At 44.5% G+C, this 66,405-nt stretch overlaps 1 protein-coding gene across 1 annotated transcript; it reads right to left on the reverse strand.

The window, feature by feature from the left end:
* Nucleotides 1–4,414: 4,414 nt before the first annotated feature.
* LOC107114522 (atrial natriuretic peptide receptor 2-like) lies at nt 4,415–60,416 on the reverse strand. Its single transcript, XM_015416034.1, has 23 exons — nt 60,399–60,416; nt 59,318–59,414; nt 55,284–55,421; nt 51,902–52,029; nt 49,611–49,715; nt 47,028–47,130; nt 45,923–46,068; nt 43,443–43,515; nt 38,002–38,158; nt 36,541–36,627; nt 35,402–35,545; nt 33,780–33,901; nt 32,919–33,060; nt 29,282–29,330; nt 25,364–25,459; nt 22,646–22,765; nt 20,103–20,196; nt 18,593–18,680; nt 16,015–16,154; nt 14,933–15,085; nt 8,950–9,048; nt 6,194–6,285; nt 4,415–4,549 (listed from the first exon to the last, which is right to left on the reverse strand). Exons 1-23 carry the CDS (start codon nt 60,414–60,416, stop codon nt 4,415–4,417), a joined length of 2,526 nt encoding a protein of 841 aa, XP_015271520.1.
* Between the last annotated feature and the right edge of the window lie 5,989 nt (nt 60,417–66,405).

A 66,405-nucleotide genomic window follows, 5' to 3' on the forward strand; every position in this document is an offset into this window, starting at 1 on the left:
CAGCAAACTGCCATTGACGGAGCTTGAATAAGATCCCACTGCAGCAGTGGTGAATCCATGTGCTTTTGGCCGACATACAGTTCTGTAACATATGAAATTATCCATCATCACAGGTGTTTATGAATGAAAGTGAAGAGCAGCTACCATCTATGAATGAAAGAGAGCTCGTGACAAGGAGTAAGCACACAGCTATTGTTCTAAATTCCAGGATGACTCAGAATGCTTTGAGGTTCTCTGTGAAAGAATTATACTCTTTATGTCAGTAAAGGGATGCATCACTGAGGTGCATCTAGTAGGCACTGCAAGGAATAATTATGGGTATACAAACACATGAACGTTAAAAAAAATTCTATTTTCCACCGTATCATCATACTTTACATAGTGGTTACATAGTTGCTTCATATATTATGTATTTTGCATGTTGGTTTCAAACTGGGGGATTTTTCAGCACTTTCAAGATTGTCAACATGACAGAGCTAAAGAATTTGATTCCACTATGAGCCAGTTTGGTGTAGTGGTTAAGTGTGCAGACTCTAAACTGGGAGAACCGGGTTTGATTCCCCACTCCTCCACTTGCACCTGCTGATGTGATCTTGGGTCAGTCACAAGCTCTGGCACAGCTGTCCTTAAAAAAAGAGCAGTTTGTGTCAGAGTTCTCTCAGCCCCACCCACCTCACAGGGTGTCTGTTGTGGGGAGGGGAAGGGGAAGGAGTTTGTAAGCCGCTCTGAGACTCCAAGTGAAGGGCGGGGTATCAATCCAATCTCTTCTCTTCTTCTTCTTCTTCTTCAACAGGAAGTCCTCTCAAGCTTTGGCAATAGATTGCAGACAGAGCCCCACTTTGCTGCTTAATTCAGACATAATGGCTCCGGTCACACGGGCAGGAAAATGCGGGGGGGGGGGAAATGTGGCTGTTTGCCCCGGGGCAAACTAACGCGCGGTTAAGCGATCAGACCTCCTGTGGAGGTTCTGTGGAGGTTCCGTGGGTAGGGAGAGGTGCCGATCACAGGACAAGCCTGCGCGCAACGAAGAAGCGCGCGGTGCGGCAAACTGGGTTTTTTTGTGTGTACACGACAAATGCGCATGCTCCGTTGGGTACGTGTGCGCATCCACGGAGACATGGAAAAAAAACAAAACTTTTTTTGCAAGGGGACATGGGCGGGCGCCGGATGCCACCGGAAACGTGATCAGATGCCCGCCCTTGCCCCGCGGTTTCCGGAAACTAGTACCTCCGAGGTACTAGTTTTTTGCTGCGTGTTTTCGGCAGGAAGCCTCGGTTGTGCCACGGAAGCACTATGCTTCCCAGATGTGCCAGTGAGATCGCGCCCGGAAAATCTGCCTGTCTTCTGTCTCTCTTGTGTGGCTAATGTTCCGTGTGTCCGCAGCCAAGGTAAACCTTTGGTGTAATTATCAGTAAATTCCCAAAAACAAATAGGCTGCCATATTTTGCACTACTTGCAGCTTCCAAGTTTTATTTATTTTGTAAATGCTACCCTTCTACCCTTGTAAATGCTACCCAGCAAACAATCAAAACTTAATTAAATGGCATTTAAAATAAACAGATATAAAACATTCAAACAGTTAAATAAAACAGCTTAACCCATAAACACACAAACTCTCAAACAGGGAGGAGGGACAAAGAGTTAATGAAGAATGCTAAATGTAACAACAACAAAAAGTCATCACCTGCTGGTGGAAGATGATAGAGGGAGACAGATTAATCTTCCTGGGCAGGGAGGTTCCAGACTTTTTGTGCCACAACTAAGAAGGCCCTTTCTCAGGTTGCTACTGTCGGATTGTGGGAGCACCCAAAGCAGAGCCTCTGGAGAGGACCATAGTAGTCTGATAGATTCATATGGGAGCAGGTAGTCCTTTCTGTATGCTGGCCCCAAGCCATATATGGGGCTTTAAAGGTCAATACCAGCCCCTTGAACTGGCCCCAGTATCAAATTGGGAGCCAGGATAGATGGAACAAGACTGGACTGATATGGTCCCTACGATCACTCCGGTCAATATTCTGGCTGTGGCATTCTGTACCAACTGTAATTTCCACACAATCTTCAAGGGCAGGCCCATGTGGAGTGCATGGCAGTAGTCTAATCTAGATGTTACCAGGACATGCATCATAGTGGCAAGATCACGACTGCTACCTGTTTATCCAACTGGGTCAAACTTTCCCCCACTAGTAGCCCCTGCGTTTTGTCAGAATTAAATTTCAGCCTGTTAACCCTCATCCATCCCAAATTGACTCTAGGCACCAGTTCATGTTTTCCACAGTCTTTCTGTGATCTGCTGGAAGCATGAGATAGAGCTGAGTGTTATCTGCATTTTGATGGCAACTCAGCTTAAATCTCTGGCTGTAACCTCACCCGGTAGCTTCATGTAGATGTTTAAATGCATGTGGGACAAGATGGGACCTTGCTGGACCCCTTAGGCCAGAGGCCAAGGGGCTAAGCAGCAGTCTCCCAGCACCACACTCTGAAACCTAGCTTCAAGTTTAGATCAGAATCACTGCAAAATGGTCCCTACCAGTCCCAACCCTGAATGGCAGTCCAGAAGCATACCATGATTAATGGTATCAAAAGCCATGAAGAAGTCCAGGAGACTCAACAGGGTCACACTCCCCCTACCCATATCCTGGCACAGGTCATCCACCAGGGCAAGCAAATTTCAGTCCCATAACTATGCCTGAAGCCAGACTGGAATGGATCGAGAATCCACTTCATTCAGGAAGTGTAGTGGTTAAGTGTGCGGACTCTAATCTGGGAGAACCGGGTTTGATTCCCCACTCCTCCACTTGCACCTGCTGATGTGACCTTGGGTCAGTCACAAGCTCTGGCATAGCTGTCCTTGAAAAAGAGCAGTTTGTGTCAGAGTTCTCTCAGCCCCACCCACCTCACAGGGTGTCTGTTGTGGGGAGGGGAAGGGAAAGGAGTTTGTCAGCCGCTCTGAGACTCCAAGTGAAGGGCGGGGTATAAATCCAATCTCTTCTCTTCTCTTCTCTTCTTTGAAGCTGGCCAGACACTGTCCGTTCAATCACCTTGTTCAAGAATGGTACATTTAGGATTAGGCACTTATTCAACTCTCCTGGGTCTAGAATAGGCTTCTTTAGGAGTGCACACACTGCTGCCTGCTTAAAGGCAGAGTGAACACCCCCCTTTATCAAGGATGCATTTACTGTCCTCCCAGCCCCAGCCCACCAGCCCCCTCTCCCAGCACCATTAAGCAGCCAGGAGGGGCCCAGGCCATACAAGCAGGTGGTAGGCCTCAAGCTTCCAAGAATCCTGTCCACATCCTTAGACTGAATAAGCTAAAAGATATCCCACTCTGGGACCATCTGTTCCTATCACTGCTAACATAGAGTCCAAATCAGAATGGATGCAACTTCAAGAGATTTTATCCCCAAACTGTTAAAGCAAAATAGTCGTAGTGAGCTGCAGAGCAGTCTACCTTCTTTCATGGGCCCCAATCAACCAGAAGAATTCCACAAGTCTACACTGTGTGGATGCTATGCTGTTGGGAAAATAGTGTTTCTTCACTGCCATAGAGCCCTACACTGTAACTTGTTGGATCCGTCACAAGTCTTTCTCCACCATCATTCTAGCTGTCTCCCTTGTCTTTTCATCATCCAAGAGGACTTTAAAGGCATTACAGTAACCCAACAGTAATGGTAAAAAAGCATGGATTTGTGTAGCCAGGATGGGTGAATCCAAAGGGGAAGAGAGTAGATGCATCAGATATAATTGTTAAAAGCTGCTTTGAGCAACACTGCCAAAGAGTCTTTCAAATAACAAGTTTGGGTTCAAAAGCACCTCCAGCTCTCTGCTTTTTCTGCAAATGACAGTCCTACTCCATCTAGGGTTAACAAATTGCTTACCTGAAGAAAGTCTGCCTTATCAGTCACCATCACCACCATCTTATCTGAATGGCGTTTCAGCTTGTTTTCTCTTAGCCACTTGAACCACAATGTCAAGACACTGTTTCAGGACAGCAGCATCTGAGTGCTCAGACATACAGACCTGGATATCATCAGCATATTGATAACACCCACCCTCAAATTTCCTAATAATCTCATTCTGATATCAATATATCTAATTCTCAACATGACCTCATCTGTGGATAACGTTTGCAGAAAAATCTTAAAAAAGATATGTACAATGGAGGGTTAACCTCCCCCCATAATAGAATCAGAAGCTGTACATTGTAGAAACGAATGCCCTCTTCAGTGGTCACTGTGTTGTTACTAGGTAATGACAATATTATTGCCAGCCTTCAAGCCTCGGTTTCTCTTAATAAAAGGCAGGGGGAAAGGGCAGGACCATTTCTAGGCCTCTATTGGTCTTTGAGAGAAAACTCATCAGGGCCACGCCCAGCAGCAGCCACTGGCAGGCCCAGATCCTTTTTGGTGGGTTTGTTCTACACAACTCCAGGGATCAGATGTAAAGCATTTTGGTTAGAAGATCGAGATGCTGTGGAAGGACTTAAAGCTTTCTGTTGAATGGCACCAGCCTTCTTCCCTTCCAGCCAATATGTGATCATATCACCTTTCCCCTAAAAAGAGAAACAGAATGCATATCAATAGAGACCACAAAGCTCTACAAAGTAAGGTCTAGTTCAGTGTCATTATTTTAATGCCACTGGAATTAGGTCTGCAAGGTTGCTTTGGAAGATTAATCAACCAAAATGCCAGTTTAACCAGTAGGGACTGCAAGTTAAGGAGAAAAAGGATATCTCAATGATACTTGAGTTCTTATGTGTGACTGTGGCAGAGAATGTAAAAAGAAACATCAGAAGGAATGGAAGCTGTCATTTGTTCCATGTGCTTCCTTTGTTTCAAAAGAAGAACTTTGAATAACAAATGAAATTACAGTGAAGACTGATCAGCTAAAAGGCAAGTGGGTAATCAGCTAAAACTTCCTTAATCTGTTGACAGATCTGGCTGGGGGGAAAATTATTTGGTGCAATTTTTATCCCTCCCTTCCTCCAAGTTGCTCATGGTGGTGCACATGGTTCTTCATGGTTCCCTGTTAACCCCACAACAACCCTGTAAGAGAGAGTGATTGGCAAAGGTTACCCATTAAATTTCATGGCAAGTAGGGATTACCTATTTATTTAGAGAATTTATATTCTGCCACTCTAGAAACCTACTCAAGGCAGCTCACAAAGTAACAACAATATAATCAAACCATAAAAACCAAAAAAACAAAGAAACCCACAGCAAAACAAGATGGGAATTAAAAATACATTCAACAAGTCAGGTCAGAAAGCCATTAAAACCCCACCAAAATGAAGATGGAACCCTTTTTATAGAACACCCTTTCTACACCTGAGTAGAAAGAAATATTTTGGCCCGAAACCTGGCACCTGAAGGACTGTAAAGTAGGCACCAGATGCGCCTCAAGGGAGAGGTATTTCACAGGCACAGACCACTTAGAGGGGATTGGATAAACATATGGAGCAGAGGTCCATATTAGCCACAAGGTATAGAGGGAACACTCTGTCTGGGGCAGTGATGCTCTGTATTCTTGGTGCTTGGGGGGCAACAGTGAGAGGGCTTCTGGAGTTCTTGCCCCACTGGTGGACCTCTTTATGGCACCTGGGTTTGAGCCACTGCGTGACACAGAGTGCTGGACTGGATGGGCCATTGGCCTGATTCAACATGGCTTATTTTTTATTGTCTTAAGATCAGTACTGTCTACTCTGGCTAGCAGCAGCTTTCCAGGGTCTCAAGGAAAAGGTCTCTCTCATGATTTACTGCATGATCCCTTTAACTGGAGATGTTGGAGTCTGAATGGATACAGTAGTGCTGGGTGGAACTTGTATCCATTTACACCTGCCTGGCACCCTACACAGAGTGTAAATGAGGGGCCTTCAGATCTTCGCATTAAACATTTCTCCCCCAACACTTTTGTTTAACCATCCAGCCTGATGAAAAATTATAGAGAGCTCAAAGCTTGCGTGGTGTGTTGTGCAATTTCCATTGGTCTTAATAATGGGTATTACATGGATTTGTTTTCAGGAAAGTCATTAGCCAAGTTCTAGTTGTAGTAGAAATGTTGCTTAAGGAGGAATCCCAAACCACTATATCTCAGATAAATGCTGGCATTTCAGGGGTTAAAATGGAAGCCTTCCAGAGGACTGCAGCTTATTTCTCCCCTTCAGGAAAGCCTGAACACAAAACACTCCCGTATTTACCTTGACTTGCAAATTCCCTCGGCACACCAATACATACTCTCCAATCTGTTCCAGCAGCTGGTATGTAGTTGAACTGCACTGTATTTTGAGAGCTGAAGGGGAAAAGAGACAAAAATTGAGAGATGCTGTACCTCCCACCTCACAAGTCTGTATCCATTAAAAAAGAAACTAATCACAAATAGTGACCACTTGCCTCACAAACAGTGTTACAGTACAGAGTACCCCCTCATGTGTTTACCGCTACAGCCCTGCCCATTGATGTTCTCACAGAGGAGCCCTAAGATTTCTTTAGTGTCTCTTTGGGTCACCTCAGGACATGCATACACAGCTATCAACAAAGGGCCCATACCATTATCCCTCCAGCTATGTCTCAAGTCCTTATAGCTGATGACAAGTTAACCCAATCTTTTTGTAGCAGGTACTCATTTGCATATTAAGCAACACACCCCTAATGTATCCAATCCTCCAAGAGCTTACAGTAGCTCCTGTAAGAAGAACTCTGTAAGCTCTTGGAGGATTGGCTACATTAAGGGGGTGTGGTCTAATATGCAAAGGAGTTCCTGCTACAAAAAGAGCCCTTCCATCCGCCAGTGAAGACTCTTCCATGCAGTTCCACTTAGAGCTGCCTTTTCTACCTGCCCTCAACCCTAGTTTCAATGGCCACAATCCACCAAGAAGTTCTCCTGTGTATCCCTTTGAAATGAATGACAGCTGTGCATGATGCTGATGCTTCTAATGGGACTTGAGCAGGAGTAGACTGTACATTCTCCTCTGAAGCCCTTCCTGCTTCTGTGGGAATAGATATTGGTTTGGGTATGGTAAGGATGGCCAACTGCCTACCCACAGGCCCATTCCTGCCTCCATCTCTGAGCTATCTGTGACCTGCAAGATTCCGCTTCTCACCTGACAGGAGTCCCCGTGAGCAGAAAAATGAGAGGTGACCTGTTTCTACTTGGAGTAGCCCTCACCACACGAGAAGTGGCACCTTGCCTTTTGACCTGCCAGAACTGCTCCCTGACTGGTATTCATTTAGGAAAGAGCACTGACTGAATCAAAAGGAGCAAGAGAGAGTTATGCTGTGTTACCCTTGGTCTTCAAAAAACTACAAATGAACACCATGCGATCAAGTGAAAAGCAGTACCTGTAGGGATAGGAGTTATACTTAAAGGTCGATGGGGTAGTGCCAACGGTGCATTTCTGAGAGTGCAAGGACTTCCACCCATGGAATAGCTTCCCCTTTCCACGACTGCACAGAATGGTCCCTGGTGGAGCCATGAAAGTCACATTCCACGTGTGAAAGTCCCTTCACCTGCAGAAACATGGTGTTGTTGAATCCAACCCATCCCATTAAATTTAATAACTGTAACAGGATTGGGAGTCTGTGGATTTGCTTTGTTCTGGAACAAGGCTTAGAAGCTGCTGTACAAGATGTTTTAGTTTTTGGTTTTACATTGAAGTTGTTTCAAGCCATCCCCCTTTCATTTAGTCTTGATCAGAGTACAAGGGCTGGTTGGCCACTGTAGCCATGGGGGGATTTCCTGGTGGACCAAAGGCCTGCCCCCCTACTTGGCCTGTCCAGCCCAGGATAGAAGGACCATGTGTGGCCTGGGAAAAGCAGCTGTCAGCCCTTGCAAACTGCATCTGGCCCAGGGAAGGAGGCTTTCAGCCAGCACAAGCCATGCCCAGCTTGCAAGAGCCAGGCACAACGTGCAGATGGCCATGCCCAGACCTGGCAGAGCTGTGAGAGGTGCCCAGCCAAGCCGTGTGAAGTGTGGGACTGGCTGGCTCTTTCTCCCTCCCTCCTTTTGTGGGGGCAGGGACTTGTCCAGAAGTAGAGAATAAGGACTATCCTTGATTAAACTGAAAATCGTTGCATTGCTATGAACCAAGGGAGCACTAAGAGCCACATCCAAAGAAAGCAAGAAGTCCTATGCAATACTGAACAGAATCCTATGCTGAACAGAAAGCAGCTTGGATGAATACGCTACCAGGGCTATTTTTGGGCAGGAACGCACAGGAACGGAGTTTCGGCTGACTTCAGAGTTGGCCACGCCTACCAGCCCAAACCTCTACATGTGTAGATACAGAGGGAATGCCTGGAGAGCGACCCCCCCTGGCTACTCCAAGGGCTGGCTTGCCTGGGTTCCCCGAAGCTGCGGGGCGCCGGGACAAGCCAAGGGAATAAACTGCCTTCCCTTCAAGGGGGGGCTTGCCCGGGCTCCCTGCAGCCATGGGGCACCTGGGCAAGCCAAGGGAAGGCATGGGGTGTGGCCTAATATGCTAATGCATTTCTGCTGTTGGGTGTGGCCTATTATGCTAATGAGTTCCTCTTGGGCTTTTTCTACAAAAAAAGCCCTGTACGTTACAAATAGGTTATCCTCAAGGATGCAGTGATGAGGGGATGCTTGTGTTTGGGCCAGCCAAGGGGAACAACGCTGGTGGTCCCAAAAGAGCAAATAGCATGTAGATTTTTACTCAACCCTCCTGGCACGGCCTCTGTTGGAAAAAGAAGGTTGGGCAGCAATTACTTAATTCCCAGCAGAGCCTGAGGCTGCCAGGAAGCCTAACTGGGGAGCAAACTGCTTCTCCCCACAGCCTGAAAAAGATAATCGTCCCTTCTTCTCTAAGGATCTGAAAATATTTCTACAATGTTCCTGAGATGTGATTTTTCCTATAATGAAGAAAGAATTGGCATTGATGTCATGACATTATAGTGAATATCTAAAACGTGGTGATCTGTTCAGCAATGCTGTTACCTTCACTGGTAGACTCCATCCTAGAGGCAGTGTTGACGGTATCCCCAAATAAGCAGTACCGTGGCATTTTTGTTCCAACCACACCAGCCACAACTGGCCCTGGGGACGACAAACAAATCAAAGATTCTTGAGCTCAATGACTATTTATTGCCGTTCATCACAATGTAGAATAAAATGATAGCTGTGGCATGCGGGATACTATCTAGTGAGGGTTCACTGCATTAAACAAAAGAAAGAGGATTTAATTTATTTTTTCCCCAATGGTGGCCCAAAGCAGCGTACATCATTCCCCTCCCCTCCATTTTATCCTCACAACAACCCTGTGAGGTAGGTTAGGCTGAGGGTGCGTGACTGGCCCAAGGTCACCCAGCAAACTTCCATGGCAGAGTGGGGATTTGGACCTGGGTTTCCCAGATCCTAGTCTGACACTTAAATCAATAAGAAAGAATGGAAAGGGCAAGAAAGGTTGCAGTCACATGCAAGGGTGTAGACTTTCCAATTTCCCGGGGGGGGGGCTGGGGCTGGGCCAGAGGCATTGCTTTGCTAGGAGCAAGGGTGGCTCCCGGGGGAGGCTGAGCACCTTCCTGAAAATTTCGGCGGAGGCTGACGCCCCGACGCCCCCACGAAGATTACGCCTATGGTCACATGTGCCTTTAGATCAGACATAGCTGTGAATGCCTGATGGATCTAAAGGGCATGATCAGACGGCAACATCTAGGAAAGATCCTGCACTCTTCGGCAACCTGTGCTGCTCCGCCACAGAAGTGGAGTTAAAAGACACCGAGGAAAGTCTGGTCCTAATGCTTGCCAATGGGCTATGGACAGACTTTCCCCTGTTTGATCACTAGAGCACACTCTCAAGCCATTGGGATGGTCTGATCATTCCATCCCGACTTGGTGCTGGTCCCCGCCCCCCGCTTAGCAGTTTTCACATAATCACATACTCCATGGGGAACCCTCAGTGTGGAGGTGCGATTTCTCGTTTATGCGCATGGGAAATAAACGGCAACCCCTACCACTCGCACACAGTGGCATCTGATCACACAGTGGCAGGCTGAGCACAAAGGAATGTGTGATCTCGCAACTGCGAGTCGAATTCCTTCGGAGGAAATAGGGTGCTTCCCCTCTGCTCCAAATGACAAGTGTGACCACAGACAAAAAGAGTGAGGCCAGAGGGTGGCAACCTTCTGCATACAAGGTGTGCATGTGTAGTGGAGGGGAAGACCTTTCCTTTAAGAGGAACAGTTGTCTGGACCTTCCTATATGAAGAGGGTCACCTCGGCATTGACAAACAGTGGGTTTCCATGTCTGAACCAGTTACATCTTTTTCTTTCCAAAGCAGTAATATTGGTCATTTGAAATACAATTTTTGTACCATGAATAATTTCTATGCTCTAAGGCTGCCCTGTGTTCCATTTACTCGGCCACTTCTGTTAGCAGAGGAATCTGTTCTTATTGTCCTGTTTTTCTGGGCAACATACAGCCTATTAAAATCCTTCTATCCCCCATATCCCTAACCCTGCACCAATAGCTGGGCTAATAGCCTGGGTGAAGGATGGGGTGAAGGAGCTTTTATCATAACCAGCAGCAAAGAGAAACATTTACTGGCTCAGCTCTAGTTCCTGAGGGGCACTATTTTGCTACTTTCCCAAAAAAATCCCCTTAACTAAAGGTTCAAAAGCTGTCAAACCATGGAAGTGTCCCATTTGCAGAGGGAAGTTTTGTATTTTGCAAGTCAATTTTTTAAACCGTCTTTCTGATTTTTGGAGAATGCAGAATGTTAGCATGCTAACACGTTGTCACGACTTCTCTTTTAATTTGTGTGGTTAGATATGGTGTGTCTTTAACTTTCTTGTTATTTATCTCTCTCTCTCTCTCTCTTGGTATGTAACACTGCCACCAGGAATTTAATTCCAACCCTATTAATTAAACTTTCCCAATTATTGTACTCATGCTCTAAGGCAGCTTCATTGAACTATGTGGTCCTGAGGATGAGACTCTAGTATTAAAATAGCATGGGACTCTGGGTTAACAATAAACAAAATAAAACTTTATTTGTATAAGAAGCATATTGGTTTCAAGATGTTTTGTAACTTGACTCTTCAGTAAATAAACAGTGTATGTTAATAACTTCTGACTCCTCGCTCTCAAATCCTCCTTTCTCTTCAGAATGTACTTTATCTGGTCTTTATTTTATTTAGCTCAGTTTAATCTTTCCCTTTTTAACTCCGGTTTCTGTCAGCTTCTGTCTCTCATACCCTGATAACACTTTGACAATATTAGGGTCTGAGTCTCTCCAGTTGCTAATTTGTCCTCTAAAGTATTCTACTTCCTTTTTAGAATCTTAAATACCTTTCAAAGCACTAATACAGGATTCTAATAAGACTACTTCTCAGACTCTGTAGACTGCTGACTGACCACCACTGACAGTTAACTGCTGACTGAACACACTGACTGACTTTCTCCACACACACTTCTTAGCTCCGCCCATACACTCGTAGTCATCAATCAATCAATCACCTCACTCATTCATCTCCCTCTTTCAACCCCCCTTGTTCTTCTGCAACTTACCAAACATTTAAAGAAACACACAAATCAAACTTTAAACCATTACACATGTTAATTTCTGTTGTCAAATACAGATGGTTTCTAAATACAGATGGCTTCCAGTGGAGTACCAAGTCAGATTCAAGGTGTTGGTATTGACCTTTAAGGCCTTGAGTGCAGGGCCGGCCTGAGGTTGTCCTGCGCTTTAGGCGAGCACAGATGCCAACCTCCCGGCGGGGCCTGGAGACCTCTCCTCCGGGGGCAGGCTGGGAGGAGGCTCACCCAGGGAGCAGGAAGTGCGGAGGCGGTGGCCGGCTGGCAGGAGGGCTAGTAGGCGGGCTGTCCTCCTCCCCCCCCAGCTCAGCCCAGCCGCCCCCACCGGCCGCAAGCGACCTCCCCCTCTGCGTGCACACACACCCCTCCCCGGGCTGGTGGCCCCCCTCTCTCTCTCTGCCTTGCTGCCCTGCCATGCTGGCCGCGACGGGGGAAGAGGGTGTTGCGCCCAGGCCGCCTTTGATGCGCCACCGCGGGCCCTCTGGCCGAGGCAGGGACCGCCGCCGTCCTTCCCACCCATCCAGGATTCCTGCCCGACAGGCAGCGGCGGCGTCCCCCTCCTCCCCCCCACCTACCAGCCGGCGTGTGCGGGGAGGGCGGGAGAGTGAGGGAAGGAGCGAGGAAAGGAGGGAGGTGAGGCCGGCCCGGCCGAGGGGAGGAGAAAGGGAGGGAAGGAAGCTGGAGGAGTCAGAGCTGTGCACGCTTGCTCGCCTCCTCTCCCCCCCCTCCCCGCAGCTCCCTCCTTCGGGCTGGTGCCTCCTCCCGGCGAGGGTGCAATGCAGAGCTGCCCATTCCAAGCATGCTCCGACAGACGGACAATGGCAGCGGGCCAGGGAGCTGGCCAAGGGGGGCCCGTCCTCCCCCCCAGCGCAGCCCAGCCGTGCTCCGGCACCCACCGACTGCCAGCCGAGCCAGAGAGCAGGAAGTGGAGACTGGCTGGTTGGCGCGGGCGGGCGGACTGGCCGGCTGTCCTCCCCCCCCCAGCCAGGGAGCAGATAAGGCAGCCGCTCAGCCGCGCCTCTCCCCCCCAGGACCATGAGCAGCGGCGGGCCAGGGGGGAGGTATGCCTTGCCTGCCCCCCGCCCCCAACCACGCACCCTCCCTCCCCTCACCACCACCCAGCCCTGCAGTCCGGCCTGACGGGGCCCCTCACCTCTTCCCCACCTGCAGAGGAGGAGCGCCGGCCAGGAGCACCTCGCCGGGCGGCAACGCCGGGATTTCCTGCTCGGGGGCGCTGATTGGCCGGCGGGCTGGCAGCAGCCCCGGGGATTGGCTCCCTGTCTGCCTGCCTTGCCACGCTCCCCTTGGCCCCCTTCCCTCGCCCTTCTTGCCCTGGCTGGGCTGCAGGTGGCCGCCCCTGCCTCTCCTCCCACACCCCAACGGCTGGCTCGCGCTCTAGGTGAAGGCCTAGAGCCCTGCTTGAGTGGTCTGGCACCAGTGTATCTTCGGGACTGTCTCTTCTGGTATGTCCCTGGGATAGCATTACACTCTGCTGAGAGTAATCTGCTGGTGATCCCTGGCCCCAAAGACATCCGGCTGTCCTCAACCAGAGCCAGGGCCTTCTCCGCCCTGGCTCCTGCCTGGTGGAACTCTCAGCCAACTTCCATCAGGACCCTGCTGGACTTAATGCAATTCTGCAGGGCCTGTAAGGCAGAGATGTTCCACCTGGCTTTTGGTTGAGGACAGCAACGGTTTCTTTCCACCATAGCTGGCACCCTCCTCTTTTCTTTTCTTTTTTCCCCATCTTTCCAGCTTTGTCCTCCTCTTAACCTGCCCATGAGATGGAAGAACAGTCCAGAGCAGGTTTTAGATTAAATTATAGATGCCATATGAAGACTGAAATTTCAGGACTAATTGATTGCTGATTTTATATTGTATTTTGTATGCTCATTTATTGTAAATTGCCCAGAGCCCCGTGTACTCAGGAATGAGGTGATTCATAAATTTAATAAATAATAATAATAAAAATGATTATATACATTTCTCTTTTTAAAAATCCTAGATGTTTAAAAAATGGCACTGACCACAGAGCATAAGGAAGGCAGTGAGGCCTCAAACGAACATTCATCCCACGACTCCCACACAGCCTCAAAAGAGGCCTGCCTTCAGTGTGATGGCTATGACTGCAATATGGATATTTAGCAGATAAAGCAAGTGGTGATAGAAGCAGGGACAGAATTTCTGTAACTGGTGCCTTTCAATCCATCATGAGAAGTGTTTCAACCAGAATGTTTTGTCAGCGATAGGAGTGCTTAAGCAGAGTGTAATGTATTCATTCCCGACTGTGTGCAAAGCTAGGTCTCCATGCGGTCATGCGAAGTGCCCAAGCTTCACTTCCAGAGACAATGGGTAAATGATTATATACATTTCTCTTTTTAAAAATCCTAGATGTTTAAAAAATGGCACTGACCACAGAGCATAAGGAAGGCAGTGAGGCCTCAAACGAACATTCATCCCACGACTCCCACACAGCCTCAAAAGAGGCCTGCCTTCAGTGTGATGGCTATGACTGCAATATGGATATTTAGCAGATAAAGCAAGTGGTGATAGAAGCAGGGACAGAATTTCTGTAACTGGTGCCTTTCAATCCATCATGAGAAGTGTTTCAACCAGAATGTTTTGTCAGCGATAGGAGTGCTTAAGCAGAGTGTAATGTATTCATTCCCGACTGTGTGCAAAGCTAGGTCTCCATGCGGTCATGCGAAGTGCCCAAGCTTCACTTCCAGAGACAATGGGTCAAGCGAATCCTAGTCCGCACCAATCAGAGGGCTAGGCTCCCGGGCGAGAGCCTATGGAACTCTCCACCACTGTAAATAGCCTATACTGGTGTGTGTGTGTGGGGGGGGGGTTGTTGCAAATATAAGCCGGCCTGTGAGCCGGGAACTTTGTCTTGTTCTTCACCTAATAAAGTATGAGAGCTGAATTCACTAGTAAGTCTCAGTACTTTTCACAGAGCATCAAATGTACACAAAACACTTATGTGTGAGTGGGAGACTTCCATTTCAGTCACTGCAAGAGTGTATGGACTAGCAGCATCAGAATGTGAGACAGAGTTGCCAAAAGAAGAACACGAATGCCAACCCTCCTTATAACAGGAAGTTCTTTAATTAGGTACTTCCTGTTGCACTTCCTGTCCCCCCCCCCATCCAGGATAATGTCTGGACACATCCTATGAGTTCAGGAAGCCATCCCACTCTGATTCCTAATGAACTCACCTCTAATGATCGAAAATCTAGGTAAATATATATTGCAAATATATCTAAGAATATTGGCCTAGGCTGATATTCCTGATCAGCATTTCACCTTTCCAAAGTCAACATTTCATTACAGACATTGGCCATCTACCATTATGGCATCTCAGCAGTTCTGCTGACCCTCGTACCTGAGTGTATTCCTGCTCGGATTTTTAGTTGCATATTGGGCTTGTGTGGAATTCTGAACGTCTTGCACACTGAGACAAGGTCGAGAGCCATACTTGCAATTTCACTAGCATGACGGATTCCATTCTCCTTGGGCACTCCCGACACAACCATATCTAAAAAAATGAAGGGAATAAATCAGTTTGATTATTGCAACTACTACTCATACACCAGCTTTATTACTAACCCGAAAGCCAACTGCAATAATTAAGTTGTAGATGATTGCACTGGAGCAGCTATCTGCACTGGAGCAGCTATCTGTGGAGTAACAAGTTTTAATGGAACAAAGCAGCCATGTGGACTGTCCACTTTATTCCATATTTTTTCTTTCGGCCTCCTCCCAGTCCTGCCTATGAGGCAGCAACACAATCTGGAACTGGCTTAAGATTCGACTCATGGACGCCAACTGGGAATTGTTTTTAAGATCGTACTGAATGTTCATGTTGTGTTTTGATTACTACTGTACATCGTCCAGAGCCCTGTGAACTCAGGGATTGGGCGATTCATAAATTTAATTTATAAATAAATAAAATAAAACCCTGGCCGGGTGGGGGGGGGATAGGCATCTATGTTGTCTTTAGAGGGGCTAACAACAGCTTGAGCTCCCTCCATCAGAAGAAATTTCTACTGAATCCAACCCATTTACCTATTACATGAGCAAGCCTTGTAAATGAGGCCACTTCTATCAAACCCCAATATACAGATGTGCACTAGGCTAAGACATTGTGGCTTGTCTTATGTCACCAAGTTAAATCTGTGACTGAACTGAGAATTTCCTGGCTCACATACTGAATAAACAGCCTACCCTTGATAAGTCACTGGACAAAGGTTACATTTAGCCAGGTAAGTTATCCCCCCCCCCTTCTATGGTGTTTTAGTGTCCCCCCCCCTTCTATGGTGTTTAGTGGTGTTTTTAGTGTTATCAAGCAGAGTTTTTAAGTCCATTTACTGGTTTGGATGCACTTTTTTTTAGTCTTTCATCTCTCATTCTGAGTTTTACAAACAAGATCTTGGTTCAGAGGAAGTGCTGTTCTTAAGCACTCACAAGCATCTCCTATAGTTTCCACCTTGTAGACATCGTAGTTGTCTATGATTTCATCAAAGGCAGTGTAGAGTTTGTTTAGGAAGTCGACCACTTGGTAAGGTGTACTACTGCTAGAAAGCTGAGTGAAACCAACAATATCACTGGCAAGGAAGAAAGAACAAACTTCATTAAGAAATGGTTAAGAAATTATGTATTTTTTGAACACATTTTAAAATAGCAGCAAACATTAATGACGCATTTCAAAGACTATGTGTTGAACAATCCCCCCTTCCCATCCATCCAAAACCCAAACCCTCAAATAATTCCCTATAGGGATTATTTTAACTCTTTTGAACCATCCAAATGGCAGGTTACAACATTATAAGGATGTGACCTTGAACACATAGCACCCAGTATAGCTTCAGCTTGAGTATTAATGCCAGGGCATCTGCACAGCAGAGAATGTGCTGCAGAGGGTGAAATTTGGTTTGCAGCATAATATACAGTACATTACATAGAACCCTGGGAATATCAGCTTTAATTTAATTAAATAGTTCACAGTTATATGGGTATGGGGCGATGCAGTTACTGCTTGTAAATGTAGTTGTAAACTTTAATCAGCTTAATTGGTATTTTTCTCCTTGTGCAATTATCTGCAGAGCTAGAGATACAACACTCCAAACCTGTTGAAAGAAAAGGGCTTAAGGTTGAGTAACTCAGCATAGGATCACACTGTTGGTCCACAAAAGCCTTATTTGATTAATTGGCAATAGCCAATTTTAAGTAATAGGCTGAAACTAATGGTACAGGGCTTTTTAAAAATAAAGGCTATTTTAGTTCCAGTGTGTCCCTGCAACAGGGAATAGAATTGTGTTTTCTTTTCAGTATGTGATAGTTTTTGTTTAATAAATTGTGAGTTCTCCGACACTCCCCTCAATGTCCCTCCAAGCTTTTTCCCGCCCAACCAGTTTTGCCCTTGCTCCAGCACCCGCCCTGTGGCAAATTGGCAAGAGCTCCAATAGCCACACAGAGCTCCCCTACTGAGAAAGGCTTTCCCACTCATTTCAGTAGCAGAGGTAGATCCATAAGCAGTGGGAGGTGAATAAAAGGATGCCCCATTCCTTGAAGAGAGGAGGAAACCACTTATGGACTTAGTTGGACAGATTCTCAGTTGGAGTGTCCAGGGATCTTAATGATTTTTTAAAAAAATCTTTGATGCACATTTGTTGACAGGACAAAAAGAGTTGTCTGGTGCCAAGAAGAGCACTGAATCAATTAAACTTCATTTACAAGGGGAGTTCATAACCTCTTATCTATATGCTAGAGTTACATCTGTTGGGCATATAAATCTCTCGATGTTGTCCATCCCGGCCTCATAACCATCTGTAGGCAAGCAGATGCAAGCATACATCAGTAGACATTAATCTGCAGAATTTTAATGAGCTTGCTTGCTGGATCTGGAAATGTGCAATTCATACTAATTCTAAATGATGGTCCCTCCCAAACAGAAAAAAGATCAATTTTTAAAATGTAAAGCTGTTAACAGAAAATTATTTCTCTAGAGTAATGAGAGCTGCTCCTCCCTTATTGCTAATGTGCTGTGAGCTCCCATCCAGCTTCAGTCGCTTTATAACTGTACAAAGGCAGGAACTGAAAAAAAGAAAAGAGTTTGCTTCCTTTTGGCAGTTCCTAATTGCAGCCAGGTCAAAGGAATGTTGAAATTGACTAGCTCTCATCAGGTCTAGTTAATTTTGCTCCCAAGGGGGCTTGTAAATTCCCCCTCCCCAGCACATAGAGGGCAAATGTGGATATATTCTTTCATGTACTCAATAAATAAACAATAAACAAACATTTCCCTAAGTGTACCAGATACTGTAGACACAGGAAAATTGCATTATTCATCACATGCACTCATGAGAGTCACTCCAAAATGTACACTTGTCTATAGCAACCCTGTTGCATGTCAGATTTCTAGAGGCTTGTTTCAACTTTTCCAGGAGAAGCTGGGTGATAACAATGTATCTGCAAAGCCAGGTTTGGAAGGACACAAACATGAATATGTATACCAGGGGTCCCCAACCTAGTGCCCGTTTGCACTATGGCACCCGCCAAGAGTTTTTACAAAGTGGGCAGGGCCAGAAAGAGCTTTTGCCATCAGGGCTTCTGATTGGCCACTGGAGATCTGATTGGCTGTGCAGATTGCCACCACAGCACAAGGCTCTTCACTGCGTAACTGTGTGTGTGCATATGCAAGGTAATATCTGTAAAAGAGATAGTTGTAAAAAAATATGTTCCTTTTAAAAGACATCCTGCAAAACAGAGCTTCTGCCCATAACGTTAAAGAGTTACAATTACAGTTATTAACTGAAATTATCACCCCCTGACATTTTGTGTGATTCCACCTCCTGAGGCAGCCGTTCCGCGCCCACCCATGCAGTGTCAGAATTCTAAAGGTACCATCCTGCTCAAACAGGCTGGGGACCCCTGATGTATTCCATAGGCATGGGCACTGCAGCTCCACAGAAACATGTCCACATCTGGGGGGAAAAAAACACGCTCTGATCTGTACACAGCCTATTGCTGGTTTATTCCCACTTACCTAAAAAAGATGGTAGCATTTATGTAACTCTGAGCTTGTGATTGCTTCCCTTGCCTTAAGTCGTCTGCTACCTGTTTTGGCAACATGCCTGTTTTGTGTAATAAACACAAATCATCATCATCATCATCATCATCATCATCATCATCAAAAGACCAGTAAAGTTCAAGTTGTACATGTACACAGGGCCCGACTAGACATGACAGTGTCTTCATGGCCACCATGAGGATGCTGTTGCCATTTTGAAATTTGTCAAGGACCTGCAGCATGGCAGACTGAGGCATTCTTGTCCCCCTCCCTCCATTGAACTGCCCCCCCACAGCTGTTTTGGCACTTGAAACGGTGCAGGGAGAGCAAGAGCAACATGCTGCTGGCCCCATCCGCAGCATCTTAAAATGACTTTTAAATGGCAGCCACGAGGATGTTGTCACGTCCAGTTTTGCCCATAGTGCGCACATGAAGCTGTTTTATAAAGCTTCCTTCTACCTATAGCTGCCTTCTACTGACTCAGACCACTGATCTATCAAAGTCACTGTTGACTACCCTGACGGGCAGCAGCTCTCTTTCATATCGCCTACTGCCTGATTTGTTTAGCTGGAGACGACATGGATTGAACCTGGGGATTTCTGCATGCATAGCAGATGTTCTATCCCATGCCAGCAAAATAAATACATGCAACCAAAACCTGTAGTTAACTACAACAAGAATATTTTTTTTTGTTATCAAAGCAGCCAATGTAAATTTATATTAGGGTCCATGACTTTGCGCCCTGTGTTTATTGTTATTTTATTGATCTGGAATCTTTCATGTAATGCAAACACCGGCTCAGGTTCCCAGCAGACGTATAATTCTGCCCTGAAGGTAGTTTCAGGTCAAAAACTAGCCAGGAACTAGACTGAAATGCACCTAGATAATCTGCTTCATGCAAGAACATCTGGAACTGAGCTGCTGCCACATGCTTGAGCCCCAAAAGTGAGATTAGTGACCAACTGACAGCTGAGGTAATCATCAGGATCCAAGAAGAAAATCTTTAGAAGTGGTCTCACATCTGCCTTCTTCAAGGCAATTGGAATCATTTCCTCTCTCCACAAGGAATTCACTAGCTCCTGAGTCCAACCTGCTACTCCCTCCCAGCTAGGTTTTATTAACATACTAATGGTAGGCCTCCCGGTATCTTGAAATGATTCAAACTGAAAGCATTTGGACAGAAAATGACAAGAATACGCCAAAAAACCATGCTGTACATAGTTTGCTTACATGTGGTCAAAAGCAACAAATGTAGTCGCAGCTGATATTTAATTGGGCCTCCTTTCAAGCATCATGCCACAATAGTAATTGTGGGGAAAATATGCTGATCTTCAAAAAATGACAAAATCAATACAGAAGCCCCTCCGTATGATAAAGTTTTAAGACCCACAAATGTATGCTAAAATCTCTCTTTATCCAAACCTCATATTAGTAGCTTCCACTCGTAACACGGTACCCAGCATTCCCACTGATATTGATCACTTACTGTATAACAAACGGTCCGTCTTCTGCTTTTCATGCACTAAGTCCTGTGTCCTTTCTGATACTAACACTTCCAAATGTTTGCTGTATTTCTCCATCTAGGGAGTCAAACAAATATGTCTCTGAGGACTCCTCTGAGGATGTTCCAGGAGAGATAATCAGCTGTGAAGCCTCAGCCCCTCAGTCTCACATTGCTGTCAAAATTCTGAAGAAAAGCTTGTACATTTGTTTTTTTGCACAGCTGTGACTTTACAGAAGTAATTCTACTCATCACAAAACCACACCATTTCAAGCCCTTGCATCATGATAAACAGATGAGCCATGGTGCCCAGCAAGTTTCATGGCACAGTGGGGACTTGAACTGGGGTCTTCCAGGTCCTAATCTACAGTTACTCACAACCCGAATCCTTTGGGATTTAGTTGGGTAGCAGATGCCATCAAGCACTTTAGAAATGTTTTAGAATTGTGCTGATTGTTTAGGTAGTGATTTTATAGATTTTTATGATGGACTGTATTGTTGTATGTTTTAACCATGTTGTAACCCAGTCTGAGCCTGCTGTGCAGGAGAGGATGGGCTAAGGATGGATAGATAGATAGATAGATAGATAGATAGATAGATAGATAGATAGATAGATAGATAGATAGATAGATAGACAGACAGACAGACAGACAGACAGACAGACAGACAGACAGACAGACAGACAGACAGACAGACAGACAGACAGACAGACAGACAGACAGACAGACAGACAGACAGACAGACAGACAGACAGACAGACAGACAGACAGACAGACAGACAGACAGACAGACAGACAGACAGACAGACAGACAGACAGACAGACAGACAGACAGACAGACAGACAGACAGACAGACAGACAGACAGACAGACAGACAGACAGACAGACAGACAGACAGACAGACAGACAGACAGACAGACAGACAGACAGACAGACAGACAGACAGACAGACAGACAGACAGACAGACAGACAGACAGAATCTAACACTCTAGTCACTACAAGAACAAAAAGAAGGGAAGAAAAACTTGACCCAAAAAGATGAATTAAGGAATCCCAGTTAAAGGGTCCAATATTTAAATACATGAATATAGAATATAGATGTATACATCAATTATACAAAAATACAAGTATTAATTACAATTTAAAAAAAAACCCTATACATTGCTGCACCGCATTGGTTCCATACTGCACTCTGGATTGATTTCCTTGGACCAAGATTAGGAAAGCAGACAATCGAACTACCATTCAAGATACGTGTACCTGACTTGGGCAGAAGGTGATTTTAAATGAGGCCTCCTAAGCGTATCTTGATATTGATTAAAACACAATCCCAGCTTGGTCCCATATTGATTAATTATTGCAATGTTTCTGCAGTGTCTGGAGCCGTTGTGTAATTGTTATGCTTGACCACTGAAGAAGGCCTAAGGGCCAAAACACATTTGGTCAGGGTTGCATAAGAACTTTGTTTGAGAGTACTCTTATGATTTTAATCTAAATGGAGGCTATATTAGGGCCTGTAATTGTTTTTTACATATCTTGTAATAAATATCTGCATTTTTATATAATTGATGTATACTTATATTCTATATTCATTTCTTTAACTATTGGGCTCTTTAATTTGGACTCTAATCACTACACCACCTTGGAACTCAACACAAGGCACTGCAATACAATAGAAATTTCAGGAAGGGGAGAAATCTCCCTCCAGTTTCCCCCTTCTCTATGATTTCAGGGATCTGGATGAGCTAATTCCCCCTCCGTTTCTTTTAACTTACCCTCAACATTCTGTCCCTCTTGACACATGTTTAGTTCTTATCAAGATAATTGTTTCCCCTTTTGTTTAATTTATGAAGTCATATTTTTCTGAACATACAGGCAGCTGCCTCATACTGAGTTGGACTTGGTTTATCAAGGTCAATATTGTCTACGTTGACAGGCAGTAGCTCTCCAGAGTTTCAAATGGAGGTCTTTCACCTCACCTACTACCTGAGATCCTTTCAGCTGGAGATGCTGGGGACTAAACCTGGAACCTTCTACATGCAAAGCAGATGTCCTACCACTGAGCAATGTTCTCTCTAAGCTGTGGAGTCCTGTGAGCAAAAATTCTACTTTTTGAGTTACTGGCATTAAAGCTGTGAGTGAGCGATTTGGCGACTGCATAAATTAGTTTGCTCTGGAGCCGTCCTTCCTAGGCGAAGACAAAGATGCATGAGCCGGAGGCTAAAAGACTGTGAGCTAGCTCACACTAACTCAGCTTAGAGGGAACTGCCACTGAGCCATGGCCACTCTTTGTGTATACCTGTGGAGTCCCTGGAATAGACAGAGGCCCCCTAGCTTGCTGGTTTTGCTGTTGTCATGACTGCCATGAGGGTCAGCCACTTCATTATTCCCATTAAAACATGACCTATACCCACTTTCTTTACAGCCCTCTTGTCTTCATTTCACAGCAGAATATTTTTTGCATGTTTCAAGTATCCCCAAAAGCCATTCTGTTTAGTTACACCAGAAACCATCCCATGATTCTTACCAATGTCATCATCATGTCGACGGGGCTCACTTTGTTTGGATTCATCTTATACAGCAACTTCTTAACTTGCTCAAAAGTCAGCCTTTGTGCTGGGTTGCTTTTTTTACACCTCCTGATCAGCTGGAAGAAGGAAAACAACACAGGATGGTAAGTCACTTTTCCAGCTCAATGTAATGAGGGATTGCCTCATGCTAACTCTTGCCACCAGCTGCCAAAGGAGACCCAACGCTTCATCAAATGTGTGGTTTTCACCTGAATCCATCCACTTCTCCAATACAGCTTAAAAACAGTTCAAGACAGGATTTGATTGTGCTTTCTGGGTTATGATTCTACTGTGCCAACTGTCCCTCACCTTTGCTCCCTCCTACTTTTCCTGGATTGAGTTTCAAGTTTATTCAGTATGTAACCAGCTCAAATCAGTTGCAGCAATGTTTTAACTGCATCAGACAGACCTGTTTTAGTAACCAGCTGCTAGCAGAATTTATTTATCTGTTCATACAAACCTGCTTGTGTCAAGTTAGCAAAGTGTGGTTGAGCCACTTTTGAGGGAAACGGCTTTTTTCTGTTTTCTACCCCTTCATTGTGCTTTTGAGTTGCTGTGGTGTGCTGTTTAAAATGTCCATAGAGCTTCCTACAATGCCACTTTTTTCCTGCCCTTTTTGCCGCATGATCTTCCTCAAACTTTTTCTAAGTTGAGCGCTATAGCACTAAACCAATATAGAACTTCAGTGCTGTAATGACACCATTGAGATGTTGACACCATTGACTCCAATGGTTTGCATCAATGGAGTCAAGGCATCTCAAGGGCACCACTATATTGGTGCTAAATCGGTTTAGTGCTATAGCACTCAACTGAGAATGTTAAAAAGTCTGAGGAAGATTGCATGGTGAAAAAGGGTGGAGGGAAGCAGCACTGTTTGAAATGACCATAGCACTTCAGAGAGAGCTCATTAACAGAAGGAAATTCACTGAATGAAACCTGTATCACTTTACTCAAAATCAGGCCAACAACAAATAACATCCGGTTTAGAACAGTAATGTGAAAAAGGCCAGAGACTGGCCCCTTCTGTCATAAGTCTGTTCTTTGCCAGGTTGCTAAACCAGTAAGGATTAACCCTAAATTATTTGGGCCAAAAAAACAAACAAACATAATCTCTTCCAGACATATATTTTGACTGCTGACAGTTACTTTTCAAATGCAAAAGCTAAAGAGTCACAGCTATTAAATATGTTCATAGAACTGACAGTTTATAACTATAGGAAGTCATAAACCTCCAGTGAGTGCATATTAAAAACATCATTTACTGTGGTTCCATTTGTGCAAGACAAGCTGAAATTTCAGTTTGTCAGAATTTGATTATTTTTTTTTAGGTTATTAAAGCTATACACTATTTTGTGGTGTCCTGGATATTAATTGCTCCCTGTCTTTAAAGCCAGCCCACAGAGGGACCACAATTAACAGTCTTGCCAACTGTTTTACTAGCTTCTGCTCCTGTTCCTTTGAGAACAGCTTGTTTGTCAGAGATTAGCAAATGACGATACTCGTCTCTGTGGTGAAATGACTTCTCACTCCACAGGTAGTCTCTGAAATCTTTCAGAAATGTCCTTGTGCTCAGTAGTTAGTTTTAACCAATATTCAAAGTTGGATTACTAAAAAGAAGTTGCACAACCAGGATCACAAGAGATGATATTCAGATTTTCTGTCCTTCCTTGGACAAGACAAGGTCTACCAGAATCTCATGGACAATTGCTAACTTTACAGTAAAAAAAGGCTAGTGGTTGGACGAAAAGATGACAGTGGAAGCAATAACCTTCTAAAGGAGAGGAATTTAAGTCTGGCTTCTGCAGCTTGAAATGAAGAAGACAAAATGTTTATATCAGCAATCCTATGAGCATGAATGAAGGAGAAAAAGAATCTATAACAAGGAACCTTCCCTTTTTTAATTTAAAGATGAGGGACATAATGGTGTGCACATGTCATTCTTTGGTTGCTGTAAGTAAGAACCTTCTCAATTTTTCTCTCTTATACACTAAATACAAACATATGTTTGGTACCAACCTGATTTTTTCTTCTTATTTTTCCTCTCCCAGTAAATTCCCATCAGGTCCTGTGCTTCCAGATTAAAAGAGGAAAGAATACACACACACCCCAAATCCATATTACGCATTTATTTAAAAGATTTATATCCTGACAACTTTAAGGTTTTAAGGGGCAGCTTCTGGAATCTTGGCTATAATGCCAGGAATTGGATTTCTGCAGAGCATCAAGGGACAGAAAAACCAAAGGAAACATCAAAAAAGGTCACTGGGAAGATTTAGAAGAATCAACCAATGGTTATCCTCTGACCTCTACTGGTAAAAATGAAGAGAAGCAGACTGACCTTTAATTTTTCTATTAGTGAGAGAGAGGACAGGAGAAGGGAAGTTTTACTCACTAAGTACTAGTAGACTGGGGCCTTACCGTAACTGGAACTTTTCTTGTGGGTCCAGTGAATGCTCAATAGATCTCATTGTACCACAATCTGAACATTATATAACATTTCACTTGTTGATTTCTGAAAAGGAATAATCTATTATAGGCACAAGAGCAGGCCAAATTGTATTTATTTTTTTGGGTCAGTTTGCAACTCTAACATGCATGTGTTTCAAATCTTTTACTTCAGGAAAATTATGCACTCATAAAGAAGGGGATTGAAAATACGTAAGCATTTGATTTACCTCTACATATTCTGTAGAGCATGGACAGGCATTCTCAGATTTTTCTGATATTAATTCTGCCAAAGTGGGACACTGGGAATATTCTGCCTCATCCTTCTGGAACACAAAGATTTTTTTTTTAATGGTGCTTAGTCATAATGGCATAAAAAATAGAAACAAATATGCATCCTCTCAGTACATCACCTTTCAAATCAGATGCCACATGCTTGGGAAGAATATATTTAAGAATTCACCCTTTTCCTCATCAATAGCTTTGTTTTAAATTTACAACAGGGGACATTCATATTTCCAATTTTTTCACTGGAGACAGCAGAAATCAGTATTATCTTGTCCAATAAAGCAATAACTGGCACATCTCCAGAAATCATATCAGCCTCTGAACTCACTCAGCCTGCGTTTCATCCATTTTTATGATCCTGGGGACCTCCCAAATTCACACAAACAGATCAATCCAAAAAGAACCAATGACTCTTCAGGGGTCTGTTTTTTGTGTCAAGGTTAAGTGTATATATCTGTTGAGTAAAACTCTTACTTCATTAGAGTAACATAATCATTTGTGAACAATCCAGGCAGTCTCTAGCTCTCTGGACTTCTCAAGACCACAAATACAAGATAATAATCCAATTCCTTGAGTATATAAACTGTCACCCAGCCCAGCCATCTACTCTGTTTTTAAAACCACCCAAGGATAGACTCATGACACTACAGCCCCTGAGTTAGTGACTGCTATAACAAAAACTTTACTATGCACATTTCAGCTGTCAGATGTCAATATCTTCTGTACTCAGACTTTGCTGTCACACCCTCTCAGCCTAGCCTGCTCCACAGGAATGTTGTGAGGGTAAAAGGAGGACAGGAAGAAGAAGAGAAGAGGCAGGACTTTTTTTGTAGAAAAAGCCCAGCAGGAACTCATTAGCATAATAGGTCACACCCAACAGTAGAAACTCATTAGCCTACTAGGCCACACCCCCATGCCTTCCCTTGGCTTGCCCGGACAAGCCAGCCCTTGGACAGGCTGGGGAAGGCACGGAGAGGCATTTAAATGCCTCCCTGATCCTTCCAGGGCCCCCCCTGGCCCGCCCGCCTTGGAGTCACGGGGTGTGTGTGTCACTCTCCAGGCCTTCCCTCTGTAGGCACGCACACAGAGGTTTGGGCTGTAGTGGGCGTGGCCAGTTCTGAAACCAGCCGGAACTCCGTTCCTGTGCATTCCTGCCTAAAAATAGCCCTGAGAAGAGGATTGGATTTATACCCCACCCTTCACTATCCAAAGGTGTCTCAGAGCGGCTTACAAACTCCTTTCCCTTCCCCTCCCCACAACAGACACCCTGTGAGGTAGGTGGTGCTGAGAGAGCTCTGACAGAAACTGCTCTTTTTCAAGAACAGCTCTTATCAGAGCTATGGCTTGCCCAAGGTCATCCAGCCAGGTGCAAGTGGAGGAATGGGTCTTTTTGCCAGCAGAGCTGCGGCTGGTGACAGCTCTTCTCCCTCCCTGCTAAAAGATTTAAAGGGCCCTCCAGCTGGTCGGCAGGCCACATGCTCCCCCGATAAGCTGAAGCCCTTTAAATCTTATAGCAGGGAGGGAGAGGGGTGGCCACAGCTTGGGGACAGGGCTTGGGGGCATCCCTGCACACCCACGGAATGTCCCCGCCCAAATCCCCCTACCCTACCCAGCAAGCATGCTGGACGAGATCAGGCGTGAGTTCCACTGAGTCCTGCTCCATAACAGCCTCAGAGGATACAGCCCCAGCCAGGGCCATAGCCAGGATTTTTCATTTTGTGGGGCATTTTTTCTTCTTCTGGGGTGCCCATTATTCTTATACTTTAAAATAATAACTGAAAATTTTGGGAGTGGAGCCTGAGGAGCACGGGGTTTGGGGAACGGAGGGATTTAATGCCATAGAGTCCACCTGGAGATCAGGTGTAATGCCAGGAGATCTCCAGCCACCACCTGGAGACTGGCAATCCCAGGAGAGAGAGATTGGCTTCCTCCAACATCACTAAACCACCACCCCCGCCACGGAAAGTTATGGGGGAGAGAGAGATTGGCTTTCCCACCACCACTACCATGCCTTCTCTCTCTTTCCTTCCCCAGCCTGCCCCCCCCCCAGCAGCAGGGAGGCTGGGGAGGGAATGGAAACCTGCCCTGATGCTTCTGGTCAGTTTCACTCTGGGAGGAACCTATCAGTGGGGAGTGAAACTGACCAGAAGCTGCAGGGTGGCTTCCCTTTCTTTCCCCAGCCTCACCGCCACTGCAGGGCTAGGTCCACTGGGAGTGGGGGTGTCTGGAATCATCAAGTGGTGGGGCAGGGCTTGTGGCTGGTGGGGCTTTGCCCCCACATGCCCCACCATGGTTACCTCAAGAGTAGGGAAGTTTATTAACTTCCTCAAAGAATATTTAATCCAAGCCTCCAGCCATGAGGGAAAGCATCCCAAAAGCCTATATCACCTCATACAGAAGTACCTTCCCGTACAGAGAGGCCTTTAGCAGATGGTCCAGGTTGCCTGTTACCACATGGCCTTCATAGGCCTTTGAGGCTTCAGCGTCCAAACCACCTCAGCTCTGCCTGTCTCAGGCAGTCTGTCTGGGAGCTCCAGACAACCACCCAGCTCTTTCTTGGCCACCCACCATCAAGACTCTTTTATCCTTCCAGTCACCCAACATCAGCTTGTTTCCTGCCTACCAATGTCACATCTGGTTTTCAGCCACCCCCTCCCAGCTGGGTGTGTTAGGACTAGAGCAGGCCAAGGCATGTTCACAAAAAAATTCAAGGTCATATTGATGTGCACAAGCTGGCCTCCTAGAGCATCTCTAGAGTACCCCATGCTGCATGGGAAAACTCACTGTGGTATGGCCAGCAGTTGATGAAGCCATCTGCCAGACACAACTGGAAGAAGCACTAGAGCCACTAGAATAGCTGGAGGATGTCTCTGGACTGCTCCAGGGAGTTTGAACTGTAACTGTACCAGATGTAATCGGGGACATTTTCAGAATAGTCAAGAATCTGCCACAATATATCCAAGTATTTAAAGCTCTTCATGGTCTGGTACCAATATATCTTTGGGACCGCTTCTCCTGGCATACCCCCCCCCCAAGTGCACTATGTTCTTCAAATAACAACACACTGATGGTCCCAGGGCCAAGTTTGGTGGAATGCACTTCTAAGTGAGATCCGGGCCCTGTGGGACTTAGTTCAGTTCTGCAGGGCCTGTAAAATGGAGATGTAGTGGTGAGTGGTGAGTGGAGTGTAGTGGTGAGTCCAGGGGAGTTTCTAACGATATAGTTCTTTCTGCCTTTTCTCCTCCCTTTCTTCTTCCCATTCTTCCCCTGGGACAGTGATAATGTTGTTATACACCATCTGATTAATTGTACACACCAATTTGTATTTTAAATTGTATTTTAAATTGTTTATTATATGTTGTAATCTGCTCTGAGCCCCACAATAGTGAGGGAGAGCAGAATAGAAATTGAATAAATAAATAAATATCTTTATAGAGCTGATGAAACTTATCCTTAAGCGGCCTCTTATTGCTGTCATCCGTGCCCCCAGCAACTTTAAAGGGTATAACCATCTTCATAATTCCACTGGAGATCAATTCACATTATTGGTCGAGATTCAGCCTTGAAGGGTGAGGGCCTTCCATTATAAACTCTCGTTATCTGAACACTCCTCACATTAAGGGAGGATTCAGATCTCTGCCTAGGCCACTTTCTTGGCCAGCATGCAGTAGAAACCCTTCAAACTTCCACTGCTAAGTGGTGCCTTCTCTTAAGACTGAAACAGCTCACACACACCACAGGCTAAGATCAGTTACCAGGAGCTTAATGACTGTGTGAATCAGGCTGATGCCCCAGCAGAACATGCCCTTCAATAGGAGAAAGATCAAAATTAGTTCAGGATCAGTTCCCACAACTCTTACCCTTGTTGGGTCAGTTCTTGTTGCAATTTCTAGTAAAATGATGGCATAGCTGCAAAGATTAGAGACAAGTAATTGTTGAAGAAATACATATCAAATATATCTATTAAGGAAAAGGGTAGAGCTGCCTGGCCACTGGTCCATGCGGGGGTTCCCCTCCTTTGTGGCCCCCTTTCTGTCACTGGCCAGCTGGCTCGTGGGGGAAAACCCTGCCCACAAATGCCCCTGAATGCACCATAATGCCCCTCACCAGCAGCCAGGCAGGACCTGGCAACCCTAGAAAAGCAATAACAAATTTGCTTCCAGTAGGACTTAGTCACAATAAACTAGACTGGAGCTGGTCTCTTTAACCTCATGATGGTTTTGTTGAATGAACATCAGTGATTTATAACAGTGAATCGTGATTTTATCTATTTCAGTTATTCTGGCACCAATTGAATAAGTCCATCCCCTGTGCTCCAGTGCTCATAACTGTATCAACCTTTGGTAAAGGACTCGTTCATTATTAAGCACATTGCTATGACCAGTGGTTAACACACATAAGTTATAGTCTTCCTAGTCTAAACCTTCAAAAATGGGCCAGTGTGTTGCTTATTATTTATTTATTTATTTAAAATGTATATGTAGCCTCTCCAGCAACCTGCTCATAAGGAAGTTCATAAGGTTAAAAAAATAATAAAACTATAAAAATGTAAGAGTTATGTACAATAAAATGAATTAAAGTAAAGGTAAAGGTTTCCCTTGCTCGAAAGCCAGTCGAATCCGACTCTAAGGTTGTGGTGCTCATCTCCGTTTCAAAGCCGAAGAGCCAGCGCTGTCCGAAGACGTTTCCGTGGTCATGTGGCCGGCATGACTAAACACCAAGGCACACGGAACGCTGTTACCTTCCCACTGAAGTGGTACCTATTTATCTACTTGCAATTTCTTGCTTTCGGCCATGAAGGTTGGCAGGAGAAAATGAGTTACAAAGGAGTTATTAACAATAAAATGAGCTACAAACACAAGCTGGGGCACCAAAACAGCATAAAACAACATTTGGAAACCTAAAATGACATCCAGAAAATAGTTCTCCAGATAGAAGCAGGCCATAAAAACAGCTAAAAAAAAATTGAATCCCCTCAGTTAAACATGTAGGTTAAAAAAAAATGTTTGGGCCTGTCACCTAAAGGGTAGTACAGTAGTGCCACATGAGCCTCAAGGGGGGGGGGGCATTTCACAAGTGAGGTGCAACCACACACAAAAAAATTCTCTCTCGGCATGCCATCCCACACACCTGGGGGGGCACAGAGGGCAGGGACTAGGAAGAGTGTTCCTCAGCTAATTGCTCTACTCTATATACTTATGAGCCTAAATTGCCCAACTAGCCCAGTCTTGTCAGAGCTTGGAAACTAAGCAGGGTCGGCCATGATCAGTATTTGCATGGGAGAACACCAAGAAAGACCAGGGCTGCTATGAAGAGGCAGGCAATGGCAAACCACCTCTGCTCCTCTCCTGCCCTGAAAACCCCGTGAGGGTCGCCAGGAGTCAGCTGTGACTGGATGGCGCTTTATACACACACAAACTGGTAAGGAATTAATTGACAGTTAAGTTGACATAAGGCATTTTTTAGGAAGATATAGAAATGCCACATAAAACATGCACTGCTTCATTTATTCCGCCCCTCCCCCCCGAAAGGCATTATCCTAATTTGGGCAAAAAAAAAAAGAGTTTATGCACTTGCAGGTGGTTAATAAATTAAACTGAACTTTCATGAGGTGGAACTTCATGGGGTCACCATAACTTGGTTGCAACTCATCACTTAATTATTGATGATTATATATTCATGAGTGCAAATTAGCTTTTGGTAAGAGGGAAGAAGGAGCTGCGGTGGCTCAAGTGGTTAAGACGCTGAACTGCAGGCTGTGGAAGGTCGGTAGTTCAGCAGTTTGAGACCCGAGTGTGCCGCAGGATGGAGTGAGCTCCCGTCTCTGGTTCCAGCTCCTGCCAACCTAGCAGTTTGAAAGCAAGAAATTGCAAGTAGATAAATAGGTACCACTTCAGTGGGAAGGTAACAGCATTCCATGCACCTTGGCATTTAGTCGTGCCGGCCACATGACCACGGAAACGTCTTTGGACAGCACTGGTTCTTCAGCTTGGAAACGGAGATGAGCACCGCAACCCTAGAGTCGGACTTGACTGGCTTTCGAGCAAGGGAACCTTTACCTTTACTTTAACAGGGAAGAAGGACCTAAGATTGCAGAGCTTGACCCATCAACACTGCCCATTTTCACACAGCCAAGGTGACATTTCAGAGAGATACTAAACAATATTTTATCTATCATTTATTTACAAAAAATATACCACTTTGTCGCCACAGACCACTGAATAGATGTTCTCATTTAAGGTTCAGCACGCCATGTGCTTATGCTCTCTAAATTAGCTGAAGGTTGTTAGAGAATTGCCTGCCATGGTACAAGACTACCATGCTACCTGATCTGTGATTTATTGTTCATAGACTGTGTCATAAAGTTGTCATGCAAAATAGCCTCCATTTTTAGTTGCTTGCAGCTTGCTTGAGCAAACCTTAGTCAAAGAGGATTCTGGGTCTGTGCTAGGCCTGGAATGTGCTATCAAAGTATGTTGGTGTAAATCTTGAAGGCGCCTCTCAGTCTCTTTGCGCATGCCTTAAGACCTGGATGACCTTGATAAGGGGAGAATTATGTTTCTCACTCCCTTGGTTCCACCAGCTGCGAATAGTTAGCAGTATGGCCTTGGAGGCCATCAATTCATTAGCAACATTCCCAAGTGATTGCACCTGCGTTGGGAGGAGCATTGGGTTATCTGCTGAACGTTAGGTTTCGATTCCCCAGTGCTCACAAACAAGTATTATGGGATATTCTTGGTTACCTTAGTTACTGGCAACTGTGACATCACTGTTGCAGGGTTGTGAGTGGCTAACAGGCCTGAGCCACTCGTGACCCCTTTTTCTATAAGAACCTATGTTCTTGGTAACTTGGGGTGGATTCTTTGAGTATTTTGGCCAAGTCTGGTCAATACTTGAAGCAACCCGCCATAATGCCATGATGCTTGGAATTATCCTCCTGAGGGAAGATGCTGTGTGGACTTATACTTTATGCCTTTGGACTTTGTTGCACCTTTGAACCTAATATGGGTAAACTGCTTGTACATGCTTGTAAGTACTAGCTATGCTGGAAATGCTTAGAGTTTGTTATTTTGTTCCTCACTACCTGAGTCTCGTGTTTTATAACTTTGCACAATTTATTTAAATAAAGAAACTATATTTTGACTTTGTCTGGGTTACTTAGCCTCAAGAGTTTCAAAGCCTAACTCCTTGTGCCTTAAGACCGCAGGTCTTTCTACTACCAATTGTGTCTTTTTGCTCAAGCCCTGTGGTGGAGGCTGCAGAGCTTGTTCTTTGAAGGGTGCTCCTGTATTAAGCCGGGAGACTTCCGTTACTTTGCTCCTGGTTGGTTGGGAACCCCTTAAGTAACGTGGTGGCAGACTACTGTAGAGAAATCCTTTGTGCTTTTGTTCCTTGTAAACCCAGCCTGAGGTTCTGGAGAGGACCCCAGTCTGTGACAAAAGTAACTGCTGAAATTGCAGTAAAAGACAGAACTTCAGGAAATAGTGGTAACATCACCTGTAGACATCCGCAGCTGGAGTCAGTTCAAAATTTGGTACCAACTGAACCTCAGGAGCCAGAAAGATCCGTGCAAAGTGCTGGTGAGAAGAGCTGGAATCTGCCAGTGGATCCCCTTTTCTGTATGACCATAAACCATAATCTGCCACGAAGAGGAGGAAATGAACCAAAGAATCAGACATTATCTCTGCATCATCTTGAAGGTTGTACCACTAGAAATGTAAAGTGGCACATTCTCAAGAAACTTTTAGCACTGCCACCTGATTTGTATAACATATTTCTTCATTTAATTATTTTAATTGCATATTGTTTTTATTGTCAGTGTCACCCACCTTGAGTCTGGTCTTGAAGAAAGGCAACCTTAAATGCTCTAAATGAATAAGCGATACTGCTGAAATGAATTTGATGCTGAAGTTACTGTGACCTCAGCATTACCATGAGTTCAATCTGCCAGGAATGTTTAATTTTTAAAGAAGTATACTAAGTGTTCATAGAAAGGCCAACCACAGAGATAATTCATATATAACACAGTAATAAATGTTACGTGTATCTTAAAAACAAACAAACAAAAAGCCCATTCTAATACTCCTGAATAAAAACCCTGAGGTCTTTGTAGGAAGGATAGTCAGTCAGGCAGGCAGGCATTTATTACGGCAACAAGCCATAGAACACACATGCTTAAATATAACATTCAGTAGGAAGGATAGAATAAAATGTATGGATAGAGATAAGTCAATGATGATGTGCAATACAATGTCCATAACCTTATAACGTACGTGATTGGTCATAAGGTGGAGAACAGCGATCAAAGACAATATTTGTTCTCATTTTTCCAGCTGTGCTGTCTTCTTTACTCCTCACCTGAAATCTTACAAACCCAACGGTCATCAATGACACAGTTACTGGACTTCAACCGCCCATGAAAAATCCTGTGCTGGTGAAGATATGCCATTCCCTGGGCAACATCAATAGCAAAAGAAAACCTGAAGAGAAATGGTGTTAACGTTAACTCCCTAGTGAACTGCAGGGATAGATTAAAACTTTAACCGTTTGACAGAACAAAAAATGACAGTGGCTTTAAAGATGTCTGACCATCACTCAACAGTAAGATGAGACAAATGTGGTGTGGTGGTCAGAGAACTTAACGAGGACTGAGGAAATCCAGGTTCAAACTCCACTCAGACCTGAAGCTCACTGAGCAAGTCACACTTTCCCAGCCTAGACATTATCGACAGGATATGGGGAAGAAACAAGGGTTAGCAATAGCCACAACCCTGTAATGACTTTTTTGGGCCTTAGGTTATGGCCAGTGGAATCCTAGAAGAAGAAGAGATTGGATTTTTACCCCGCCCTTCACTTGGAGTCTCAGAGCGGCTTACAAACTCCTTTCCCTTCCCCTCCCCACAACAGACACCCTGTGAGGTGGGTGGGGCTGAGAGAGCTCTGACAGAAACTGCTCTTTTTCAAGGACAGCTGTGCCAGAGCTTGTGATTGACCCAAGGTCACATCAGCAGGTGCAAGTGGAGGAGTGGGGAATCAAACCCGGTTCTCCCAGATTAGAGTCCGCACACTTAACCACTACATCAAAATGGCTCTCTACACCAAACTGGCTCTCTCCTATACATACTTACCTGGAAGAGAGCCTCACTGATTACACTGGGACTTACATCTCAGTGAACCTGCAGAGCATTACAACAGTAATTTTAAAATATATGTCACACAGAGGCTCTGCCCCTATTCTCCCCATTTGGGAATCTGGCTATATCAATATTGTTCACAAAATATGATCTGCATTACAGTACACTTATCTACTTTATGACATTTGACTGTAATTAAAATCCCATATTCATCTGAAAATGCCATCTGGTGAAATGGCATACCACTCCCCATCTGAAAGTCAATGAGGTTTTTCTACGCAGAAAAACCAATGAAGGCATTTTGCCCTCCATTTCCCCTTTACTGCTTTGGACCTTAAGGTAATTTTATAAGCCGTATCCTGCCCCAAACACACCTATTTTCTTGTTATTGTTAGCAATGTATTGGATTTTTAAAACAAAACTTACCAGATGATACAATATCACTGTATAATTAATAGCAACCCTTGGAGGTGAAGCATAAATGATTAAAATAAGAAAACTTCCTAACCATATTTCCCCAAAAAATAAACAACCACTTTTGTTTCCTGTTTCTTACTCTGTTCTGGCCCATCCCCACTTAATTTTGCCTTTGATCTTATATAATTCCGCTTCAAATAGTGTACATCCAGGGTAGCAAAATGTATCAGGTAAGAATGTTGCATCATGTACTTCCCTAGCTAAACTTTATAACAAAAGAGGGAGAAATAGATTGCAACACTCCCAGATAGCAAATAAATATCTTTTGCAATACCCACTTTGAGCTCCTTTACATGGCCTTGACCACGGAGGGAACCATCGGGGAAAGGCAGCCTGTACAAACTCCCACTTTTATAATCTTTTTCTCACCTGAATCCCCAATTTAAAGGGATATCTTCATTGAGCAGCACATCACTCAGACTTCCTTTGGGGCAGTATTCAGTTATTATGGCAATATTAGGTACCTCAATACAGCCTCCAATGAATTTACAGAGGTTGGGGTGGTCTAGTTCTCTGTAATAAAATAATAAGAAAACAGGAATTACAGCCTGGTATCTATTCTAAGAGCTTATTCTAGACAAACAGAGTGCTCCAACCATATGACATTTTCCCAGCAACATGATATCATATCCTGAACAATGGGAACTTGCTGCAACAGAAGTATTTTCTCTGGTGTGGGCATCCAGATTAATCTCCACAATAAATCAGCAGCCACTGAACATAAGAGAGGGGCTCCTTTTGTGAAAAATCCACAAAGAGGCTCTATTCCATTTCCACAGTCAAACCACACTTCTTCTTATTATTATTTTTATACTTTTTACAATGCACATAACACAATAAACGTAACCAGGAAAAACAGGGAGGTGTGGATTACAACAAGGTGAGAATTATAACAATTGAAAAAAATACACTTTATAAATGTAACATGACAATCCCGGCTATTAACCATATTTACTATGTTAACTCTATGTTGATTCTTTACTCTGTGGTTACTCTGGTGGACCAATCGAACCTGAGTGTGCGGTGTTCGGGGCTAGTGTGATAGAGACCGAACCATTTTGTTACGTTAGTTGGAGGATTGGGATTGGTGGCAATTTACCACACTTCTAATGGTCAAGACGTGTTCTAAAGCTCTCCCTTCCTTTCCATTGACCCTAATCTCTTACATAGTATCCAACACTGTGCCATAACTAACAAAAGGGTTTGAGTTTTTCAGGATGTGGTTGGAGCAGTTTTATACTATTCTATCATTCTGTTACAAAAACATAAACCACACCATGTCCTTCAAAAGAAATCTGGGAAGGTTGCCCTACCCTAAAGTCTCAGAACTTCACACACAGATTGATGCTGAATTTGAATACATCAGAGTGACAATCACTAATGGAAGTATGAGCTGCTTCACATTTTGAAGCAAGAGGAAAGAAAATACAAACAGCACACATTCTGATCTTACTTTCACTTGGAGTATATCCAGGGAGGCATTCCAGATCAATTTTTTTGTAACTTACCTGACTTGTTTGACCTCTTTGCGTATAGTCTTGGTGAGAGTAAACGTCTTCTTCATTATTTTCTTGATAGCAACCATTCTACCGTCACTGGAAGGAAACAAAGATGCCAGCCTCACTATCCTCAGCAATGCAAAAACTTGACTCCATGGTGTGAATAAGAATATTTGCAGGCCTCACTCAGAACCAGAGCTGGTCCCCTGGGAGAGCAATGAGAAGGAACTACAAGTCTTCCTTCTTTGGCCACCGGATTCTCCAGGTAGCTCAGGGGTCTTTACCTCAGTCCATCTGTCTTATATCAGGGTCCTTAACCTGTGGGTATTTTTGGAATTCTGAGAAGTGGAGTGGGCACTACCACAAAATGGCTGTCATGGAAAATGGGGCCAATCACAACATGGCTATTATAACATACAGTTACAAAATGTTGGGAGTTTCCAGGCCAGGTATCCTACTGTGATAGAGGCAGCTGTTTCCAAATGGATGTTCTCTGTTGGGAATGCTCCTGGGGTCTTCTAAATCACCTTCTACACAAGTGATCCCCAACACGACACCCACCATTGTGTTTCCAGTTTGTTTCTTCCCCAAAACATCCCTTACCAAAAAGAAACAGCCTGTTCTGACTATCCTTTACCACACTAATGTATCTAATGAAGCAAGCTATTGTCCATCAAAGAAGAAGGACATATGGGAGCCAATGGCAAGGCTGGACAGGTGGATATGTGATTGTACTAAATAATTGGCAAATACAGACATCCTTTTGTCAAGTGTTAAGTGTGGAATGCACACAGCTAACTGGCATACTATCAATATCATCCTTTCAAATGGAGAGGAGAATCATACCACTCCTGCACTTCCCACAGAGACAACCAAATTATCTCCCTGTGAAGATTTATGCTAGAGCAGCTTTATTATCAAATGGGAATGAAAATTTTACCGTACACCAGGGGAGGGACAGTAACTCAAAGGTAGAGCACATCGACTTGCATGCCAATGATCTCAAATTCAATCCCCGGTATTTCCAGGGTTCTCGAACGGGAAAGATGTTTCTCTCCCTACCATGCCAGTTGCAGTGGACAATATTGAGCTATATGGACCTGTGGTTTGTCTTAGTGGACTTCATATGCAGATGCATGGTAAAACGTGTACTAGAAAGAAACGGTGAACTTGCCATCTCTGTATTGCCTTACCATCCCAGCCCAAGATGCCAATATGTCCCTTTCTTTTGGTGAAAGCTGGAATTATCTAGGTGTCTATGCATACACATGTGTCTGTGAGTGTGCCAAATAATGGGCACACATGTATGAAGAGTAGAGTGGGCCAGAAAGAATAAGTAGTGAAAACAGTTCCAGCTCCAACGATATGGAATTGATCTGCCTCCTGTGTGGAATCATGTCTGCAATACCAGTATTTTGTGCTAGGCAAACTGCAGTAGAAGAGAGTCAAATTATTGCAAAATACACATACTATATCCCAGTCTGTGTGAAATAGTTCATCTTGGGTACGTTGGGTGCTGCTGAACAGGAGCTCACTGCTGTGATACAGCTGGCGTTGGAGACGCTGGGAGCAGCATGTGGCACACTCAAGGCACTCCCCATTGCAGTCCTTGTCCTGGGCTCATAATCTTTTTAAAAGGAACAGAATAAAAATTAAGATGGCACTTACCTGTATGGGCACGCTGGCAAGAGTTCAGGCAAGTTATTACAACCCAGAAACCAGAGTCTTTGCTTCTCTGGTATCTTTCTACTTGACATGTATTGATCTACATATGGATGGTCCATCAGAGCTGGATGGATGGATGGGATTGATAGATGGCCCACCATAGAGCTGGATGAATGAGACAGATGAAACAGACAGACTTATAAGGATGGAGCTTCTCTGCAATTTTTGAATAGTCTTCTAAGTTGCACAGTTCACGTAGTCTGAATTATCTATTGCTTGAATAGGTATCTCTCTGAATCAAGTGAGTGAAGCCTGGACCACTAGGGAAAGCCCCTCGACTTTCTTTATTGATAAACCATTTAAATACTAACTGCCAAGCTCTTCTCTCAGTTGATGGCTGCGCAAATTCTACCCTAAGGGCCGTACCTGCCACACATCTTGGCACTGCCACAATGTCTCTAAGGAACATGTGGAGAGGGGAGTCTAATTTTTCCGAAACACCTTCTATCCACACTCCACAGCCATATAAGAGTTGCGGGACAACTTTGGCGTTAAAGATCCCAATAGCTGCCGGAATGTGTTTGGCCCCTTTTGAGCAAAAGAATTTTTTAATTACTCTAGATGTGAGACTTGTGGCCGTCAATGCTGCCTTAACATGTGGGGTCCAAGATAAATTATAGCAAAAGGTGATTCCAAGGAGGAGACTTTTTCGAGTCCCCTCCCCCCCCCTTCACTTTTAGAGATTTAGCACCAGTGTAGAAGGATCGTGAAAACCTCAAGACCTTAGATTTGGAATAGTTCACTACTAATTCCTCTTTGTTACAGTAGGTAACATACGTGTTAATTAAGGATTTTAAGCCCACCTCTGTTCTAGAAATGAGGAGAGCGTTGTCCGCGTACAACAGAATTCAGATGGGAAGGTTAGCCAAAATAGGAGGGTGTCTAGCTTGAGATTTGACAAAAGGGATCATATCATTAATAAACAGATAAAAAGGGAGGGAGCAAGTATAGTCTGAATTATTTGGGTGGTATGCTTTCAATATAGCATATCAGTGTTCATTTTACTGTATCTGGGTTATTTCCCCTTTATAGTAGGCACTTATATCAATACATATCTTTAAAATAATGCAATCTTATCAATGAATATGTGTGAGATTTAGGGAACGTTTTAGAAATATACCCTGCCTACCGTCTATTTTATCTGTGTTCTTCTTGTGCAGCTCTGCTCCTAATTTCTTGTCTACTGTTGTTGTTTTGTGGGGGAGGGGTGTTTGCGTGTCATGGCTGCAGACATCTATTTATCTTTCCATATATTTTAATTAATAAAGCAATTGTCTCTTTTGGTTGCTTCTCCTCTGAATGCTATGAATGCTTAATTTACACCTCTCCATTTGGGATGTGTTCTTTCACAAGATCCAGACTGACTAATATTTTGTTGGATCTTGTTAGATTCCAGAGGAACTCATTTGTTAGTTTGATATCTCTTACTCAGGCCAACAATGTATCATCTGAGCAAAACAAAAACAAATCCATTCTCTGCAATAATAAAAAGAAATGAAATCAGTTCCAGAACTACAAGTGGCAGTAGTATATTATGTTAACATAATATACTCTTGCTTGACTAAACTCATACTGAAAATGATATATTATGTTTAAAGATGATGTATTCTCTGCACCATCTTAGAAAGGCAGAACAGCAAGTCTAAAGGTAGATCTAGAGGACTTGTCCAGGTGACAGCTTAATTCGTAGGTGGTTTACTAGTGTAGGCTGAAATCCCCTCTTACGGTAAGGCATGGAAGCCTTTGATGACTTATTCTCTTCTATGTCCATTGAATTCAAGGGGCTTAGAAAGGTGTAACTTTGCTTATGAGTACAGTGAAAAGATGCATAGGTTTCAGCCCAGGGAAAAGATCCATGCAGAGTACAGCTAATTTCACAAAATCTGAGTTATTCCAATGAGGTCAGCTGTAATAGGTTCTAAACATTGTGGGTTGGATCCAAAAGTGCTCTTCTACCAGTATAATGGCTTATACAAATGGAATGGCTCTACTGTTGACAAAGGAAGGACCATTTTTGCCAACTTTGGCGCAGGCGCTAAATGAAGCCTGCAATTCCATCTGCCAAACAGCTTCGGCTGTTTGAGCCCCACCGTGGCCGGGGTGAGTTCCCGACCCATGTCCCAGCTCCTGTCCACCCAGCGGCTCGAAATCCCGTTAAAGGGCAAGTAGACAAAATGGGTACCTGCTCTTAGAGCGGGGGGGCACCCGTCCTTCGTGGTGGCGTCGTAGCGGAGCAGCGGGGTGGCGGCGGCGGAAAACATGGCGGCGACGGCAAATCGAGCGAGCGAGTGAGGCTGGGCTGACGGAGCACAGATGCGGGACGACGCAGCAGGCCGGAGCCTATCGGACAGAGGCCGCAGCAGGAGCATGCGCTGACGCGCCCTTCGCCCAAGCACGCGGAATCGCAGCAACCAAAAAAGGAAGACCCGCGCCAGAAGACCTGCGCCAGGAAGTCGCCGCCGCCAGATTGAAATACCTCCCGCAGAAAGACTAAGAACAAGACTTCGCCAGAGGGTGCCTGTTAGGTCAGTCACACACACCCCCCTTTCATTGTATGTGTAGCCCTAGGTAGGATGTATTGTATAATGTAATGTGAACCACTCAGAGCCCTTAGGGGGTGAGCGGTATACAAATAGAATGTAATAAATAAATAATAAACTTCCCTCTCCAACTGCAGACCCCTACTTCACACACAAGTTGTCCCATGATGGTCCAGTGACCTACCCCTAGGATTGCCAACCTCCAGGTAGGGCCTGGGGATCTCCTGCTAGTGCAACTGATCCCCAGAAAATGGAGATCAGTTCCCCTAGAGAAAACGGCTGCTTTGGAGAGTGGACTCTATGGCCTTGTACCCCCAAAAGGTCCCTCACCTCCCCAAACCCCACCCTACCAAGGCTCTACCCCCCAAATATCCAGGTCTTTCCCAACTCAGAGTTGGTAATCCTATCCCCTGGCACAATTTTGGGATGGTCAGTGTGTTGCAGCAGGAAAAGCAGGAAATGGGAAAGTTCCATTCTGTAAGCTTTGTTTCACCATAATACCTTGGACTCAGCTGTGTGCATAAATACGGGCATTGACAGGTAAAGTGCCCTGGTCAGCATGCTTTTTAAAGAAAAAAGCCCAATTTCAAGTTGAGTCGGGTTGAAGAGCCAGCAGCACTGCCACCAATCACTGGCCTATTATGCATGGGTGTTTTCCCTCGCTTTCACTATGCTTATCTGTTGGGTTTTCTTTGTTGTTCTACATTGACTTTCCTCCCTTTAGCACTCAGTTCACTTTCTGGTCACTGTTTTCCCGGGTTTTCTGAGGTGCTTTTGTGCCAGTTTTCCCCTTGTTTTGCTTCCAAGACAACGGTAATTCATAAGTGTACAGATTCCCTTGATTTCCTCCCTGCCCTTCTGCCCCCCCTCGAAGGTCACTCCTTTGTCCACATCAAGGTCATTCCGCCCACTCTGTACCTTCCACTATCCTCTTTCCCTTCATCGGTGTACAAACTCCATTTCCCCCTCATTTTAAAATGTTTAATATTTTTTTGACAAGCAGCATGAGTCTAGCAATAGTCTCCGATCACGGAATTTAAAAAAAATTAAAGTGACGGGGAAAGTTTAAAAGGAGCTGTGCAAGGTTTAGTTCCCTGCTGGTATTGACTTGAAAGGGAGATCAGAGAGGAGGTAAACAGCAGCGTCCCCTGTGCAAAAAAAAGGGGGGGATAACAACACTGCATGCAAACAAAATAAAGGGGGGGATCATGTGCACAGAATGAAATTGACATGAGATGTAAAGAGAAAGAAACCCTGGGATGAGAAGCCTAAAGCTTTCAAAACATTTTTCCCTTTCATGCATTAGATGCTAAATTGGGGGGGGGGGGGACACCATTTTGGCAGTCTCTGGAAGCCTAACATTAAAATGGTGGCTGAGCCACATGGACTTTCTGCAAACGACTGAACTTTGAAGGACAGAGTGTAATCCACACAGGACAGGTTCTACAAAATTGCCAAAATCATAACCAGTGTGCAGGGTCAAATTAGGGAGAAAGAGAAAACCAGGGCAATTTGTAAGGAAGGGCAGGAAATTAGTATTACTATGTACCTGTGCTAGGACATTGACATAAATACCCCCCTTTTTTTTCAATTTAGTGGCACAAGACTAAAAAAGCTCTCCAGAGCTTCTGCCAGAGGATTCCTCCCCCATATAAATTGAAGCCCTGTGCAAAGCGTGGTGGAGTTGCAGCCGACTTTGCATGGCATGTATGTGCACATGGACACACACACACACATACGTTGCAATGCCAGTGTCACTGAGTTCTACTGTGCATTCTGTACACTCAACATGTTCCCCCATATTATGAGATCGTGTGACTCGTTCCCATTTTTCAGAGTGACCAATAACACAGCAGAGAATCCCCTAGTGTTTGGCAACATGGAAAATGGAGCACAGCTGCTTGTCAGTTTCAGAAAAAGTCTTGTCAGTTTCAACATTGCGGTTTCCCCCTTTGCTTGCATTCCCTTCTGTTCCCTTTCATTCAAGGAACTAATGCTAAAATGCATGTGCAAAACCTGAACCACGAAGATTTAAATGGAAGGTTCTTGCTGAACACTACTGTACAGCTGCAATTGTGTAAATTAAAAAAATTACTTTGAATGCCACCCCCCACTCGTCACAAGTGACATTCCACCCCCATTTAGAAAAGTGTGCTTTTTAATTGTAGCTGCAGAATAAATACACCAGAGGGGGGGGGAATGGTGCGCAAGGCAGTCACAGAATCCAAAATCAAGATTAAAAGCTTACTGCTCTGAAAATCTGCAGCAAGATGTGTATGCATAGTGGGCCACTGACTCATTGCCACACAAGGTAGGCTAGACAACTTTAACTCTGTCTTTCCTAGTGTGAACAGCAAATGATAGTCTGGCAAACAGAGCTTGTGACTGTTCATCTTGCTTCCTTATCTTAACATCTTGGCTGATGCATAGTAAAAGTGAGCAGCTGAGGTACATTAAGAAGATACTGCCAACATTTTAAGAAAGGACTGCCAAGTCTAAAATGCTTTTGTCAGCTTGGGAGAAACCATCTCAAATGCACAACAGAAGAAACAAAAGGATCAGATGGGAATTCCCTGAGGAGCAGATTTGGCCCAAAGATCACTGGCTGCTTATTCCTGATCTAGAGATATGAGGTCGTTTACATACCTTGCTTTATGGAATGGAAATCTATAATCCAGCTTTCATCCCAAAACATTTTTTGCTTCTGATACTGGAACCACTAAAGAAGACATACATGCAACCAAAGAGTAAGTACATTGACTGGCACATTGGTAAATGCATGCCATGTTAAAAAAAATCTGAACTACATATATTTGAACATACATGGTCATATTTTTAGAGCTCCTCACATCTAACGGGAATATCTTTAGCACCTACATCGTGATTATTTATTGTAGGCCTAACTACACATTACATTTTCGCTGGGAATATCCTCAGGTTGGGGTGGAGTTCTCAAGTTTCACATTTTCCAGGCTCCCAGTTCCAAGACCACAGCGTTCAGAGAGGGCTTAGACTCCTCTATTCCCCCCCATTTCCCCAACCTGGAATGGCATTTACCCCAGTGGGGGGCTGTGTGTGTGCTGATAAGTTACACATTAAGTTTCCAAGATCAGCGGCTTTTTCTGGTTGAGACAATGATTCATGGAGAAGGTTTAACTCCCTCTCTCAGAGATCTGAATTAGGTTCATGTGCACCAGAGAAGAACAGTACTTCAGAACATGCCTTTTCACCTGTCCCAGGGATATCCCCTGGGAAAATACTAGCATGTAGCTAGACCCTTAGAAGCAAAGAGATCCGGATTCTGACCTAAAATACCTGTAGATTAAAATAGAAAATTGAATTCACCTGTCAGTCAAGTGACTTAAGACACAGTTATCTTGATTATCAGAGGTTATCCTCCAACAATAGGCAACAGTTACTATAATTTGTGTGGCTAAATTTGTGGCGACTGTAGTAAAATCACATTGTAACTCAGGTAGTAAACTTTAGCATTTCCCTTTTAATGTGTGATGGGTCATTGTTTATGACTCTTGTCATGGAAATAGTAATTAAGAAGAAGTGACCATGACTTAAAGTGAACTGGATACCTGATATCCAGGACCACCATTGCAGTTTTCCAACACAGAAATCACATATGTGTAGGAAATTAACATTAGTGTAATGTACAAAGTACATGAGTGATTTTCATGTAGCAAGAACATGGATGAATCTGTTGCAGCACGTGGCTGATGCCCCAACTGGATCCACACTGGTGCTATTCTACACCAACCGGTCCATGCTGCTCCACTCAGGCTCTTTTTGTAGCAGGACCTCCTTTGCATATTAGGTGACACACCCCTAATGTAGCCAATCCTCCAAGAGCTTACAGTAGCCCCTGTAAGAAGAGCTCTGTAAGCTCTTGGAGGATTGGCTACATTAGGGGTGTGTCACCTAATATGCAAAGGAGTACCTGCTACAAAAAGAGCCCAATAATACACATATCAGATCTTTTTGTCTACCCAGGAAGTGGCTCCACTCTGATCACGACTCCATCCCTTTCACTGCTCATTGACATCAGTGGAGGGATGCCTTTGCACTATTATTTCATGGCACAATATCAGTACTCCCCCAATTCCCATACGGAGCAGCTAAATCCACTACCCCTAATTTGCCCCTCACAAACCACAATCTGAGAACTGGTGTTGATTCTCAATGGCGTTATAGTGCCAGTTTAAAAAATAATAATAAAAATTGTGACTGCAGTAGCTGTCACTGTACTCCCTGGAAACCGCAGGTAAGATGATAAATAATGCTCGTTACAAAATAATGGCACAAAAATAATAACAGAAATAATAGTACAAAATAATACCACAGCAATTGCACTTAATTCTGTTCAGATTGGGGGTGGGGAATCAGAACTAAATTGGTTCCTGGAAAAAGGTGAACCAAGGGTGAAAATCAAGGAAAAAATGGTAGAACAGAGAATTGTCATTAAAGGTCATCTGGAATTGTTATTATAACTGTGTTCAACTGGTAGCAATTGTACCACAATTGACAGGTAACCAACTACCAATTAAGAGTATACTCACAGTGCAAGCCACGGAAGGAAGGAAGGAAGGAAGGAAGGAAGGAAGGAAGGAAGGAAGGAAGGAAGGAAGGAAGGAAAAAGGAAAGGAAGTTCTCTCTTCTGTTTTTTTAAAGACTATATATCCAGATCAGGATATATGAACATGCACAAGTCTTTATTAAAAATATAACTTCTTTGCACAAGAGGGATGCAATAGGTCAGAGATAAAGTGGGGTGCCAAGAAGGTGGAGAGATAAGTTTTACAGGATAGGTACAGAGAAGTCTAGGCACAGAATAAGTAAAGGGAGAAGGGGTGAAAGAAAGAAAGAAAAAGACAATGGGATAGAAAATATTACCACACCCCCAACCAAACAGCTTTCCATCTTGTTCATGAAATGACATGAGACTGGTCTTACAATCTTGCCCTATATTGATCACATTTACAAGCCAGATCATCATACCATTAAAACAATAAAATTAACTTGAATGCATTATTTCCACATTGTATGATAAAACCAAGGTTAAATGGGGAACAGAGAAGGAACGGGAGAGCAGGGCAGAGATTCTACTTGACACTTACCACAATGGTCAGAATGAAACCAGCACAGACGATACATATTGGCAAAGCAATTGCTATCCTGGCCTCTGTTGTCAAAGGACATTCCCCGCAGTCAGCTGGGCATGTGGAACAGCCCTCATCGTCTTCACAAACATCATCTCCGCAGACTAAACACAATGGGAAATAGCTGTCAAAATCAATAACCCAAGAGACAGCAACCTAAACTGATGCCTGGCTTTGTGTAAATGGCCACCACTGTGGGGGTCTGGGGAAAGGAAGCAGAGCCAGGGTGGGAAGGAGACAGTGGGTGGGGTGGGAAGCACCAATGGAGCAGGGATGAGGTGAAATAAAGATGCAGCTCAAGGGGGGGGGAGTAACCAGTGGGAGGGAGAGAAGAAAAGTAGAGCTGGAGCAAGAGAGAGAGTGGAGAACCAGGAGCCAGAGAGGGAGGCTCTTTCCCCTCCCTGGAAGTCCTTGTGCTTTCCCATTCATGACTATATTGGCAGTACCATGCTAAGCAGAGCTTCACACTTTGAAGCCTGTTGAAAATCAATATGCAGAGTTACATCCTACATGCTTAGAATGGGGCTGCAAAAGTGATACCAAACTTTGATCATGTGCACACCTTAACTGCAGTGCCTCCTGCTACTATGGCCCCTCAGACAAAGGCCATGTATATATCCCTGGAGTAATTGTACATCATCTGCATGACCAGAAAATTCAAGCAAGGGCTTAAAAACCCCTGGTTCTCACTTTATATTTCAGCTCTGTAATCAATTAATCATCTAGGGCTCAGGGCAGGGACTCAGTGGTAAAGCATCTGCTTATCACGCAGAAAGTCCTAGGTTCAGTCCCCGGTATCTCCAGTGAAAAGATATGGCAGTAGGTGATATGAAAGACATCTGCCTGAGACCTTGGAGAGCCTCGGCCAGTCTGAGTAGAAAAATACAGACTTTGATGGACCAAGGATCTGATTCAGTATAAGGCAGGTTCATGTGCTAATCTCCACAGCTCTAATTCCTCACACTAGATTTAAAGAAAACAATAACACCCTGATCTTCCTTTCTTGCAATATGACAACACATGTTCTGTCAGACGATCCACTTGAGCGAGTTCAGTATCATACCCACTGCAGGGAGCACTGTTGTCTGGGCTTCCAAAGCTGCCTGCATTCTCCCAACTCTGATGTGTGCAATGAGAGAAGTCACAGCCACGTGTACCAGAACTACCTATGAAATAAGCAAAAAAAGAATGACATAGGAACTGCACAGCTGGATCAAGCCAAAGGCCCATTAGCATAATTGCACAATTTGAGGAAATATTTTTGCCTTTCTGAAAGTATGTTTTGGACCAAAATTCAAAATGGAACAGTTGATAGTCCAACAGACCATGTATATCCTTACCAGTAGCTTACTTTTTTGTGGTATTTTATAAGCATATGTATGGACCACAGTTCCCTGTAGCGTGCGTTTGTGTGCAACCTTGCAGGGATTTCCCCCAGTGGACACACAGCTTCTCCTTTTTTGCCCACGGGATTCCTCTGGGACGCCCCTTCCTCCCTCCCACCCACTTAGTTGGTTGCCTGCCTGCTGGTGTGAAATAGGAGCTGTCCCCTAGCTTGCTTCTACCACGCTGCAGCTGGGGTAAGTAGCAGATAGGCTTGGGCTGCCAGGGGAGGGCTGTGTGTGCAGCCTGGCCCCGTGAGCTGGCAGGGACTTCCAGTGAGCCTGTGAGGGGGGAGGGGACACGTGGCCTGCGCTTGTGAGTCGGGACCCAAGGGCCTCCAGCAAGCTCGACGACAGGGGAGGAGGGGAGCGTGCAGCCTTGCCTCCGCGAGGCACGTGGGGGGGGGGGAGGCAGTAGGCTCGATGGGGAGAGGAAAGCATGCAGCCCAACCCTGATGAGCTGGTGGGAGGAAGCGCCCAGCCTGCACTCCGTCCTCCAGCAGGCTCAACGGGGGAGGAAGGGAGCGTGCAACCTGCCCCGGAGAGCAGGGGGGGAGGGCAGGAAGGAGTGCCCAGCCTGCACTCACCATTCTAAGATCCTCCAGCAGGCCTGGGGGGGGGGGGTTAAGAGAAAGGAAGTGTGCAGCCTGGTCCTGCAGCTGGCAGGGTCCTGGAGAAAATGGATGCTTTGGAGGATGGACACGGGCATTCTACCCTACTGAGGTCCCTGTCTTCCCCCATGCTCCACCTCCAAACCTCAGTTTCTCAGTTGGCTTGAGGGATTTTCAAAAAAGCAAGCTGCTGAAAGCTGTGGAGCAAGGCCCAAAACCACCCATGGCACTTCCTGCATGGATGGTTATTATGGGGTAGGGGATGCCAGCCTCCAGGTGGGACCTGGGGATCCCCCGGAATACCTCATCTCCAGACTATAGAGATCAGTTCCCCTGGAGAAAATGGATGCTTTGGCAATTAGGGGGAAAGAGGTTGAGTTTGAGTACTTTCTGAAAACAAAAGGGTGGGTCTGTGTACTGTATTTTATTCTTACAGCTCCAAGTGTGCTCTGGTTAAAGCTGCTACATTTTTTGTTGGTTAATCAATGGGGGCTAACTTTAAAGGAAGCTACTTTGAGGCACTGAGTCTATGTAGTCCAAGCACAGAGGTAGAATTTGGAGGCTCTCTTGGTTCTTCTGATGTGTCAGTAGTGGAAGAAATAGTCAAAGATATTACTGATGTATCTCTTCCTTGTAATGCTGGTTGGTGGATACTGTTTAAGTCGTTCCTAAAATATGTTCTAAAAGAATGCATTCTGAGCTTTTTACAAGGTTATGGTAGGACAAACAGCGAATGTATGTGATAGTCAAATGAAACATTAAAAGCAAATATAACTATGACTTGTAATACAGCTTGTAGTTCATATTTCACGTTTGTATGTTTTGTATGTATTATTCTTAAAATATAGTTTAAATATAATTTAAAATAATTTATTCTGAGATTTTTACAAGGTTAGGGAAGTAATCTAAAAAACTAATTTACATGATAGTCAAATGTAGACTCACTCACAACTTTAATGCTACTCGTTTTTTCCGCTCACAAGGTAGAATCTCTGCTCACAACACTGTGGAGCTTAGAGGGAACACTGGTATGGACCTTGAGCTTGTTTGGAGGTTCTAGCAGGGGAGTGCAGCAATCACATACCCTTCACTGAAGAAATGTATACTCCTCCTCTCTGGGATGGTTGTCCTCTTCCACCAAGCACATCGCTTCAGGAGGGATGCATATGGAGTGGTGAGGGAGGTAGGGGCACCTGCCTAGTCAGCCAGATCATCTAAATCAACCCTGTCAATCAATGTTGCAGTCAGATCACCCTGACATCCCATACATATGTACACTCATGCTGTAAAGGAGGTAGAAGTCGAACTGGAAGCTGCAGCAAACTGTGTATGTGCAGTGCTCTGTAGAAAATGCAGAACTAGAGGAGGAGAATTTCAGAATCATCCGAGTTCTGTAGTAATGTGATCAGAGACAGGATCCCTTCCAAGTGAACTTACACACTCAAACGTAAACTGAAGAAAGAAATAATGAAATTAAGATAGTATCCACATGTCATTGGATAATGCACTATCACTACAGCTATAATGCAAAACTGGATTGACTTGTCTGTGCAGGGAAATTCATTTGCAAATTACTTGAGTGCAATGATAGCACAATCTCCAACGGTCTGTTGATGCAACCTAATTGTGCGATAAGAATTCAACCTTCTGTACCTTGGCAGTCCAGTTTGTCTGTGACATTTTGCCGGCAGTAGAGACTGTGTGAGTGAATATTTGTCCATCATCTGGAATCCATGGACCGCAAATTCCACCTTTACCCTTTGACAAACAGATTAAAATGAAATGTTGCAACTTAAGTCTCTAATACAGTCTTCTTTACCTGGTCTTGTAGCAGTAATAACTGCAAATGAGCACCAAATCTTGCATAATATGAATAATGAAGAGAATATGTAATCTAGCCTTCATGTATTTCAAGATAACTTCCTGGTGATGTAAAGGATATTTGGAACTTGGGGTATATTTGGTCCTCCTTGCATATCAAATAAAGAGCTTAGGAAGACATTGTTCTTTAGTTAAAACATTTCTCATCTACTTTTCTCCTCAAACATGGACTCCGGGATGCTCACAAACATTTAAAAACAATATTATCACAAATCTGAAAACAAAAAACCCGATACAATTTCAGAAAATGAAAATGATAAAATGTAAAACAAGAATGAAAACAATTAGCCTCTGTAATTTCAGTTCTTCTTGCAAGGTACCTATTTCTTTCTTTATCCTTATTGGTTTGCTTATCCCACCTTTCTTCCAAGGAGTCCAGGATAATGTATATGGTTCTCCTCTCCTCCATTGCGCTCTGACAACCACCCTGTGTGGTGGATTAGGCTAAGACAATGTACTGGCCTAAAGTCACCAGGGAGTTGCTTTGCTAAATAAGGATTCAAACTCAGGTCCTCAGATTCTAGTCTGCTTCTAACCACTACTCAACACTGGCCCTTTAAACAATTCAGGAAGGGAAACTGGCCCATAGGCTCCTTATACAGCTCTTTCTTCGATGTTCAAGTTGTTTTGAAAGTAGTTCCAGTTTCATAAACTTTTTTTTTTAACTTGAGAGAGTCAATTTTGTGTACACATTTTGCAGGTTCTCACTTCCCAGCAAGCTGTAACAAAAAGGATTATACCCACAATCTTGCAATAAAATACACACTACTAAGTTCTTATGGTTTCATTAAAAAATGGCTTATTTCTGATAACTGATTTCAGGTGTTCCTGTACACATTGCCCCCAGTGTGAGTGGCTTCTTCAGGCTAACAGAAAAACCTTGAGAAAGACAGGGAGGGTATAAATATCTCTTACTTAGCAGAGCAGCGTTCTTGCAATAAAAGAGCGTTCCATATCGCAAAGCCACATTCCTCTTAGCCTTTATATATAGTTCCATCTGAGCAAAGAAGCATGAAATATCTGAACCAAAATGAAACTTTAATCACTGATGGCTAAACCCGTTCCCTTTTGATTTGCTCACAGATCACCTCATCCCCAAAAGAAAAGCAGGGATTTAGAAATCTGCACACTACGAATCATTTTCATCCCTGTTACATTTTACATAATACCTCTGAGTGTTAGAAGCACTTCACGTATATCAGAAATCAGACTCATATACTATAGGCCAGCATAATTACTGTCCATACTACAGTTTGGGGGGTGATGCTCAGGAAATCATGGCTTCCCTAAGGCCCCCAAGTGAGTCCATGGCAAAAACGAGATTTGAACATCTCAGAATTTATAATCTAAACCACTAAAGCAGGTGTGAGAAAAGGAAAACTATTACAGGCATACCCTGTAAAGAGTGGGTGACTGGGATGCTGCCCAAACTCTTGCCTGAAAAACTCCAGCAAGGAAGAGCCCTCCCAGTCAACCGGTTCCATCACCCAACTGCTCTTACTGTTAGGAAGTTTCTCCTAATGTTCAACCCAGCTCTACCCTCCTACAATATAATTCCACTTTCTTTCTAGAGAAGCGAAGAAGTGCTTTCTGTCCAAACCAAATGCTAGGGGTTAAGTAGACAACCAAATACCAATGAAACCAATAAGCAAATAAAAGCAGTAGTGCCAAGAAGGCTAAGGCAAAAGCTCAAGACTAAATGCCACCCTGAAAAGGAAAGTTTTCACACACCCAGCCTTTGGAAGACTAGAAGGGACAATACTGGGAGGGAAGTGGTTGAGAAGGCCCTCCTGTGGGTTCTGGCCAGCTGAAGTTCAACAGTCACCTGTTCCTTCTGGAGGGCACTATTTTTCTATCTCCACATCTGGACAGGTCGATAGGGGTGGAGATGATCCTTCATGTATTGCCTTTGTTATTTCCCTCACATATTTTCCTTCTACACCACCTGAGGCCAGTTACTATTGTTCCCCCAAGCACTGGCAGTTCCTGCATCTGAGGTTAGGTTATTATTTCTTCTAGGTCTTAATACCTGTTGACTTCCTCCAGTTTCCACCCATACTAACCATGAAAGCCAGCGGACAGGAGTGTATATTTGCATGATGGACACAGCAGTTCTCTCCATTAGCATCCTTCCAATTGGGAGTGCATTCCTGTTCCTCACAGAACTTCTTAGCAGCAGTTGCATTACTTAAAGAGAATGAGTTCAAAGATTTAAAAAAAATTACTTTGAAATCAATATGCTTTCCTAAATTAATTTTTAAAACATCTTGGCATTAGCAGAACTAAATAAGAATAGACTGCACAACCCCATTTCCCTAAAGACTTTTGCTATCCTTTGTCTGGTTTGTTTAGAAGGCTACCTCTTAACTCTACACTGCCATAGAATTAGGGATCTCAACCTTAAGGCAGGGCCTGGAGTTCTGCCATGGACTGCCCTGGTGTAGCAGGGGAGGATGAGACCTCATTAGAGGAAGAGGAGAACAACCCATCCCCAAGCTCTACCTTGGCAAACCCTTCCTCTGAGGGTGGGATCTCAGCGTCTTTCTAAAGGGACCCTGGGCCAGCCTGAAGGCCCCAGTATGGACCAGCCCATGACCAGACCCACCACATTCTCCTAAAGCCCCCCAGGAGCAGAGGAGGCAAAGGGCTAGGTTGAGGCACAGACTAGGCCCAGGAGTGCGCCCCTAGCAGCCTACAACCTCCCCTCTGCTAAGGAACTCCTTGTGAACACCTGGAGGGAAAAGAAGCTGCAGCCAGTGTGGGATCAACTTGTCAGCAGTCTTGTTGACTACTTCACCAGTTGCCTGACCTTTGGACTCCCTTTGACTCTGCCTTTGGAATATGTAACTGGGCAATGGAATGAGACCTTGGACTGCCTTTGGATCTTGTATTTGGAATGTATTATTGGATCCTGGACTGTGACTTTTGGATTGTGACCTGGGAACCTCTTATTGAGATATATGTCAGAGTGATAGAGGTAGCAAGCAGTTACTATAGATCAGTTTGATCTGTTTGTCAGACCTAGCTGTCATGCTAGTAATCATGTAACTACAGCCAGGTGTTGACTAGCAGGTGTTGCTCTTTCAGGTCTTGTTAGAGTTAGTGATTACATCACCTTGTTAGAGATTGGCTGGGGATTAGCATAATAGCTATCAGTTTAGTAAGCTGGAGGGGAACTCAGTTAAGGCACGACATGCTGTTCAATAGCCTGTAAATATCTCTGTATATATTCACCTTTATAACTATATAAACTCTCTGTGCACCTTCATAACTGGTCAGTCTCCTGCTTCTTATTTACAACACCCAATACCTCTGCCATCAGATCCTGTGCTTGGTGACAAGGGCAAGTTCTCTTGGAGTTAGAACTGATCTTCAGACTACAGAGATCAATTCCCATGCAGGAAATGGCAACTTTGGAGGGTAAACTCTATGGTATCACAACCCTGCTGGGCTCCCCCCCCCAACTCCCCCCTCCACAAGCACCACCACCTGGATTTTCAGGAATTATCCAAGCCTACAGTGTAGGTTACCCTATAGTGGTTGGAATCATGGAGCAGGGCCAGTTTTGGGCCCCTGAACAGATATTACCCAAAGGCCTCCTCCCCCATGTTTACAATAAGTCCCCTTTCCTACCCACCATATTTGCCTGTGCATCCTTCCCCCAAATGTTAGCAAACCTTCCTGTGCCCACAACCACACACATAGCCTATATGCCCTTTCTCCCACTGGACTGTGCAGTCTGTACATCTGGGAGTGCCACCACCATTGCTGCCAGGAGCACTGATGTTGTATGCCTCCCACATGTGATGGTGAATCACTCACAAGCACAGGGTCAGCAGCAGAAGCCTGTGACCCTGGTATGCTGATGCTGGCCCTGCTTGGGAGACCCTGGTTTCAAGCTTTACCCTAACACAGTGCACACTGTGTAAACTGAGCCAGTTAGTCTCAGCCCCAGCCGTTCAGAAAGCACAGTGCAGACTTTGAAACAAACAGTTAAATCCATGCACAATTAAAATCAATGTAAAAATCATGCCCTGAACTGGATAGCCCAGGCAAGCCCAATCTCATCAGATCTCAGAAACTAAGCAGGACCAGCCCTGGCAAGAACTTGGAAGGGAGACATCCAAAGAATACCAGGGCCGGAATACCATCCACTGCTCTGAAACATCCCAGCCCTACTAGGGGTCGCCAGAAGTCAGCCATGACTTCCAGGTACACTCTCACTCTCTTTCTCTCTCTCTCACACACACACACATACCTCACCAAAAATAATTTTAAAAAATCAGTGTAGACATCAGTATTAATAAGAATGGCATCAAGAATCACATTGCCAGATAGTAACCTCATCAGTAGCCAGCATGAGTTATGCTGGGGATGTGAACAATGTACAACAGTGCATGTTCAGGTTGCCAGTCATCCACACATTTGTGTGAATATGCACAATCACCCGTTCTGTGGCCAAATCTGATTAGCTGGGTGATGACATCACTGTTACTAGGAAGAAGGGCTAATTTTCAAATGCACAACGATGCCATAGCTAAAGAAATCACTTCAGCCTGAATATTGGAATGTGGCCCATTTGTGAACAGAATGCCGGTAGCATCAATGGTTACCAGACTCCAGGTGGGGCCTGGAGTTCTTTCAGAGTTCCAATTGATCTCCAACAACAGAGAAAATGGCAGCTTTGAAGGGTGGACTCTATAGCATCATATCCCTGCTGAGCTCCCTCCCCAGACCCCACTTTCCCCAGGTTTCACCCCCAGGAATTTCCCAACCTGGTCAGTCCCAGTAGCACTTCCTTCCTTTCATGATCACTCTGCCCCCCCCCCCCGATAGTGAAAAGGAACCTAAAAAGATTTGTGAAATCTGGTCCAGGCTGATTTTTCCAAACCTAATAAATAGTTTTTGCCATCCCGTTCTCATTATTTTGTGTGTGTGTGTGTGGAGGGGTTTCTTCCATCACCTCCATTCTTATAGGATTGGGACTATCAAAACTTTATTTGAAACAGGGGTCATTTCGTAGAAAAAGAGGTGCAGGAGCTCATTAGCATAACTCATTAGCATAACTTATTTGCATATGCCACACCCCCTGATGTCACCGGAGGTGTGTCAGATGGCAACAACCACCGCTCAGGCTCCACTGGACTGTTTTGGATTGCTAGCTATTGGGGGGGGGAACGTGCAGATCTGCTCTCACAGAGAAGGGAGAGCTTGTACCTGAAGGTGGGCCGGGGGGGGCTCTGCAACTTACCTGGCTACTTCTTGCTCTTCATGACCTGACTGAGGGCTGCTGGGAGCAGGGGGTGGGGCTTGTTGCATGTGCCCACCCCCTGAGCTCCTTACTGCCGGAGCTCCGCTCCTGTGCGCTCTTGCAGGAAATGACCCCTGATTTGAAAGCTCTGCTTGAACACCACAGACTCTTGCACAAACCATTGTATGAAAAGGCGTACCTGTGGGAAAGGATTCCATTTTCTACAGCATATTTGTAAAAGTAATCTGCTGCGAAGACTGAATAGATGACATCAAAGGACTCCCCGCTGATTACCTTTTCTGGTGGCCTCAGGACCCAAGTCATCTCTAGGCCTGGAAAGGAAGCAAAACTATATGTCAACATGGACCAATGAAGGTATGAGCTTTTGTGTGCATGCACTTTTACAAATACACTGGAATGGCAGGTAAGGTTCAAACCATTCCATTGCATTTGAATTATATTTGGAAAAGTGTGCATGCACACGAAAGTTCATACCTTGAATAAACCTTTGTTGGTCTTAAAGGTGCCATTGGACTCTAAATTGGTTCTACTGCTTCAGACCGACACAGCTGACCAACAGGATCGATGTCAACATGACACAGCTTTCTACCCTAAGGATGACCTATGTGGGCTCTGGCCAGCAAATGCTTATTTTAGCATGACACATTTGGTAGTTTTAAAGATGCAATGAGACTGTGTGTTGCTATTAACCTCAAAAGACTCCTTGTGGGCAGCGGATGAGGGAGTCAAAGAACCTGCTTAGTGAGCCCACCAAAAATTTCCACTTTTGTGTGTGGTTTCCGACCCTTTCAGTAAGCTGCTAAAAAGATTACGGAAGACTTTGGGTATTATCATATGATCTGCTGACAGAAGGGTAATATTTGACTGAAGCTTTAATACCAGCTTTTTGATCTCCGTTGCTGTTGCATATTAAAGCTTTTGAGTCTTATGGATCCTGTGGACAATAATCCATTGCTGCTGTTGGCACTGTATTGTTAATACGGCTCCGGATGTGAGCTTCAGCAGCACATTAATGGCTTACTGCAGAGAAATCAAGTAATTAAAGAGCTACGTACAACATTTCCCTCCCTGATTTACAGACAGGCGGGTGCATATTCTGCAGTTCTGTTTTGTTTGTTTTTAAAATTCTGCAAGGAGGTGACCAACGTTTCTTGCAAGAAGTGATCAATGTCCATAACTGGCGGAGGGGAGGGAACCAAGGACCTTGTAAAATATGGACTGTGCTGAGGCTGAGCTCCAGAATCAGGGGTGGATGGGCAGTAGCCCAGGAAATAGCCAGACTTGACTTGGCCCCTTTGGCACTACAAATCAGTGTTGCAAAATCTACTCAGCTCAGACCCGGCCAGCAGCACCAAAAATGAGATTCAACTGTGGTGCAAGGGGAGGTAACAGGTGGACCAACACCCACTGCCGACACAACTGGTCAGATCTGAGTGACCGCTGAAGCACTGGCATGGTAACGCTTAGATGGCTTGTGGAACATTATAAGAAATCTACCCTGTTTCACTGCCCCGCGAGGCACACAAATATCAGTGATTCACACATGAAAAACACCAGCTGGCAGTGTATTCATCTAGTGATGAATATGAGTGTGTGAGAGCCAGCTATAGGGCAGGTGTAGAAGGATGTCAGACACCACTGCTGGGATCTAGGTGCTGATACGTCTGCACATCATAACTTGCACCACAAATCTCAGCCCAGTTTGCAAGCAAAATGGTTATGTGATTTGGGCCATACATATTTCATTGGGAGCTTTGAACCTCATTTGCTTTTCCACTGATGGATTAGAAACAATTCTTTCTAACACAATAGGAACACTTAAGGCTTTGCATGAGTTATGATTTTACTCAAGTTCTTCTTAAGGCTGTGCTTTCAACAAAGGAAGTGTAGCTGCAGAAAGATGAAAGCAACATGCCTTTTGCACACTGTTCACAATCAGTAATTCACTTTTGAAGGCATCAGCTGTTCATGAGCTGAGGCCTTGCTCTCTCTCCTTTTTGCTTTTTTTTTGTTAAATCATTACAATCGTTGAATGGTTGGAAAGATCAAAGCATGAAAATGTAACTACCAAAGCTCTCTGGATTAGCTTAAGTGTCTACTGAATGCTGTCTGGTTTGGGATGTGTTAAACCTGAATATAAAAGTGTAACATGTAATATCTATTGCCAGAATTACCTGGGGAGCTGCACATGCTTTAGTCATTATAATGACAAAAGGGCCATTTTATGAAGCTAAAATCCATCTTCTTTTAAAACTGACGGAAAAGTACAGCAGACGCTGGTGCCTGATTGTCTGACACCAGAAAGATAATATACAGGATCTCCATGAAACAGGAGAAAGGGTTGAACAAGGAGAGATACTAGCCCTGCATACATGTTCCAACCTCCGCCAGTCAGGAGCCCAGGGGGAGGGCACATAAGCCCCGCCCCCTGCTCCCACCAGCCATTAGTTGGGACACGGTGGGGGGGGAATTCCCCTGCCTCCCTGAGCCCCGGGGTGGTGGCCTTGGACTCATAGGGGCAAATTCCACCTCTCGCGCGAGAGGTCATTCTGGCTCCCCCAGCTCTCCTTCGGGGCTCCTTAAAAAGTTATAGCCACTGCTGTTCTTAGCAACAGCTGCAACGCCCACGGGGGGGGGGGCGAATTCTCCTGACTCCCTGAGGCCCGGGGGGGTGGCCTTGGACTCATAGGGGCAAATTCCACCTCTCGCGCGAGAGGTCATTCTGGCTCCCCCAGCTCTCCTTCGGGGCGCCTTAAAAAGTTATAGCCACTGCTGTTCTTAGCAACAGCTGCAACGCCCACGGGGGGGGGGGCGAATTCTCCTGACTCCCTGAGGCCCGGGGGGGTGGCCTTGGACTCGTAGGGGAAAATTCCACCTCTCGCGTGTGATGGCATCCTGCCCTCCCCTCCTTTTTCAGGCTCTTCGCTAGAATGCCAGGCCTCAAAAAGGTCCAGCTGAATGTCAATTTTGGCCCCATTATATCCTATGGGCCACTGAAGTCAATGGCAAAAACATAGGGTATATTCTGGGGGCTGGAGGGGAGGGAGTTTGAGGGAGAGGCTCCAAACTCACAGGGTAGCTGCTAGAGCCTCTCCCAAAGATACCAACCAAGTTTGAAGAACATTGGACCAGGGGGTCCAATTTTACGGGCCTCCAAACAGGTTGCCCCTATCCCCTCCATTGTTCTCTATGGTGGGGAAAAAGTAATGGGTAGAGTGGCCACTATAAAGATGATGGTACTTCCAAAATTTTTGTATTTAGCACAAAATATTCCTATATTGAGAAATATTAATTTTTTTGAGGAAATGGATAGGTGTGAGTGTCTCTAGGTTTGGTTTTCACTGAAGAGCCCCTGGAAGACTGTTTTGAGTGCTGATTTCATTGTGAGCTATTCACAGTACATCTGGCTAGTTTAAATGTCCAGAGTTATCGCTTTCCTTCTCACCCATACCTGGTAACACTTGGAACAACACAGAGCTTAACTGCAATCCTGAGTGGAGTGCACTGGAAGCATTATTGGCATCAATGGGATTAGCTCTCCAGAAATTTAGTTTCAGATTGCACAATAATATTTCTTTTCATTCTATTTGGATAGATGGTCTCTTATTTCCAATGATTACAACGATCATTCTGAGAACAGCTCCACATTTCAGGGAGGTTTTTCCTACATGTAAAATGGGAGCAACACAGAAAGGCTTGTAAACACGGAAGCGCATGTGTCAGGAAGCCACAGTCCAATCTAGGTAATTTAAGGAAAGGACTCCTATCATTCATGTTGAATGTAGGAAATACTAGAATGAAAGAGGCATGCATGCAACAAATACGACGGCCGTGTGAAGTGTGGAGCCACTCTGCAGCAGATCATGGACTGCATGCATTTCACTTATGAAAGGTCAGAGCTGCACAAGAATGCACATTTCCTATTCGTTTTTAGGTTGCCAAGGAGAAATTCCCGGTAGACTGTGTCAGGTACCTGCAACGACTTTTTACTGTCTTTTCTGTGGACTACTTGAATGCCAGGCAAGCCTCTGCACTAAAGTTCCTGCATGAGCGCTGATCATTTTCTTTGGCTTGTTTAGAAACTGATGTTACTGCTGACTTATGTATTTGAACCGGAATATGAGACAGGAAATACATTAGGAATCCTTTCAACCACTTACCTTTCTTTCCAGTCTATTGTTCCAGCACAAATGAAGGATGCACTCACCTCCACAGTCCACCATGTTAAATTCATCTGGTTTTTCCAGAGGCCAGCAATCATAATCAGTGTTGTCCAAATCATGCCATCCCTCTGCTAAAACAGCCTGCCACAAAGAAACACACAGAAGCTCTTGCATATATGAGTGTGCTTCATTAAGGTCTTACATATGCTTTGAAAAATGACAGGATAGATTCCACTTCCATATTGATCACTGTGGAAGTCAGACCACATTCCAGAGCAGCCCACAGGCACAGAAAAGAAAGAATAATTTCAGCTTGGGTCGGGACAGAAGGGAGTTTTGATGTGATATTTTGGTTTAGTGCATCTGATCTTCACAGGCCACATGCTATTCAGTCATAGTCCATGCGGATCCCCTCGCAGTTGACGTGACAGATGTGAGGAGTGGAATCGGGGAGTCGATGAAGATGGTGCTTTCCTTGGACCTGATCAACACTGACCTGGGTCCTGCAGGCAATGACAAACCAAAACCAAAACCATTGTCTTTTCCTGCAGGCCACTGGCTGAGAGCAAGGTGAGCCCCAGCAGCTGTACCAGCACCTCAGGGCTCATCTTGAACTAGCTGGAGCCAGAACAGGTCCAGGAGGCAACCAGGGACAGAAGCCATACCTATTGCCTCCTCCTGCACCACTGCTAGTGGGGAGGAAGCTGAGCCCCAAAGGGCTCTTGGAGCATAAATAATGAAGATAAATAAAATAGATAAATAAAGACTGCTCTTGACTTGAACCACCCCCACCACCAAACCAGTCTGTCTCTTCTCCTTGCTGTTGTTTGTTCATTAACTGCCAATTCAGTAAAATGGCTCGGGGCTTCTAATTTGCCATTTTCCTCTTCATTAAACAAATGTTATGATTAACTCTCTAACTTGATTAATGTGTTGCCTGTTAGGAGCTGTAGAACAGTCCACAACCCTCACTGCTTATGAGATATGATATAAGAAGAATGTCCAAAACAGAAGTGGACATAAGAACAAAATTCTTCAGTTTAATGTTATGGGTATATGCCAGGATTCTAAAATCCATCAAAAAGAGAGAAGAGAAAAACTTAGCAGACATTTGTATTACCACACCTTCAGCAACAGGTGCATTACGAAATTAGAACAGCATCCCTTATAATATGCATTCTGTGTTTGTGTGTGTGTGTGTGAGAGAGAGAGAGAGTGAGAGAGAGAGAGAGAGAATATTTATATATAATCAAATGGATCAATTGGGGATCTATCAAAATAGATCAATATGGGGGAAAGTTCCCCCATTGCATTTGCTCTTGTTTTACTTACTTTTTGGTTCCTCCTGTGGATGGTGGTGGAGATAGCAACTTTGGACCTTGCAGTAATACAATATTTTTATTGGTTTATTAACATTGTAACAAGAATGTTATTGTCAGCTAATTTGTATTATGAAAAAGATATTGTTACATTCATATATAATTATTGTATTAACCAGCATTATTTTATGAACCGTTCTTTACTGCTACTACCATCATGTAATACTTTTGGTCAAAAACTAGTCAGCAAAAATTTAGTATTTTCCCTTCAGATCCTCAGATCTTTAGGACCTGAAAGTCCTTGACCACCGCTGACTAGTGCCCTTTGGTTGTCATGAGTATTATTTCTCCTTTAACATCCAATGTACTTTATGGTGCTTATAAAATTTGTCTGTTACATGATTCAAATTTCAGATGCATACAGTTTTTATCCTGCTACAGTGTCACTTTTTTTTTTTTAAGAACAGTTTACTGTCAGAATGATCATACATAAGCATGGGTTGTTACTACAGAGGACTAGAATAAAATCAAGAGTGAAGATTACCTACCAGTAAACTGAGAAAGGTCTGGAGCTCAGGGCCAAGCGATGCAACAGCTCTCATTGCCCCGTAACAGACAAACAAGTATCTGTTGCTGAAGGAGCCAGATTTCTTCTCTGCCTTTCCAGCTGCAGCAGCTCAGTTCTTCCTCCCCTCAATACCTTTCCTTGTGTTGAATGCAAACTTCACACTGAGTGAAGAAGCCTTGCTTCCTCCTCTCCCCCTGTGACCAGTGACCGCACACACACTCCCTTTCAGCTCATTGCCTGAATTAAGCTTGTTGATCACAAGGTAGGAAACAAAGACGGCTCCTCCTGCTCATAGTTCATAGGTCTACTGAAAAGTATGCATACGGAGAGTGATTTCAGCTAAGCATACCTTTATTTAGTCAGGAACAAGACACTGGGGCTGGCTCGCAGGCCGGTTTATATTCCCTCAGAACCCACCACCTAAACACACACCCCCTTCCCGATAGGCTATTTACAATAACCGAGAGACCTATTGGCCTCACGGTTTGGGACCTAGCCCTCTGATAGGGCCGGCTAGGATCCTTCTGGCCCATTGTCTTTAGATGTGAAGCTCCAGGTTTGGTCCCTGGACAAGTCTGGACATGCGCGGCCCTGTCAGGGCTGGATACACTACACCTATCTTTAAAAAAATTGTTTAGAATTCTTAATGTTCTCATTGCAAAATCTAGGCTGTGTAGGAGGACTGATGAATCTCATAAAGGTACATAAGAACAACGGTGGATGATTTTTGCACACAAAACATTTATACATTACCAGTTTCAGGTCCCACAAATGGTATTAATAGTAGTAAATGGAGTGATGCCAGTATAAACACATCGTATTCATTCATGACTTGGCCAAATGCACCACAGCACAGACCTGTGCAGCGCTGGTTTTCAGAAGGATCAACATTTGTGAACACATTTAACTACATCAGACTTATAAGCAAACTCTGACCATGCAACAAAGATCTCTATTGGGTAATGTTGTGTCCACTGACCACCACCGGAGGTCAGCGCACACGCCTGAGCTTCAGTCCAGGACAACAATGAGGACTAGGATCCTAGTCCCTCCACTGGGGGAACCAATGGGACCGTGGCGGGAGATTCAAACCCACCAATGGGACCCAGGGGTGGTCCCCTGGTCGTGTATATAGTTGGCCTGCCAGCCGTTTGTTCTCTGTCATGTTGTGTATCTAATAAAGCGTGCTATGCAATACGCCGTCGTCTGTCGTTCATCCATGCGGCAACCCACTACACAATAGGTAACCACAAATTGTCCTCCCTGACCCAAACAAGGTCTTTCTCCCAATACTATTGTTGTAGCCCTAACACCTATAGCTGCTTCCAGTGCCCCACATACCAGAAAAGGGAGGCAATGTGTCCCCTTGGACTGGCACTGAGCCTCCTGCTTTCCATCATCTACACTGCGGTGCATCAGCAGAAGAGAACGTAATTGGCTTCTCAGTCTCATTTATCAAAACGGCCCAGGGGATAGCCATCATGTTCGAATAATCAGAATTGAATGAATGTTTTTACATTCCTGTGAAGTGTGATAATTTCTTTTAAACTTAGCAATGGTAAACTTCTATATTTTGGGAGATCAGAAGTGTTCTCCAGACACTAGGCTTGCTGGGTTGGTCACCTCCTGCTTCCATGGCTCCCCTCCCCCACCTACTCTTGCAGTGGGAGAAAACAGAGGGATGATGTTGTGAATGTGGCAACGTCACTTCTGGTCACCTTATCTGTGACACTTTAGGAATTCCACCAATCCCACCCCCCGTAGGAATTTCCCCAGTCTCTATGGTCCTTATCATGTGGTCTTTACCATGCAATCTCTATGGTCTTTACCATAGAGATTGGGGAAATTCCTACAGCGAGCAATGAGGTGCCATCACTTCAGGGTATTTACCTGGAAGTGACATCACTGCACTGCATGATGCTCCCTCTCCCCATGCCCTATTCCCAAACATTCCCAGGATTATCAACGACAGGCCTGGCAGCCCTAACAGGCACTAATCTGGGGACTGGAACAACATGACCTCCAATAAGCATCCTGTCTACAGAGGACATCTGTTCAGGTGTGCAAAGCCATTGACTCAGCTACAGAATAAGGAGGCATCATGAAAGAGGTCCTCAAAAGACATACTGGCATGATCTGCTACTTTCCCATAATTTGCATGTTATAAATTTGACAAGGACACCCAAAGCCAAATAATGTTACTTTGAAGGCCGTATCCTGGCCACAGGTCTTTAGCTGGGCACCACTCTATTATCTTTCCATTGTTTCCCTCTAGAAATGTTTTAGGAAAATCATGTGGAGACATGAAGTAGGTTAGGCTGAGAGAAAAGTGTCTGGCTCAAGGTCACCCAAGGAGTCCCTTCACTAAGTGGAGTTTAGAAATTGAATCTCCCCAGTCCTGGAGGTTACCTCTCTCCCCCCCTTCCTCTTTCCTTCCTCCTCCCTCTTTCTGCCTCCTGCATGTCCTAGAAAATCAGATCTAGTCGTGATTTCCCAGAATGTGCAAGTACTTCAGATGTTACAGTGTAATTCACAGTTACATGTTGTTCATTTATGGATATCTGGCAAATTTGAAGTGAAGTAGCCTCAAGACACCCAGGCTAAAAACCTTAAAGGTGGAAGGCATGTTTTCTCAGGTCACTGTGTTACCATTCATCCCTCTTTTTCCCAGAGTGCCGCTTACGCAATCTTTTAAACCCCTTTTAAGAAGAAGAAGAAGAGGAGGAGGAGATTGGATTTATATCCCGCCCTTCACTTGGAGTCTCAGAGCAGCTTACAAACTCCTTTCCCTTCCCCTCCCCACAACAGACACCCTGTGAGGTAGGTGGGGCTGAGAGAACTCTGACACAAACTGCTCTTTTTCAAGAACAGCTCTTATCAGAACTACGGCTTGCCCAAGGTCATCTAGCCAGGTGCAAGTGGAGGAGTGGGGAATCAAACTCGGTTCTCCCAGATTAAGCACTACACCAAACTGGCTCTCTTGCCAGTTTAAAACTTGTAACCACCTAATTTGCTCCACTCTGGGTCCATACATCGCAAAGAATGCTTACTGAAATGAAGTTGTCAATCACAGCTAACAATGACAGCACCCATTTGTGTTTCTATAAAATATATATTGTGATCATTGCATTTTAAACACACCATGCCACATTCTGATAAAAGAATATATGTGATGAAAGAACTTCAGGCACTGCTCAGGAAATGGAGAAAGTCCTCTAAATGAATTCGATCAATGAATTAGACAAATGAATTCGATCAATTGTTCTTTTACTCCCCTCTAGTGGTTGGAGACCAAAGCAGCACAAGACAAGTCTACTCTCAGAACCTTTTTGAGCCTGCAGGCTATGATTGCCAACATCCAGGTGGTGGATGGAGATCTCCTGGAATCATACCTGATCTCCAGGCAACAGAGATCAGTTCACCTGGAGAAAATGGCTGCTTTGGAAGGTGGACTCTACATAGGATTGCCAGGTTCTCTTTGCCCCCTGGTGGGGGGTGGGAGGGAGCTCTCTGGGAGTGCGGGGGTGGGACGATATGGCTGTGTGCCATATCCCCAGCATGATGACATCACATGGAAGTGACGTCATCATGCTGTGGATGCCACACGGTGATGTTCTAGTATTTTGGGCAAAACTCTTTGGTTACCATCATCATGCTGGGGACATTGTGCCAGGTGGTGGGTGTTGGGCGAGGGGCTTCCCCCCACTGTCCAGCTGGACAGTGGTGGATTCAAGCCCACCAAATCAGGGGGTTCCCCTGCTCCCACCTGGGGGCTGGCAACCCTAACTCTATGGCATTATATCCCATTAAAGTCTCTCCCCTCTCCAAGCCCCATCTCTCTCTCTCTCTCTCTTTTTTAACTGCCCCCCAAAGGGGCAGGATTTTATTGCATTTTCCACATAACATACACAAACAATCATAACATATACATACATATACATACATACTAACATACAAACAAATACATTGAGGTTATTCTTAATTCTACCAATATTTATACTAATACCTATACTGCCTTAATAACAATTTCTCATGAACTGTGTAAGCAACTTTTCTGTCTCTATCATCCTAACAGGTATATATTTCATTTAGTAAACTATTGGTCTGTCTCTTGCAAGCTTGCCTACGTATGTTTGTCATACCAATTATAAAACCGTTACCAAGTATTCTCAAATGTTTAATCTGTTGCGCCTTTTATCAATAAAGTCAATTTTCTCAAGCTCCACCCCACAAATCTCTAGGTATTTCCCAATCCAATCCTACTGCAAGAACCTTTGGAATTTTCACACAATGGTGTGGATGCTGCCCCAAGGTGGCTGTTGCAGGATGTGAAGCCAACCACAAAATGGCTGCCACAGCTTACCTTCTGTCAACAGATTGAAGGTGCTGTGGTGCCAAGGAAACATTTTTTAAAAATCTGCACAGCCAATCAAATCTTCAATGGCCAATCAGAATCCTTGCTGGGCAAAAGCCTTACTTGGCCCCACCCACTATCTAAAAATACTCGCTAGGCACCAGGAAAGGTGTTGGCGGGTGCTATGGCACCCATGGGCGCACCACATTGGGGACCCCTGCAGTACAGAATCAAGTGCCTTGCTTGCATCAGAAAACAGAGCTTACGCAGGGGCAGTCATCAAGATGGAACGGGAATTGAACATCGAGCCATGTTACGGGAGTCTCTACTTTTAAAGTTTGTCTGTTCAGTACTAGTGTTCTGATCAAGAGAATGAATTCTTTTTCTAGGTTTGTTACAGTATATATGAACCCCAGGCCATTCTAGATAGGTGTTCTGAAAGATGAAGAAGCTGTAGTTATGCGATTACATCTCCCTAAAAGTTCCATCCTACTTCAACATTCCTACAGCGACAGGAAATCTGGACCAGGCAGCCTGAGCATTCTAATGCCAATCAAAGAGTGCAGAATATGTTTGCTGAGGCTCCATATGCGCTTTGCAAGATCTGACATCTTGGTTTAGTTGATGAATGTTTGATGACAGTTTGAGTCAACTGTAGCAGAGGGAACTGAGTATTTAATCAAGCATGCAAATAGTACATGGTTTCCATCAAAGAAAAAGAGCTGACAGGCACTTACCCAGCACAAAAGTATACCCCCCTTTCCTTTGAAAAAGTCTTGCAAAATAGTCTTTTCTTTTCTTTTTGGTGAAGGAAATGGATTTCACTAAAGTTCTCACTAAAGAATTTTAAAGTGTGATTTCTATTTTTTTTTTCTAAAATGAGGAATTCAG

Source organism: Gekko japonicus, unplaced genomic scaffold (assembly GCF_001447785.1).
Source record: "Gekko japonicus isolate JY-2015 unplaced genomic scaffold, Gekko_japonicus_V1.1 scaffold226, whole genome shotgun sequence".
In the NCBI taxonomy this organism is placed as follows: domain Eukaryota; kingdom Metazoa; phylum Chordata; class Lepidosauria; order Squamata; family Gekkonidae; genus Gekko; species Gekko japonicus.

Coding starts and splice junctions, on each gene's coding strand:
- LOC107114522 (XM_015416034.1), bottom strand. Junction 52,030..55,283: donor AATCCTTTCCCACAGGTACG/CCTTTTCATACA, acceptor ACTCATTCTCTT/TAAGTAATGCAACTGCTGCT. Junction 36,628..38,001: donor TTCACACAGACTGGGATATA/GTATGTGTATTT, acceptor GTTTCCTTCCAG/TGACGGTAGAATGGTTGCTA.